This window comes from Apaloderma vittatum, unplaced genomic scaffold, assembly GCF_000703405.1.
Source record: "Apaloderma vittatum isolate BGI_N311 unplaced genomic scaffold, ASM70340v1 scaffold13725, whole genome shotgun sequence".
Lineage (NCBI taxonomy): Eukaryota > Metazoa > Chordata > Aves > Trogoniformes > Trogonidae > Apaloderma > Apaloderma vittatum.
This window is the reverse complement of record NW_009715574.1, coordinates 1,589-73,677: the sequence shown is the minus strand read 5'-3', so window position 1 is coordinate 73,677 and position 72,089 is coordinate 1,589. Positions and strand designations below refer to the sequence as shown.

The 72,089-nt window shown below is 37.4% G+C and overlaps 2 protein-coding genes across 2 annotated transcripts; one reads left to right on the top strand and one right to left on the bottom strand.

The window, feature by feature from the left end:
* Nucleotides 1-35,738: 35,738 nt before the first annotated feature.
* On the top strand, nucleotides 35,739-38,932 carry GIMD1 (GIMAP family P-loop NTPase domain containing 1). The gene is made up of 2 exons (XM_009869208.1): nucleotides 35,739-36,131; nucleotides 38,660-38,932. The coding sequence occupies exons 1-2, from the start codon at nucleotides 35,739-35,741 to the stop codon at nucleotides 38,930-38,932; spliced, it is 666 nt and encodes a 221-aa protein (XP_009867510.1).
* A 1,858-nt stretch (nucleotides 38,933-40,790) lies between these two features.
* On the bottom strand, nucleotides 40,791-65,864 carry AIMP1 (aminoacyl tRNA synthetase complex-interacting multifunctional protein 1). Its single transcript, XM_009869207.1, has 7 exons — nucleotides 65,696-65,864; nucleotides 54,344-54,477; nucleotides 53,519-53,632; nucleotides 51,024-51,182; nucleotides 47,903-48,114; nucleotides 46,596-46,764; nucleotides 40,791-41,027 (listed from the first exon to the last, which is right to left on the bottom strand). The coding sequence occupies exons 2-7, from the start codon at nucleotides 54,450-54,452 to the stop codon at nucleotides 40,861-40,863; spliced, it is 930 nt and encodes a 309-aa protein (XP_009867509.1). The 5' UTR covers nucleotides 54,453-54,477; nucleotides 65,696-65,864; the 3' UTR covers nucleotides 40,791-40,860.
* Nucleotides 65,865-72,089: the final 6,225 nt, after the last annotated feature.

Sequence of the window (72,089 nt, the reverse complement as noted above, 5' to 3'; positions counted from 1 at the left end):
GCTGGTTGAAGACTGGCATTGAAGATCTGAATCACTGAAAGCTCAATGCAATTAGCTTACTTTTTTTTTCAATTTAGTTATTCATGACACAAGAACCATTTCACCAAAAGGATACTGATTTATTTTTTCTCTTTTTTTCCCCCTGACTTAGGCTAAATCTATTACTTTGTATGTCTCAAGTTTGGCCCATGTGCCTTGACTCCTTTTGATGCAAAGGAGGGAGAAGCAAAGGTATCATACCTCATTCTATCCCAAATTGGCCTAAAATCAGCTAACCACACACTTTGGCACAGTAGTATGAAGGCACTCCAGAGACTTGCAGTTTAGGCGTACTTGTAGCACTGCATAAGGATAATTTCATCAAGGAAGTAACTGCACAGCCATAACCAGGGGCTATGGATGCTACAGATACAATTCTTCTTCAACTGCTCATCCAGAGGTGAAAAAACTGTAGATAAGAACTGATAAAGTGTTGAAGTCAGTGCCCTGACACCTCAAGTGAAGCACTGCCAGCAGTTCCTCACTTACACATTCAATTCCCACTGGTTTTAGCCTATGCAGTTTTGTTCCTTAAGACAAGTTAGTTTAACTTTTCCTTATAAAATGGCGATACGTGCAAAATACCAGTATTGCATCTCAAAATAACTTTTTATATTTCTATTACATTTTGAGAAAGGGACTAACAATTATTACAGGAGTTGGAAACTGCCCTACGTACGCTAGAACTTTGTGCATCTCGCTCCCAGACCAATATTAGTCACAAGTGAAGACGGGCTATCAAAATAAAGAGATTCAAGGTTTATTTCTAAGCCAGGTGGCCATTTCTAAGCACTTCTATGTGACAACTTCCAACAGCAGGGAAAACAGGGGGAAAAGGCATTTGGTCATAGTTTTGTACATACACAAATCATTAAGATTTTTACTTACACTTTATACATACTAATCAGCCACAAACAGTCCCACACAAGCCATGATCAAGAACAGAATACTCACACTTTAAAAAAAACTTCTCCTTTGAGCTATCAGCAACTCAAGGACATACCAGGAAGTGGTTATTTGAAGAGTTTTCTGATCTTCACCAAGAAGCTTGCTGCTAAATGAAAAAGAATGTACAAGCACAAAAAGCAGCAGGGCTTTGTGTTACAGTTGCTGAGGAAGAACAGACTTTCTCATTCCTTCATTTTCAGTGAAGGATCATCTACACTGTGTGCAGCCCAGGAACACCTCTGGCCCTAATGTTTTAAGGATCCTTTTCCACAAATGATTCCCTTACCTGATAACCCTATTGTTGTAACACTATTTATGCTAGTCTAATTTCACTCTTAATTCGGGGGAATTTTTTTTGCCTGCAAAGAGCACTCATGACTTTGCAGCACTATTTGAAACTCAGCCCCAACAAAAATGGTTCCTAAAATAGTCTGAGTTGTTGCAAGTTAAGGCCAGAATGAAATCAGATATTTGCCTGTGCTCTTCCAGCTGGTCTATCCGATCTCTGCTGTGCAGAACCCAAAAGCAACATTTTTGTTTACTATAGTTCATATAACGCCTAGCTGTAAAGAAATGAGCTTGATGCATCTGTGCTAATCTTACCTCTGAATTCACAGAGGACCAGATTAAGAGCATTCATTCATCTGGATGCTACTTTTAAGAATTTCTAGCCAACAGATTAGCTCACAGGAACGAATGTTACATAACATAAGAAAGTAAATGCACGCTGCAACAGAGACAAGTGAAATAAAATCCAGCTATTTAAAGCACAGGAGCCACAATCGCACAGAGAACATCTAGGAAGACCAGTTCTTTTCTGGAAAGAGATGCTGGATCAGACTCTGCTGTGGTGACTGTGGGCATGTCAGCATTATGTCAGCAGGCAGCCAGCAGAGGAGAACCCTTACAGTTGTGCATCCCCACAGGGAGCAGGAAAGAAATTATTACCTTTTAATCAAATGACATTGGAAGGTGTTTTACTTACTTTATTTTTTTAAACCATGAAGAAGTTCTGAAGCAATGGACTTGGAAAGCAATCAGAAGGAGTTATGTAGTAATTTTCAATTCCACTCAAATAATTAGTCTGAAGTCTGCATTTCAAACTTTACATGAACAAAGCTTTAGTAAGGTACCTTTCCACAGTGTCATTAAAATTTGGCAGTACTGTGCAACTAACTAATAAAATATAAGTAAAGAAAGTACGAGAAAGATAGCGATAAAACTAATAGTAATGCAGTAATATATTTTCTCCCAGCTAGAAAGGCTGCCCCGTGAATCTTTCAGAAATATATGAATTTTTGCAAAAGTCCTTCCTATCCCCTGAGAGTATCATCTGGATTACATCCTCTGTAGCAGTGGGATTAAAGTACTTGTAAAGAAAGAGATCCCTTTCCATTAGGGTTTTTATTTATTTTATTTATTTATTTAAGGAAAACAACTTTAAGACTGGCCCCATTAACAAAAGACACAAACTTCTGTGGGTTTCTCAAGACCTAGACTCATCTTTACAAGTTCTTCAGGAAGAGTAACTGGTTTGGTTTATATTTTCATTGTGTTGCAAGAGTTCTATTTTTCCATGAGTCTGATAACATTCCTCTGGAATGAAATTACTACAGGGTGACAGCACTGATAATTTTGCCATTATAAGGGTGGGAATAGGGGGTCTAACAGCCAGAGACAGGAATCTGTGGTCGGCCAAAAAGTTCTTTAGTTGATCACACACAAAGAAAAGTGTCTTTGTAATCAATATTTCCCAAGCACAAGAATTTCGAAGAAAGATTTTAAACCAAGTAGGTAAATCATTGCACTGTAGGTTTCTTCAACACTGATCCATTAACAATATCAAGGGAAAGGTTTTTTTCCGGCTCTGTAACTCCAACTGCAAAGCGATGATTTTGGCTACAGTTTAAGCACACCTTGGAGTAGGTTTTGGGATGTCTATAACCATGGAAGACGGAAGTTTATTGGTCCTGCTCTGGTCCTAATGTTGACTTTCACAGGGCCTGTGGGAAATCCTCTGACAGCAAGCAGGTTTGGAAGCAGCTGTGATTACAGTCACTCTTGAGGCTGCCAAATATTGCATGTGGGGTGAAACAATGCCCCATTCAAATTTCCAGCGTGTTTTCTGCCACCGGAGGTTTTACACTTTGATAAAGAAAGAGCAGAGAAGTAAGACATGAGACAGTATGAGCTCAGGGGGGAGATGTCAAGAATGCACGAACGAAAGGCATGTATACAAAACAGCCATGTGAAATGATACAAGACATTTCAGGTACACAAAATGGACCAGTTATGGTGATGGCTCGGAACCTAGTAGTAACACAGGCATCCAAATTTCCAGAGTATTTTTACAGAAAAGTTCCTAGAGATGTTCAAATACCCATTGCCTCAAAACTGACTTTTCAAATCGCTGCCTTCTGTGATAGATATGTCACTGCACATCCTCTCTGCCATCATGCCATTCACAGCTACTAATCACATTATCACTATGGCTGGAAAAGACCTTCAAGATCAAGTCCAACCATTATCTAACTCTACCAGGTCCACTTCCAAACCATATCCCTGAGCATTGTATCTAGACAGCTTTTAAATACATCCAAGGATGGTGACTCAACCACTTCCCTAGGCAGCCTGTTCCAGTCTTTAATAACCCTTTCAGTGCAGAATTTAATGCTTTGAAAAGAATATACCATCTCACACCCAGACTGTCCGCTCAACAACCTCTCTAGATCTGATGTGCATCACTTAGGGTCGTCAGTGCACTCCAAAATCAGCTCAGCCCTTTGCTCTCCACAGAGGCATTTGTAAACTACATTTGGCACAGTTCTCTGACTACATGCAAAAAATCTTCCCCAGTGCTCCACACTGTATCCTGACATTTGACTAATTCATAACACAACTGTCTATTTCATTAATCTCTCCTGTCATTATTTTACAGTCATCACATATCTGCACGTGAGATAATTCAACACTTCCTCAGGAGTTCCTCGAAAACTTTTCTCCAAAACTATTTCCTCTCATTCAAGTGCATTCCCATTACTCATATTGAGTGGGTCAGTGCAATATTTTACACCAGTATCAATGAGTTAGCAGACGATGTTCAAATGGAAGGGTAGTTATTCTGATTTGCTGCTCATTTATTAAGACTATGTTTTATTTTGCAAGGGATGCTGAGTCAGTTTGGCAACCCTGAAGTACTATTGTAAGTGAAAAAAGTTACAAGAACAACAAAATTGGTCACATTTTAAAGTTTTAGGAAGGAATTTATGATAATTTATGAGAAATTAATTGCAAGAATGAATACCATCAAGACAAGAAGTGAATCCTGAAATTCTGTACTGAAAATTAGGTTGCTGGACCCAGTCTAAAGTGTATTTTAAGTCCACGACAGATTCATTTCTTGACTTTGTTCCAGATGTTAATTACTCAGCAGCCTCTATTATCCAGACAATTCTATTTTAGGTCCTATAGACTAAATCAGAAAGCAGTAAGACATGTCACACCTTTTTCCAGCAAAGGGTGGTATGGATGACAAGTTCTCTTGTTATACGTACCCACCAAATTTTAGCATAGTTATTTTTTTCGTCAAACTTGTGAAATTCACAGGAAAGAAATTTTGCATTCCTCATATATGTCAAGCTTGCCTGCTTGACAAAGCAACTTGGGAAAAGAGGAATAAAACCTTATAACGCCACAGAATTGCCTCATCACTTTTATGAAAAGAAAACCAACACTATTTGCTTATCATACAAAATTCACTAAACTTAATAGAGCTTGAGGACTTTGTGCCGGTGAAGAATAGTTATAATGTGTTTTGAAAGCAAGTGACCTGTGTTCTGATATTTTGTTGGAATAGTACAGCTACTATTGTCCACCAAAACAGAGCTCATTTCTTGTATTTGTCATAGTGCCCAAAGCTGGATTTTCAATTGGCATGTCAGTAGTCTTAAACTGGGGATTTAGTGCATTCCTAATGAATTTTAAATATGCAGAACACCTACATTTCAGGGAAAAAGGACTCCTCCTGAGAAAAGGAGAAATTCTTCTTTAACCGAAGCCTGGCCTCTACTCTGCCTGCCCAGGCTCAAGTATTGGGCTTTAGCCTTCATACAGCTGACCAAGTTTTTACCTTAACACTATTCTACCCTACCTTTGCCATAAATTTAGAAGTATGCATAAAATAAGACATCTTAACTCAGAAGGAAAGCTCTTTGCTTCTCAATACATCTCTCAGTATCTCCCCTGCTATCAGCATAACATACTTGATTATAATGAATTAGAGTACGTTGCTGTAAAGGACTTGAAGCTACATTCAAGATGTTGTATGTATACTTGCCTCAAGCTATCATAACATTAAGAAATAGATTTCTTAAACAACTAATATAGTGCGTGACCAGCTAATGAAAAAACACCACTTGATTATAAACAAAATATACTTTAAATAAAAATAAAATACCAAAGCTAAGTTTAACCATGCTACCTAAACCTGTCTTTAATACAATCTTCTCTGGGTACAACAATGAACATGGATGGTCTTTCATTTTTTGGTATTTGTTTGGCAAAATCCTTCATTCTTTTACTTTAGTCATGAATGCTTTTGACAACAGATACTTGGCTGACAAGCTGGAAATCAAACTCTAAGTACTGTTGTAAGATGTAACACACAGCATCTTAATCTTTCAGCAAAAGAGGATTCCAGCTCTACAGTGCAATAGCAGTCCTGCCTCCGAGATAACATCTCAACCTTTGTGCTGGTCCCTGTATTGTACTGTTTCATCAGGACCACATATTCCCTCTTGAAGTCAAATTATCTACAGATGAAACAGAACTATAATTTGTAAAGTAAAACCAGAAGAGATCTTGGTCCTTTGTCTTTCAGTATAGTAGAAGCATCCACTTCAGTCATGAGGACAGACTGCACTTTTCAACTACCGTTAAAAGGTTCCACTCTGCTTGGTAGTTCAGTTGCAAACACTCCTGTGTGTGTATGCTCAAATGGAAGTGAGGAAAGAAAAATAGCTAGATCAGATTTCTGATGTTGCAAACCGAAGTTATATTTTCTACTGGTCAGCTTAACTTGACGTGAAAGAACAGTCATCGACCTCACACATCAAATTAGAATTCTGCTAGTCGAATTACTGCCTTTCTTCTGATTCCACTTTGAAAGTTTTTACCAGAATTTATCTTGTTGCACAAAAGTGAGGAAGTGGATTTTGTAACAATTGCCACTGATATGCAGCCAAGATGCTGCATCTTGCCATCTGGAATGTCAGTTCTGTAGCATTTGCAAGCATTTTTAAGAAGTGGTTAACGCACCAATATTTTTGTCACCAAAGCAATTGGATCCAAGCACAGATGAAAAGCAAAATCTCCACGATGTGCTGTGGTTTCTAGTAAAACAGCTGAATCTCAGAAGTCACTCAAAGATCTGCTGAACTTGGGAGCAGAAACAGTGATGCATTTACCTCTGCTTCCTGCTTTGAGCAAGTTGTGAAGAAATCTCCTTATGCACCTTTCATGACTACCCCAGGTTTACCAGCGACAGCAAATGGTCTGTGTTGCAAAAACGTCCACAGTCACCTCAAGATTAGGTAGCTATACAGTATATTCTAAGTTCAATAGTATTGCCCACTGATGTTAAACTTTGTTAGCAAAACATTGGTTGAGGCACCCATCACAGCAACACATGCTGGAAAGAAGCTCTTGAAGCAGCAGTAAAGCACTTGTTTAATGTTCATTTCATGGCAATTGCACTTTTTTCACATAGAAAGATACATTACAGCTAGCTATTCTCCTCCCTGTAATACTCAGGGTGCCTAACAATCTCTGTGCACAGCACATTTGCCTAGTGAGGTTTCTAGTCAGCCTTAGATCTAAACACAAGATGCATATACGAGCTCATACATGAAAGCAATAAATCTCCCAAGTCTGACAATAAGTAAAACACGTTATTTCAGAAAGTGCAACAACATCCAGGCAGGCATGCACACTATACAGAAAAGCAACATAAGCTTTACTTATTCTTTGCTATAATTTGAGACCAAAGTCACCTAATTCTTTCTAGGTATCATAGGGACTTAATACTTTCTTCTGAATCAAAAACCAAGTCAATTCATAAGTATGGAGCCTCGATCAGCACTTTTTAAACAACTTTGCGGTTACTCCTGACATCTTTAGTTCACTCCTCTCTTGACATATAATACATATTTCTGTTTCAGGCTGTCATGCTGTGTTGGCTCTCTGATTCTTGTATATATTGTATACTGCCAGCTATGAAGTCATGATAAGATTGCGAAATACATCAAAGCAAAGACATTCAAAGTTTCTTCAGGCATCTCATTTCCTCCTTCTCTGCCTTAGCTACAGTTTATGTTGCACTAAATTCAGGCATGAGCCTGAGATTCTGGTAATCCATCAAAAGAATAAGATGCAGACTTTAAAGACATTTTTCAGAAGTACTGTTAGTGGCATTGCTGAAAACACCCAGTATACTCACTAAACCTCAAGTCTTTGTGACAGACTTTTTGGAATCAGCTGGCATCTTGCTTTTTCTTCTCTCAAGTTATATTAGATATTTCATGCTTTCAGAAATTAAAACTCAGTTTAGGCATGGTTTTGTTTGGCTGGTTTTTTGAACTCAGATGAAACTCCAAGTGGCCATGTCTGCCTTAATTAACACTACCTGAAACATATATTTCTTGTGAAACTCAGTTATGAATAGATATGCCAATACAGTTAAGCATAATTTTCAGAATTAGTAACACCTCAACATTTGGGTTACTACTTCAAATTTTTTCATTTACAGGTCATAGGCTGCTAAAGAAGATCTTTGGGTCGTACCACTGAATAACCCAAGAAAGACCAGTGTTTAAATCCATCCACTCACCATTGTTAGATTCTGTATTAATTCTTAAATCTGTTTGCTAACAGCATAAAGAAAAAATCCTATTCCCAACAATTCTGTTAATTTTCTTTTTGATAGTTAATATTTAAGTTGGCACCAAGTTGCTTTCAATCACATTATAAATGACATTGATTTTCCTAATTAACCAGCTTGCCTTGGCGTCTGAGGAAGGTGAGAGTTTCTAGAAACCTGGTATTTTCAGTAGAGTTCATCTACGCCCACCTACTTGACCAGTTTGCCAAAATAGCATTGTTCACTGTCTGTATTTCTACAGTAACTCCAAACATCTCTCCTTCACAGGCTGCTATCCTTTTCTTCTGGAAATTACTTAATAGCAGCTTGAACATTTCCAAATCCATTGCATTTCCTTTCTTTCTAATGGAGTGGATCTATTCCATGAACACACCAATACGTCAAGAAAGCACACCCGTGGTTAGGACACAGCCTGTGCAAATCAGCAGAGCTGATTACTGCTGAAGCTTTGACTATTCCAACTTTGATCTCACTACTGTCCCAAGCAAGGTTTTGTCCAGCTTACATACAATGACGTGAAGAGTCTGCTAGTGACAATGACCAAGAATTCAAGGGAAGCTCAAGAGTTACTCCTGTCATATAGCAACACAATACTCCTCTGGCATTTAAACAGACTGAGCAGTAACTCACCATTCCACTGCAGGTCTCAATGCTGCCAAAAAAGGGAATGGTACTGGGAGACCTCATCCATTTGTTCTTTTGAGGTTTTCAAATGAGCAAGACATTAAAATACTAAGCCACATCCATACTTAAGCTTTAGGCTGGCAAACTGATTCATATTTCAACCCAGCTGTAAAAAAACACTATAAATTATCACTAGCTATATGTGATGGTTTTTTCTACCATCTGTAAATTCCCTGAACAGTTTACTCCACTAAGTATTTACTCATCAGCTGATACTGCTTTCACTCACTGCTAAGTCAACAAATACCAGTTAAAGTGATCTCATTCATTTAAGGAACCATTAAAATGAATTCTGGTAAAAATCCAATTAATTTTGTTTATTATGAAGCCATCATTGTGCAGTAGAGTTACTAGAAAAAGTTTACAGACAACTTTCTCTCAGAAGGCATTGGTAGACAGTGCAACATATCCATACTAAAAACATGCTATCAAAACACTCTTCCATTGCTTTAAAAATATACATGTAGCTACTTAGGATATTTCAGGTTAGCAGCCATACTTGTAAGACAATTTTATACTGCATCTGCTATAATTTAAAGGATCATTTTATATCTAAAATACAGTGATTTGAAATAAAGAGGGCACCCATGGCCAGACTTCCATTGACTTAATTGTTCATCAAATTTAGAATGATAATTGCCTATTTCTTGCAATTGTGCTTTGAAGTAATTCAGCTTTTAAGAACTGGATGTGTGCAAGTTACTGGGGATGGGGTTTGGCTGATTAATGATTCCATAAACAAAACACAAAGAGAAGAATTGTGTATGTGTTTGGGGACTACTTTTTTCCTCTAAATTATTACTAAACAAATGTCATTTGTGGTCTTTTTGTAAAAGAGTTTAAGGTGATAGAACCATTATCCACAAAAACGCATCTGCTCATGTGTTTTTTCTGATATGACTTTCCAAGGAGTTATCAAGGCAAATGCAAATACAGTTACTATTTTGGTTTTCCTCTATATCATTTTGTCTTCTCTGCCTTTCTGTTCCCCAAGGAATAAGATGGTCAGAAATATTTCCAGGGCTCTGTACACGGCTTCAAGATACCCTCATGCACTATGGCCAACACCAAGGTCTCTTTAAGGCTCACTGTTGATCTCTACAACCCACTTCAATTGGGGGATTCTTGTCACTGTCATAGAATCATAGAAACATCAAGGTTGGAAATGACCTTAAGATCTTCAAGTCCAACCTACAGCCCTACACCACCCTAACACTAAACCATCTCCTGAAGTGCCACATCCAGTCGTTTCTTAAACACATCCAGGGATGGTGACTCCACTACCTCCCACCTTTTGGTGAAGAAGTTTTTCCTAATACACAACCTAAACTTCCCCTGGTGCAACTTGAAGCCATTCCCTCTTGTCCTGTCGCTGTTCACTAGGGAGAAGAGGTCATCACTCGTCTCACTACAGCTGCCTTTCAGGTAGTTGTAGAAAGTAATGTCTCCCCTCAGCCTCCTCTTCTCTCTCTGTCCTTCTGGGTGGTCAAAACAACCAGCCAGCATGCTCTCCAAAAATAGTAATCTGACACATATTAAAACTCAAAACGCTTGGAGCCAGTCTAGCCAGCAGCAAATCACAGTCTTCCTCCTATGCCTCTTGTTTATGGCAGTATCACTCCTATAACGCTCAGTCTCACGTTGCACCAGGGAGGCTCTCACAGTCCTACCTGAATTCCCAGCTACAGGGACCCCTGCTCATTAGAGAATCCAGAATTCACAACCACTCTAGCTCCCCACTGTTCAGCAACTGACTGCACTGGTTCTCTGTAGCAAAAGGGGACAGATCTTATGTTTGCTTTCCAAGACTAACATTGTACCTCGCCCATTCTTGTGGCATTTCTCAACATGTCCCCTAAAGCAATTTATCATACTATGCATTGATTCCTTTCCTGATTTCCTATAAAAAGCCAACATCCTGTTTTAATTACGCAATACAAACGAAGGAATGAGCCTTTCAGAAGGAGAAAAGAGAGGAGGTGTTGAGGTTTTTCTTTTTTACTTTCTTCATCTACCCTCCTACCAATAAGATTTCTTACTAATTTTGCTGCGTATATTTAGAAGTTGAAAGAAAAATAACAAACCCAAACAAAAAACTAGCAATTTGTTTCTCTGAATGACAGATCATAAGCAAGATGTTATTGTACAGTCCACTGAAATGCAGAAGAGTCTTTGCAGAGTTAGGGCAAAGGTTTAAATTCCAGCTTTTCTGAATACTAAAGGCATGTTAACTTTTTCCCATTATTTTTTTCACCTCTCTAAACACCAGCCTATCTGTTTGGATAGCTCTCAACAATTTAAAAACAATGTAAAAAAAGGTCAAATGAAGAACAAAGACGATTCAGTTAACATCAAGTTTTGACATGTTTTTCCAGCATTATTTAAGCCAATTTAGAGAGCCACTGGAGTTCTTCGAACTATTAATGGAGCAGGGAACTGCATGAACCAAGCAAGTGTGAATAAGCACTTGCATGAACCAAGATTTAGCAAAGAGTTCACAGAAAACTACGCCTGATTTGAGTTACTCTACTACTGTACACTTAAGCTAGTAACAATAGCAACAATTCCCAACATCTACCCTGCAATTAGCACCAAAAAGGTGCAAGAATACATTTTCTACCATTTTAGTAAGGCTGTAAGTCATCCTAAGTCCCAGTTTATAAATCATGTCAATAAACAATAACTGTCACAATTCATTCTGCTGTAACATGCAAATATTTACGTCGTGAGGGACAAAAGGCAGTCAAAGCTACAATCCAGTAGCATATTCCTTCTGAATCGCCACAAAGAATATGTTCTCTACTGATAAAGGTATCCTTCAGCTTTCATCCTAACCACAGAGTATCGACATAGCTGCCTCGCTCACAAGGAATCAGAATACGTTTTTTGGTTTTACTATGAAGAAGCTTCCAATACAAGCAAAATCACATCCTCTTGATACGCATTTAACCTTTGAGCTGAACAATTCCTTCTTCCACAAGGGCCAGCAGAAGGATTGTTTCATGTGTCTCACCAAGTCAAAAGCATCTAGAGCAAAACTTGAGGTTGGAGGGGAAGTGAGGAAGAACAGTTTTTGCAAATTAGTACTAGATTCCTATGAAGAGATTCACAGTCAATTATTCTGATAGGTACACTTCAATAAATGCTTGAGAACCAGGAAATTACAGGACCTATGATTTTTTCATGACTGCTCCTTCTCTGAAGCCTTGAAAGGAGACAATTTTGTGATGCTTTCTACTTTTTAGTTGAAAAATTCCTTGAAGGTGTCAGTTTTCCACATGCATAACATCCACTGCCAGATTTTTTCAGTTTTTCTCTTTTTTTTTAGAGCAGCATGTGGAATTATCCTGAAACCAATTCAAAAACTGAAGGAAATACTGTTTCAGTAGTACAAACTGAGGACTAAAGCTCATAAACTGTCCTCGATGCTACCAAAAAAAAAAAAAAAAAAAGGGGGGGGACCAGCAGAAAAGAATGCAAAATTGAATGCAATCAAGAGTTCCAGTTCACTGGTAGAATGTTGCTGTAAACGTCTATGAGCTCCTACCACTTCAATTGTAAGACTACTTGCTTGCAATCACAGACTAAAAATCAAAATGAAGAACGCAAAATATAACCAATGCAGGGTGGGGGCAAAATTAGTTATAACAAAGTGAGTCCAAAGATAACATAAAACTTTTGAAATAATACATTAGTTCTTACATCCAAAAATCAAACAAGTTCCAAGAATATGCCAAAACAGAAATATTTTAATGTCATTTTGGTAGGGAAGATTGCTTTGACCACTCCTTGCCACACGTTTAAAAAATGGCTTCATCACTTCCAGGCTGATCTGAAATTTGTACCAAGAGTAAGGCCAGTCCCAGGCCTTCATGAATAGTGAACTCACTTCCAAAAAGAGAGAGAAAAAGTGGAGTTTACTAAAAAAGAAACAACAAACAGGACCCAAACAAACAGGTACTCTTATTTGTCTTGAAGCTTGAGTTCCAGTTCACGTTTTCAAAGGAATTTTTCCTCCATTTTTTCCTTCATCCTTGCAGAGTGACAAGGGACTTGTCATAACTGAGCTCTACTAATCCATGATAACTGCAAACTCAGTCACACTAAGCAAGAAAGAGTTGCTTAAGTGTGAGTTTAAACTTGAGCCATATTAGTACAAACCAAGAACAAACACCCTTTCAAAAGACAGCTGTTTTCCTAACTAGGTGCAAGTGGCTCATCACTGCTGAGAACAGCCCTTGGGCTGCCCTGCTGGCCCTACAGACAGAACCTCTGTGCACAGGCTCTGGCTGGAGGCCACCAGCAGTTGCATAATGCACCAGGGGTCCCAGCACAAGAGGAGAGCTGTGCTGGCGGCAAAGTGGGGTGATAGGGAGGAAACAAGCAGGACTATCTGTATCTCAGGCGCATGTGGGATCCAGCAGGACTAGATGGCACATGGTAAACACGGCAAATAAAAGACAAAGATCCAACGGTCACATTGATATCAACCCTAACAGGTACATGAAGCAAGAGAAAGACATCTTAAATATGACTGTTACCTAAAAATATTCTTTCATACACATAGCCTAAACGGGGTTCCAAGTGGATAGGCAAGGTCTCAAGAGCAGAAAAATTGCCTGACTCTGTGATCAACAAACAAGTTTTTCTCCAGTCACTTCTGAAGCCGTAGTACAAGTGATCTGTGAACTTTATGAATTTTTTCCTCTCTAGTCACACACACAAAGTAAAAGCCAGCAAGTCTACTGGTTAAGGCTGAATTTCCTACAACATATACATGAGTATGGATAGGGATCTCATGGATGAATTCAAATACTTAATTACTTTTCACTGGTGAGGGCTGTAGTGTCTCTTTCTTCGCATTTTCTCTCCTAGATCAGTAAGGCCTTTATTATCACTGCTCATTTGTTTCTTGGAAAAAAGCAAACAGGTGAAGATGAAATTTATTTCTGGAAACTTGTCAGAGAAAGGTATTCAAGTCCCACATTTCATTAAATTAATAGCAGTGGACAATTAGCTTACACCTGTCAACACCTAGAGCTAATCAAGCAGATATCAGAATTTACACTAAAGATATCTTGGAAAGAAATAGGAACAGAAAATAATTTTGAAATTGTACAAAAAGCATATTAAGTGGAAGAAGGAAAAAAACAAACCAACTAATTCCCACAATTACATCCCTGGATGCGTGTAAAAACCAAAAGAAATGTCTGGCTGTTAATAGCATTTCTGCTTTACTGGGAGGTGATCACTTGTTGCACACTTTAGCAAAACAAAGTGTAAAGTCCATAGCATATTGTACAGCATTTTATATATTTGGCAGTATACAGAATAACAAGAATTGCACCTTTAATCTGTGTTCTGAGCTCAGGTTTTTATTCAGATCAATCGAGCTCTTATTTACTATTTGGTGTAAGCATGTCTCCTTTCATGATCAGTTTTGGTGAGTCAGATACAGAGAATCCTATAATAGTATGTCTTATGAAAGTTATGAAAAGGGCAAAATAGAAACATAAAACCACCTTACTGTGTGATATTAGTTTAGCAGGGTTATTCCTGATCAAGAGCTGTACATGGAAATCTTTTGAGAAAAATGTTGTTACTACTGAAAGTAGTGCTGGAGTCTCCAGCAAAATGGATCTCGTATCTATGAATTGCTCTTTTCTAGTGTTCTTCATTTGAAAGCTTCATGTTTGCTCAGGTCTAGACTGTACAGCCATTGCTTTGGACCTAGAAAGCAATCCTTTTGGTGATGGAACATGACAACTTTTTAACCAGTATGCAGCAGCAACCCCATACAGCCAATTACAATAGGGAAAACATAATAGACTATTAATGCAAATCACTGTGAAGCTGGGGTGCTGAAAGCAGGAATTTTGTCTCTTGGGCAACCCAGTTCTCCTCTTACAAGGAAAGAGATGTACAGTGCCTGGAATGGGAACTGAGCAGCTAACAGCTCAGACTCTGGGGTCCTAGTGGTCTGGAAGTTAAATGTCAGTGACTTATACAACCTGGCGACAACAAAGGCTAACAGCGTAAGCATCTGAGCCAACCAGGGTATCACCATTTTCTAGGGAACTGATTACATTTCCTTAATCAAAGAACTTTAAATTGCCTCTGAATTCAGTACTGGCCAATGTTCTTCTAACCTGACTGACTTTTATTGGTGTGACCAGATTGCCAGGATCACAATGATATTTGTAGAGACTACTTGGAACAGTGCAGCATCTCCCAAAATAAAAAGCATCTGCTTCTGCAAACTATTGTGTCCCAGGAGGTGTTATGTCCAAGACCTAGCCTCATTTTGCTTTGCCTTGCTTTGAGATCAGACAAAATCTCTGTATTGTCATTAGGTATGTTTCTAAAGAATAGCACCTGTTACACTAGCCGAGTCAGTCGGTCTTAACAAAATCCGTGCCAGCATATTTGAAAGATTACATGAATGATTCATTCATTTAATGCAATTACTATGATGTTTTTATTGCAAAACTCTTGCATTCCTCAGATTCTCAGTGCTAATCCATGCAAAGAGACCTACGAGCACAGAATGTTGTTTATTTTGTTTCACATCAGGAAAATGAGTACAATCAACCCAGTGAGATTTTAAGACATTTATCAAGAGTCAAGACAGCAGTATACAAATTGTCTGATAAAAAGCAAAGGTCACTATGTTTATCATGCACTTGATAAAAATGGAAAAAAACCAAAAGTAAAAAGGAAAGAAAAAAGGTACAGAAGTTGCCCCACACACACACCTGCAGTAAACCTTTCTCTAAAAACTATCAGCTGAAATTAAGGAGAAAGTTATTCACTATATTAGGCCATTAACTTATATTGTCCAAACATACACATTCAGCTAAAATGTTCTATTCAACTACCAGTCACCACCAACTTGGTTATATACAATACAGCTGTATCTATGTGAGGGTTGTGGCAGAAACTAACGTTTCCACCCTTGGCAGGTTGGAGAGGGCAGAATGGGGAGAGAAAATAACACTCAGATACTCAATAGCAGTTCAAAAATTTGTGGAGTGTGATTAGTACATTCCAGGTAATAGATTAAAATGACTTCATACTTCAGGCATCTCAGAATGTTTAAAGGATTAGAATAAGTAAGTATTACTTTAAGGAAGCACCACATGGGATCACTTATTGTGAAGTCAGACCTCAAATTAAACACGTGGAAAAGAGATATGCTTTGGTAATTTACTCTACGCCTACCTCTAAAACTCCCTGTTTCATCTTCTGTGCTGCCTGCTCGGTTCTGTGTCAAATTGTCTCCTAATGTACTCATAAGTCTGGCCTGTCTCTTGTTACTGCACAGGCGTGTGCCAGGCAGCAAGCCAGCTGGAGGCACACATCCTGATGGCTAATCGATACCACCTGATTTTCTCCTATAGTTAGTGTGATCTACTGAGGCAGCAGAACTGCACTTCCCATCCACACCCTTATCATGAGCATACCTGCCTTACACCAGTGTCAGGCGCTGGTCTTCAAGATGGTACAATTGCATCCAGAATAAAGACCACTTCAGTAGTTGGATTAATTCACTCCAACCTTAAAGCTTTCCATACAAGCTTCTCTCCTGTTAAATTTCATGAAATTCTTTCTACCTTGTGAGAAGGAGCAAAAAAATAAATCTACTTATGGAGACGACCTATTTGCATAAATTCAAAATTAATTGAATACAGGAGTTCAAACTGCAGTACTTAAAGTGCCGCATATGAATAGGAAATGGTTTAAGATCAGCACGAACAGAAAAGGAATAACCCTTTAAAAGCATGAACCTCCGCACACACCTGCACAAGTTCCTTTTTGGCTTTGAGCTCCTCTCCTCCATCTCCCCAGATACCCATGGTAGACTGAGACCAATAAGGACTGCAGTGACAGACATTAACTACTTTCCTCTAAAGGATTCAGTCACAGCACCATCAGCTTTCTTTTCCCTGCACATCAGTGGATACAAACCACACTTCAGAGCTGCATATAATTGAGACCACAAAGCTGTTATCATTCAGTACATCCAGGACTGTATTCTTCTCTGGGTTACTACGACTCAAGGTGAGGCAGTTAACTACATGAGAAAGGTTATCTAACAGTCCACATGCCAAAATGGACGTGTGACTTAGAGACACACAGCATGTACAACTTACCTTGGAGAGTTATAGATCTTGAGGAATAATTCACTGTTCCTCATGGAAACCTAACCCTGTCTCTCTGCCAGGTCTCAGTTCAGTATTACGGCAGCCAGGCTCTCAGATAGACTAGCTTTTCCAGAAAACATCAGAGTCTGCTTCTTGTGCTTTTCTTCTCCAGAAGGTTGACTGCTTATACATTGAACCTGAATCCAAATTACTTGCATCTCTCCACAACAGCCCAAAAGAAAACCAAGTTAGGACAAATCTCTAGAGACTGAAGATATTTGGTAGGTATCAGAGAGTGGATGAATGTCTTAGACACGCATAGAAACAGCGTCATCGAAATGCTCCCAAGCCCAGATGAGAACTAGCTTTGTTAATTGGATTTAGAGCCTCAGACACTCCTGAAGAAGGCAGGCAGCCCTCTAAATCCCAACTTATCCAACAGCGAAGCAAAAGGTCACGGATATATTAAGATTAACAGGGACAAACGCTTCCTCCACAGGCAACAAGTACTAGAAAATAGTGAGATAGCTATGGGACTACAGAGCTGCCCAAATTTCTTGATGCATCTATAAGCAAGGAACAGGATTTCATCCACGTATCTTCCATGTATCTTCCACGTAACCTATCAAGCACCACCTCTTCCCCACTACCCTAATCCATCTCCTGTATTTTCCCAGCCTACGTCTGAAAAACTCCTTCTTTCTGTACCTTAATAATTAATTCCTACACCTCAACATTCAATTCACTATCCAGTCACTCACCTGCATTATTCAATGCAGAAAAACAGAGGGTACTGTTCATATGAGGTCAGCTTCTCTTTTAGCTTTACAGTGTAAAAAAGATAAATAAAAAAAATCCTAACTGTAAATCAACAGCTGCTGACTTTTTTAGAGAAGTAAATAATCTACATAGAACAGACCTACTCTCACCCACATACATCCTCAAATAACCGAGCATACCAGCAGCTCACAGGTGCACCCCCTGTTTGGATGCCATCACCTGTGTAGAATAAGTGGTAGGATTTAAAGCCTAAATCACCCCTCAGCTGCATTTTTATTGTTTCAAAAAGACAACAGCACCATACCAACAATGTTTTAAAACTGCAATAAATGTCTCTGTGCGTGTCTCAAACTGTGATTTTCTTTCTATGATTTTATTTGCAAGAGTATTGAGAAAACCATTCATTTTGAAAGTGAAAGGAGAATGGCTTCCCCCCCAGAGCTCTAAAACTCTCCAATCTTTCTTTCATTCCTCTTGGTGCATGATCCAGAGGAAAAAAATTGCAAGAAGGCTATAGTTGTCCTTGTGGCAATCAGGTTCCCTTCTCTGTAAAATCTTCTTCTCTATTGTCCTTTCACTGTTTAGTCTCTAGGATTAGCCCAAGAAAGCAAAGCTACTTAGCTCTCTTCCTGCATTGTAATTCCTTTCAAATTTATCCAGTCTGAGCCACTTTCCTTATAATGCTCCATACCTTCTGATGTGGAAAACTCTGGTGATGTAAGAACCTGTCATTTCCCTAACGTGTATGGCTTGTTGGCATTGATGCTTTTAATGATAGGGTGAATATACCACATAAGCTGTAACATCCACTGCTGCTCTGTGATGAGTGTGAAAAAACACCACCAAAGCAGCATCACCAGAGAAAGGGGTGAGCACTATGGAGCAGCAGGTACCCATTTCTCTGCAGTTCCCTTATGTTTCACAAGAGACAACTCTACTTGTCTTTTTCAGTGTAGTATGAGAGCCAAACTTTTCCCATGCATTTAATTCCAAGGTTACTCTCTATTTTTTACCTTCATTAGCATGTAACCTTTGTGGTTAGATGTGGTTGTACGCTACTGTCCATTGCACTGAACTATATATTCTCACTTTTAAGATTATCATATGAAAAAAAGGTCATGGGTTGATTTTAAAACAAATTGTAGAGTGAGCTGCCGATAAAGACATGATACACAGCCTGAAGAGCAGCCATCCTCTGCTTTGTTAGCAAATCCTGTCTTCAATAGCAATTCTGCTCCTGAGTTTCTGAATCATAGAATCACAGAATGTAAGTGGCTGGAAGGGACCTCGACAGATCATCTAGTCCAACCCCCCTGCCAGAACAGGATCCCCTAGGGCAGCCACACAGGAACGTGTCCAGGCAGGTTTTGAATGTCTCCAGAGAAGAAGACTCCACAACCTCTCTGGGCAGCCTGTGCCAGTGCTCTGTCACCCTCACAGGGAAGAAGTTTCTCCTCCTATCAAGGTGGAACTTCCTATGTTCTAGCTTATAAAGTTACTCCTTAGCAGCTACTTCTCTTACTATCTCTATGTTTATCTCACTAATATATAAGCTATATGGCTGTACATGCATTCTGCCATTTCTACTTTTTTTCTTGAAATTAGTTTTTGCTACATGATACAGCAGGAACCATGGTGGAAAGTACCTCTGCTTAGGTTGAAAACCAGCCATGACTGGACTCCCTTTATTTCTATGCAGAGAATAGTGAAAAGGCACTCAGGAAAGTGCTTCAGGAGCTGAAGCCACTCAGGATCCCTTGTCTCCATATCCTGAGCTCTTCTCGTAGCATTACTCCTTATATAAAAGGAACAGGTCTGTATCTGAAATATGGCTGCCTACAGAGGTAGGCAAGTAGCTAGGGCAAGTAGCTAGGGCAGTAGCTAGAATCCAACAGGTCCTGATAGGAAAAAAATGTTGGAACAAACCCTGCTGTATTAGTCGTTTGTACAAGTTAAAGTTCAGTGAAATAGTAAATTTCATGAAAATATCTTTTAATTGTACTTGGCATATTGTTACAAAGAACTTCATTAGCATTCACAATTATTTTCTCCTTCAACTTCTTTGATATTGACTCACACGTTTGGGCTTTATCTTGTTTTCTGTACTGTTTTCTACTATCACTGTGTCTTGCTCAACCAATGCCTAATTTGGCAACAGTACTCAGGGCGTGTTTTCTTCTCCTGTATATCCTTTTGTTCCACTGTTGTGGGTTGACCCTGGCTGGCAGCGAGGTGCCCACACAGCCGCTCTCTCACTCCCCCTTCTCCACTAGACAGGGGGAGAAAATATTTCAAAGGGCTCAAGGTTTGAGATACGGACAGGGAGATCACTTTCATTTACCATCCCGGGCAAAACAGACTCGATTTTGGGTAAATTAATTACATTTATTAAGAGAACAAATCAGAGAGGAGTAGTGAGAAATAAGAAAAAGCAAACAGATCTTACAAGCAAAACACCTTCCCCCCCATCCCTCCCCCATCAATCCCGATTTTTACACCTCCTTCCCCCGAGTAGCGCAGGGGGACAGGGAATGGGGGTTATGGTCAGTTCATCCGACATTGGTTCCACTGCTTCTTCACTTTGGAGGAGGACTTTTCACTCTTCCCCAGGGCCATTGTGGGGTCCCTCTCACGGGAGACAATCTTCACGCTCTCTTCTCCGACGTGAGTCGTCCCACAAAGGGCAATTCATCACAAACTGCCTAACGTGAGACACGTCACGAGGGGCAACCCACCCCTCGTGAGTCTGAGGTGCAGTCCTTCAGGGGAAACTGCTCCGGCGCGAGTCCTCCGCAGCATCTTAAAAGTCCCACCAGCCAACCTGCTCCAGCGTGGGTATTCACTCTTCCACGTGCACAGGTTCTGGCAGTGACCTGCTCTGATGCGGGCTTCCCACGGGCTACAGCCCGACGGTGGACATCTACACCTTACCCATGGGCTGCAGGGGGACAACCCGCTTCACCATGGTCTTCATCTCGACCCAGCGGACTCTCTGCTCCAGTGCCTGGAGCCCATCCTACCCTCCTCCTTTTTCACTGACATTGGCATCTTCACATGTTCTCACTCCTCTATCTCTGTTCCAGCTGTTGTGGTGCAGTTCTTTCTCCCCGTTCTTAAATATGTTATCACAGAGGCGTTCCTCTCCTATCACTTTACAGATAGGCTCAGCTTTGGCCAGTGGTGGGTTCCTCTTTGGAGCGGGCTGGCATTGGCTCTATCAAACTCGAGAAGCTTCTAGCAGCTTCTTGCAAGAAGCCACCCTGCAGCTCCCCCCCGCTGCCAAAATCCGGCCAATACATCCGTATGTCAAGGACCCCTAAAACTACATCAGTGCCCTTTAAGAAGTAACCTGTTGCTCACCATCTCTAGGTTTGAAATTCCAAAGTTTCACCTTTTATTTCAGCAGAACTGAAATGTGATATGATTGCTGTCATGCCTGTACCACTTTTCTAAACTTGCTTAACTCGTGAGGAACCCTTTTATTCTGTGAGCAGAAACAGGAACTTCTTTAATTACAAGAAATTTCCCTACTATCAAATTAAATGTGAGGCTTCTACCACCACCAATATAAGTATTTACATTCTTTTAAAAACCACTGCTTCATAATGAGGTATGTGCATCCCATTAGTTGCTTCCAGTTGTTCCTGAATTATGGTTCAACCTAATGTATTTACTTGAATTTATTAAAAAAAAAAAAAAGCAGTACACCAGAACAGGATGTCTTATAAGAACTGGCAGTGAAACCTGCAATCATTAAAAATCCAGTACTACATTTTGCAACATTTTTGATGAATCACTGGATAAATATTTGGCCTAAGCATGATTTCTGCAAGCTTGAATTGACTTTTCTCACCCTATTTTCTTGTCCCTTGATGCTTTGATCTTGTGTAAAATGAAGAATGGACCATAAAAACATTTAGACAGATATTCTGGCTTCACAGAACATGTTTTTTCCATTTTGACAGTTTTTAATAAGGTTTCTGATTTCTTGAAGAACTGTAAAAAGAGAAACTGTTATTCCTCCCCAGAAAAAAAAGAAAAGAAAGAAGAAAAACAAAAGAAATACATCCATAAGAGTTATAAAAGAGATCTGAGGATTTTTCAGTTAAAGTTCACCAAAATAAGTATCTCAATATGTATGTTATGAAATGGATATAGGCTCTATAAAGAATAGCTATAATTGTATGTGGAAAACAAAAGCTTTTCCTGCTATCATAAAATTACACTCAGTTAAAAAGATCTAGAACAAATGCAGCAAGATTTGCTGAGGGTAGGGAGGGAAAATATTAAATACATTAAACAGATATTAAAAATTAATCTCTGGGTTTATGTTATTTAAGTTAAAAAATTGAATGATAGCTGAAACTGAGAAGTAAAGCTTCCAAATCATTAAACTGGTAGTTTTCTACTAACACTATTTTTATTCTTAATTTTCTCTGCAGAGTGCCAAAATTGTCACTAGTTTTTATTGCTAAGCAGTCAATGACTATATAGCCACATCACAACTAAATTATCTGCTTTGCACTGTAAAGAAAACAATCAAAAAGAGAAAAATACATATGAGAAAGGTACATATACTTCTTTTAAAAAAACCCAAACTTCTCTACAGATATTCCAAGCTTTCCCATTGCCAGCACAACAGCTTTGATGAGGACCAGCAAGGCAGCGAAGAAAACGGACTATAAGGTTTCTTAGTTGTTTAGACAAATAAAGTATGAACATAGAAGAATTCCTTTCTTTGAGATGACCAATCCAATTAAATCTCGACATGGGAGTGATGGAACAAGAACTTAGGAAGAAAGTGGAAAAATGTTCTTTCATCGACTTGAAAAAGCTGTGAAATTTATCTATCTTGTCTGCTGGTGTTACAGAACATCAACACTTCTTGTTCTTTTGTAGACAGAATATGACCTAAGAGATACGAGTACTGGGGGTGGGGATGGAGAAAGGCACTTAAAGATTGTGTCTTTTCATCAGTGACAAAGAATTTGTCTCCTCTTTATTGAGACGTTTACAAAAATGCTGCTTTTCATCCTTTCAATAAATATTTTTCTCTCTCAATTCAGACTATTAAAAATAATAAAAGGAATATAATACAACTTTAAATGAGAGTTTATATCACATGCTTTGTGACAGCTGCTTTTATTTCACTTTAGAGCAACAAAGCCTTATGTTGAGACTTTGGAGCTGACCTTACAAAGCACCAATACCATTAGCCCTGAAGCACATGTTTCCCATTTAATGTTTCTGAGGTAAAGTTCTTTGTGAAAGTGAGAGAAAATAGAACTCAAACTTGCAGGAAAAATAAAAGTCCAAGTGTCCTCTCTTTTTGAATAGAATTAAAGTCAGTTTGGACACTTGAAAATATGAAGTGAGGGGCCATGGCCTTACAAAGAGTTTCTAAATACAATCCCAGGAGTTACAATGCTCAGCTTTCCTTTAGTGTGTCATAGCTCATTGTCATTTCCTCTCGAGAGGCTGAATATATTTTGCCATCTCAATTTGAAGTGAAAGGTCTCGCTTACATCAATGTTATTTCGGTTTTAACCAGCATTACTCAAGTGATTTATAAGCGTAACCGAAAGAGCGCTATTGTAGTTACAGCGAGTAAACTCAACAGAGTTATTCTGGGGTACAGCAGAAAGGAATTTGATCTGCCATTTTTGCAAGAGTCATGAGTTACTGTTATGCATGGAAATCAAACTAATCATAATGACGTTTTACTGTTGTCATGTTCTACTGGCTCAATCAAAGAGCAATGTACTTGCTTTTTTCCTCGATAAGCTTAACAGTTCCTACAAACAAGTCCGGTGTCCTGCTTTTGTTCAGTACCTCCATGCATTAAAGCCTGTTCAGTATTCTTCAGCTCCTGCCAACAGCCATAATTTTATGTTTGAAACTCTTTCTACATTCTTTTCAGTTTTTAGAGAGTCCACGAGGTTCAAGGTGAACTCAGAAGAGACCTGAGAAACACAGGAAAAAGATGGACAGGGGTGCAGTCTGGTAGTCAATGGAGTCTTTATATTTATGACCTTAACAAAGAAAAGAAAAATTCAATGCCCAAGGGAAAAACCCCTATGATTTGGAAGAGAAGCTACAAATTCAGTACCAGAATTCCCATCTATGCCAGTGTAAGCTGGATCAAACCTTTTCAGTCAAAGCAAATCTCCCCTTTGAAACACACTTTTGCAAAACCTTCCAACAGTAATGATGAAGGATTTATGCTGGAGCTGCGGCCAGGTTCCAAAGCCCAGAGACCACCCCTGTACTGTTATCCATGTTCAACTTAGAATGGAGACATGGGACTTTTTGAAGGTTTTCAAAAAGAAAAAAAAGAAGAAAAGAGGCAGTTAACTCCATATTTAATCTCTTAGAAACATTATCTAGGGGGCAAGGCAATGAAGGAGCTGACTTCTTGAAGCATCCCTCTGTGACGCTCTTGTCCTAAGCCTCAGAACTTCCAGCTGCCTTTTGCACAAGAACCAATGCTAACTTTCAGAAAGACCCACCAGCATCTGCATAATACTTTTTTCTCATTGTGCAGATAATCTGAATTTACATTTCTGATATCACGCAAATAGACTCATGGGTTTTCTGAGGCTTCCAAAAAAAAAATTTGGTTATTTTCGCTTGCAATAAGCAGTGCCGTACAATCTCGCTATTTGTTTCATCAAGTCAGTTTCCTCACACATATATATTCTTTAGATTCAGGTTAGACTCCTCCAACCAATAAACCAAACAACGAACAAATCGGTTCTCCTACATCACCCAGTCTAATCATGTCTTTCAGTTCATAGCAACTATCCTACTTTGTGGCGCTATTTCCTCACTAGTGCAACACTTTGTCCTTCTCTGCTCGGCCTGCAGACATGCAGCACTCCCCATATAAAAGGACAACATATGCCTGCGCTATTCCCTTTCAGTTTGGGCAAGGTTTTTTTCCCCCTTGTTTTGTTTTACACAGTGTAAACCCAGCATTGGGGAAGACAGAATAACACAAAAGCATGATCATATGACATTTTTGCTAACAGGTAGACAGTATTCATTGGAAATGTTCTGTGTAGTAAGCCTCTGCCTGTAAAATCCCCCAGTTTCTTCTGACACATTTACCTTCTTATACTGTTGGTCTGCCATGTTTCATTTAACGTAGGTGCAATTAAGCAACTCCAGTGTCTAGATTTATGTTTTGGTAAGGTTAGGTCTGTTCAGATCCAGGAAAGCTGAAAGGTGAAACACTAGAAGTCACTCATGTGCAAGGGCAGACTTAAGTATCCAATATGTCTTATTCAAATTACAGTCTGAATTACTACATCATCCTTGTTCTAAGGTCCAAAAAGGCTATTTTCATCACATTACAGTCTACTTTATGTTTTTTTATACCAACCATTTGTCCATGATTAAATACAAACTGTGGGCAAATCCTCTCTTTCCTTTCTTTTTCCTCTCTTTGTTTTCTTTAATAGCTGGTCTTGTTATCATTAAATGGCATAAAACAGGCCAATATTTAGATTTCTGTTCAGTTTTTCTTGTTTGAATCAGTCATTTTGACTTCATTCTCTTTGATGTCTTGAAAATAATCTTTCTTCATGCTGTTTGTATTCAAAAGAAAAAAATAAATCTGTGATTCTTTTGGTATGCTACGAATAAGCATGGACATCTTGGGACAGGAAATGCATACATGCCACTACAATTAAAAAAAGACTAATTTGTTAGCAATTCCGTAATATTCCCCAAATGCAGAAATTCTAAACAGTGTGAAGTCATCTGCATAACTCGTCTTCTCTTTTCAGCTGCCAGGGTCCACAAACTGAGTCTTCCATAAAAATCATGGGGAGTGAGACAGCACGCCAAATTTTGTGGACTAATATTGAACAATGCAGCACTAGTCAGTATGATATAGAGCACATTTCATATAGCCACTGAATTTCCCATATACTAACAGAGACTCTTTTTTTGTAAACTTCTTCCCTATTATGATTTCTCTTGCTTTCTCAGCATGCTCCAGAAGACGTCTGCCTTTCCTGCTACATCCATTTGCAAAACCCGTCAGCTCCACATGCTGCCTATGGAACTCTAATGCTAATGGTAGGTTAAGAGTTGTAGCTTTAAGAAGCTAACTCTTACTCGTTTTGAGACAGCATCTATTTTACTTACTATAGTGAAGTTAGGTGTTCGAAGGATAGAGGAAATATGGCAAAAGTGCTCTGCTTAAAGCTCTTACAGGATGACTGGTCTTTATCACACCTCCCCAGCCTCCAGGGAACTCTCTCACATCCTACCAGAAGATAACATATTTTACATTCAGCCTAAGTGATGGCATCAAAGATGTATCAAATTGCTATGAAGAGACTTCTGATTAAAAAGAAGATTCCTCCTCTACCACCTGCTGTAGCAGCCTATTTAACTTTCATTTCATAGAGCTTCACTATAGAGCCCGCTCAGGAAGCACCAGAACTCAGCTGTTGAATTCTGTCACCACTTTGTCTTTTCTAGGGAAACCGACAATTTAGTCACTGAATCTTAATTGTATAAATGCCAAGAAGAGAGCACTTCCTTCAATCAGGATGGATTTATCTTTTTGCTAGAATAAGAATTCTCAGAAATAAAGTCCCAAACTTGCAAGAAAATCACACCCAAAAAGATGATCATGGGAAGGAATTTAAGAAGCAGCTCTCTGACAGATGTTAAAACTAGCACATCTTCTGCCCAAATGCAGTAAGTTTATATATAATCATCCAGTTACTCAAATCTGAAACAGGAAAAACAAAAACATGTTTTCTCTTTACACCAAGATTATAAATTAAGACATGAAATTGGGTCTTGCGAGGTTACAGAAATGCTGACAGCTGAAAGTTTTTGTTCCCACATTATAGTTCCTATCTTTCTTTTTATATAATATAAAAAAAATCTGTTTTCTTATTTGAGACAACCACCATTTCTAAAGAAAGAGTTCTGAGTGTAGACTGAAAAAATTATTACTCTTGTTTGTTCTTCATGGCCCATCAATCATTTTGTGCTGACTCTAAAAAAAGGTTCTGTAAAAATCTTAGCTGATGACAATAGGCAAGCACTGTTTGAGCTACAGTGAAACTAATGTAAAAACATAAACTTACTACATAAGTTTACATTTTCTGATTTAAAACTAAACTTCACTTGAAGCCATGAATTATCCCTGCTGATTCACTCAAATGGGAGAAAGAAAACTTTGACTTACTGTGAGTCCATTTGGTCTCTGCTATATGGCTGTCCCCTGTACATCTCCGTTCTGAGAAAAGGCCCGTTGGACACTGCATGACAATAATTTACAGCTGAATTTCCACCAGCAGTGTTGCATTTGCATTGCACTACAGAGTGAATACTCTCATCTCTCCCACAAAAGTTATTCACAGCGTACCACACTTTAAACTCTTCTCATGGTTTTGTGGATTGTATTGTAAAACGTATCAGAGACTCAATTATTTGGATAAAATACATGAAGGGGAGACAATATCTTAACTCATTTGATCAGAGTCTATGAACTTGATAGTGGGTTAGTGAGACCACATAATCACCAACCTTCCCTTCTGATTATTATCCTCCTCTCTACAGGGAGCCCAGGCTTGCATCAGAACTGGAAGTACTGGCAAGAAGTAACGTTTTTTAGAATACCAAAAGCCTAGTAGAAAGAAATAAAAACAACATAACAACAAGAACAAAAACCAAAATCCCAAACAAAAAAACATTAAACCCCCCTCCTCAAAAAAACTTTCTTCAGGAAAGTTAGCTGTCAACTAAGGAAGTGAATGGACAGAAGTTGTGCCTAACGCTTCCTGGCTGGAAGTCAGTCACATGGAGAAGGAAACAAGCAAAGCTTAGGTGAGGAGCAAGGCAGGTGGAGGAATGAGGTCTCCCCATCAAGACTTTGTATTTATTGAATTTGTAGTGGCAAACTGATTTAGCAAACTTAAGAAAAAAACCACCAAAACAACAACATAAACTGACTACTGAAAACTTTCTTCTGGTTCTTGTTTGTTTCTTCGTGTATCATTAAAACTCTAACATCCCCAGGCTTTCCGTTATAGTGACTTAACCAGGTAAGGTGTATAACATCAGAAGGACCCGGGTTCAGTTCTTCTGTGTACCTTGTGGGAATGTGAGACCTGGACCTTTTTATCTGAAGATATTTGGCAGAAGGCTTCCCCTGCCTGCAGATGATGAAGTCTGCCAAGCAGTGACATAACAACTATGAAGGAACCCAGGGAAAAATCCAGTCAACCTGCCACTTTTCAGCCCTCTGCTGTATCTGCAGCTTGTGTGACTTCTGCTGTTCCTAGCTGTGCTCACTGGAACTAGGCTTCGAGTCTGCAGTGTTTGCATGGACTTTTGTCTTGTCTGTACCTACAAAACTTCGATTTCAGGAGAGCAAGTCGTGATGCAGCTCTGCAGACTTCCAGGCACGGAGTAAGGTGACGGCCTGTCACACCTCAAGCCCTGAAAGATCCTAAACATGTTCCACAGTTTACAGAATTACCACAATCCTGAGCGAAGCATGTTACAGATGCTACAACACAGCGAGCATTGAAGAGAAGCAGCATTCCAATTTCTTAAATCCTTTCCACTGTGAAAGGCAGGCAGGGATTTTTGCCCTTTTTGTCCCTTAATGCAGAAAGGACACATTTTAAATGATCCAACTTTAAACTATTTTGTAACGCTTCATACTGAAAAGATACAAACATTGGGGTTAATTAACAAATCTGGGGCTCAGTCCCAAATCACACACCGGCAGATTTGCAACTATATCCTTTGTGCTCTTTCCTTACACACATTATTCAGATTTTTAATAAGTCATCTACAGCAATCCCACTTTTCTAAACAACTGCATTGTCAAAGTAAGCCACGGTGGCTTGTAAGACAATGTTTACATCATAATTCTGGCATTACATGTCCAATGGCTTGACATGAAATATATTGGAAGATATGCTCAGATTCAGCTTTTTTGGAAGGTTTTAAAATATCAAAGCATCTGTTCAGGCTTGATGTCCACAAGATATCATGATTATCAAAATCATGAAAATATAATATCTCTAATTAATAGTCCACTTTCATAAACTTCTATTTTTAATAAATGCTCCTTGCAATTCAGCAATTTGGCCTCTCAAGTTATAAGAAGAGAAGACAGGAAAAAATTTTTAATCACAGTTAAACATAAAACATAAATTGTTAGTTCTTGCATATTTTAAGAGAAGTTCTCAACATGCATTGTATCCATAGAAATACAAACAATGCAAAACAAGAAAATGAAGGAACTGAGTACTAAATCTGTCCTGAATACATATGGACACCCACGCTATTGAGTAGAAAGGTGTCATTTTTACACATCCTGGAGTTGAAACTTCATATGCTCTGTATTCCTGACGCTCTGTGAAACATCTCTTAAGGAGAGCACATATGAATAGCAATGTGACCAGTCCACTTCTCTGCAGAAAAAGTGCAACTTTTCTTTTTAAAAGCAATCAATGCTGTTATTGCCGTACAGAAATCTGTTCCCTTCAGCTAAATCAATCCTACTAAGCATCTTCAAAAGAGGTGAATATTCTCTGTAATATTTAGATGAGGAAACTGAGAAACTGTGAATGGAATGAATGTTACAGAAAGAGCAGCCAGATCTCCGTTTCCTGAGCTTCCAGATATGTTCTCCGTTCACAGGACTTTTGCCCCAGGGGCAAAATGCTTTTACACAAGCAGATGAATTTTGAGGCTAATCACAAGAAGGTGAATGAGTAGAGTACCCTGACTCACTTTCACAGCTGAAGATCTATGAATAGTCAGAGTTCATCCAGCTAAATATGTGTAAGGGAAAAAGAATTCTTCCTTAAGTCTGTATTTTCATAAATTCTGATTACTGCTTCTTTTCCAAATATACGCCTTCATAATTAGCAGTTTATAGTATTTAATTTTTTAACTTTTATACATGAATAGTCTTACTTGCAATATCACCTTTACTTCTTTAGATATTTTATACATTTCACATGAAGCAGTGAACAGACATAAACATGTCAGCCTTGCAGCATAGTCGTATGGTCAAACCTGTGTACTAGTGCCTTATGTCCAACGTTTAGACTAGAAAAAACATATCCCGGCAAAATTGGTGAAAACAAGACAGCTAAGTAATCTGCTCAAGAGACAATATAGCACAATATGTTATATCAAAACCACTCCTTGCATATTAAAAAAATAAAATTGATAGGGTGCCATGGGGAAAATCATTAGTTAAATTGTAGAAGATGGGGATTAGCAAGAGAATTAAGGAACTGTCAGCTTCTAACAATGGGACATGCCCTATTTTACAACATCCCCAAGCATTTTGAAAAGCCCTATCACACCAAACCATACCAACAGGAAACAAGAAGAGGCTGTGCTCCTGTGATTTGTTACAGTGTTTTGTTATCAGGGCACTGAAAAGCAGAATGCTTGGACAAGTATCTTTCCTGAACAGACACAATACTTCCACAGTAGAGACTTACCAGATCAGCATGTCAAAGATACTGGTTTCTAATTTGAAGTTGTCTATTATTTGCAGAAGATGAAGAGAAAAGATATCTTGTGGATCTTGGTGATTCATAGAATCATAGAATGGCCTAAGCTGGAAGGGACCTTAGAGATCATTTTAATCCAGCCTCCCTGCCGCCAGGGATGCCACCTCTTGAGAGAATAAAGAAAAAGAGTCTGGCTCGTGCTCTCACTGTGTTGATAGTTCTGCTCAATCTCCTTTTAAACACAAGGCAGGCTCTTACTCTGCCTTTCTGCCAGCAATGTTGCTCCTGAGCTCATAATCTGCTGTAAGAAATACTGGGGGAACCTGAGGAGCTCGTTCCACAATTGCAACAAACAGACGTGGTCCAAAAGCTCGTGGAACTTCTGCATTCGTCTGCAGGTACACCAGGCCTCCTTTCCCCTTAGCAGTGTCAATGGAGTAGCACATCACCTACACAGCCACCTAGAAACATGATCCTGTAGATTCCTGACAACTGCTTACTTTGATGTGAAAATACTTGGGAATTGTTTAAGAAAAAAAAAAATCCATTTTAAGGAAATATTAGCATATTTTATGTGTGTGTTCCTTTAGGATCAGCACAAAAGTTTTGTTGTGAACACAGTACAAAAAAGCAGAGCCTCACTAGATCTGTCCCCTCTCTCTCAGCAGTGACGTGCCTGGTGTTTCTTACAAATTACGCATCCAACAGAACTGAAGCCACACTGACTACATAGACTGCATACCTTCCTGGATTTCTCATGTTGTTTGGGAAGGCTAAAAGCCTGCCTATGTGTGTGGCAATCCATAAAATCGCCTCACTGGGTTTTCTCTAAGTAAGAGAAATTCATCAAAGCACATCTTAAATTACTTATTACGGCATCATCTTGGGCTAAAATGAGAGCTCACATCAGGAAAGAAGCTGTAAGGGAGGGGAAGGCGTGGGAACTGAAAGACGACACATGGTAAGAGGTGCCATGTGCCTAAAGAGAAACTATGCTATTTTAGTTTATAAGATCTAGCCTGCTTGGTATACCCTAACAAGCATCTTGGAGAGCTTGTTCAGGGTGCGTGCAAACCAAGTGGGTGATCACACGAACTACAGTAGAACAGCAGCCGACACAATGTGATTAATGTGATTAAAATGCAATGGAACTCTAGTTATCTCTGTAGATACATATACAAATCCGACAGCTGCAAATTATTTTAGTCTTGTTTTTTCAAAGACAACATAAACAAGCTGGATACCTGAATGCTGCTTATTTTCAACTAGACTAGTGGCCTTACTTCCTTAGATTCCTGACATTTCCCCACTAGGCTTGGTATTTCTATTGAAATTGCTATGAGTTACAGGAAGCTTTCCTGCTTGCCAATATGTAATAGGCTCAGTTTTGGTCTTCTCTTTGCTGTTTCAAAAATAAATTTAGATACAAGCAAAGTAAACAAAAAAATTTGCATACCCACTGGCAGTGAGCAGTGCTAAAAAGCATCCAAGACATTTTTGTTATACTCTGTATTTGTTCTTTGCAAATTCATACTCGTAACAGCAGACTTTGAGATCTCGTATCCAAAGCCCTGTAATAAATGTCACCAACTTAAAAGCTAGTGAAAACAAAGGCCTTGATTAGAAAAAGATTTATATAATGGACAGTATATGACACTTCTAGTTTCTTAACTAGAAAGTTAAGAAATGTTGAAAGTTCTAATTTATTAAGGTGCTATGCTGTCCACATCTTCATATATGAAGTAAAATGTTTCCTGTGAGAAAGGACAGATAAATGCTTTTTACGTTTGTTATTTCAGAAGATGCTTGAAGACTCCTATAATTATTCTACATGTTCTAGTGCTTCAGCTCATTTCTGACCCGATATTTTATTTCAGCACAGGACTCCACAAGAGGACCCCAACCGAGTTTTACAGTACCTGTGGAGCAGGCTGATACTGCCACCTTGGGGAGGACTTCTTCCACGTACTTCGAGAAGACAGCAAGTCACATAAATCAGCTTGATTTTTTTCCCCGTCATATCCTCCCAGGAAGGCAATTTCTTAAAATCCTCTGCCCATGCTGTTGTAAGACCTTCCAGATGTGTCCCAACTCAGACTGTGTTGCATTCATAATAATACTGGACAGAAATTACTCTTTTTTATGGGCAACTTTGCTTAGCCAAGCTTTAGATATCATTTAAGCAGTGTCTCATTTACACTACTCTTAATTTTAGAGCCATCCTGCCTGCCTAAAAGAGAGTCTGTTCCACATCGATCTGCAAAAGCTCTACTTTCCATACGACATTTCTCTGCTTCTGAGATTCTAGCTTTCTTGGTAGTCTAAATACTTGTCCGTGCACAGCTTAAATTATCTCCTTGGCAGGCTACTGGCTCAGCTGGATGTGACTGCTAGGACATACGATTGCCTCAGATGTCATTAGAGGCATTACTGTGTACAGGAACAGCCTGATGAGAAGTACAGAGGTAGCTAGACCATAACAATTTAACCAAAGTCAAGACTTCTAGGCAAATTAAAGGAAGCATCTGGATTTTATCTTCACATCATCCATAGTTTCATGAGACTGACCTACCCTTTTACTTTGTGAATCAACTCCATCCAGCCTTCTTTAAGTTTGAATCTACTAGCAAATGAAGGGACCTTGCTATAGACTTTATCTGTGAATATGCCTTGAAACACAAAGGCTGAGGACAGCATTGAGCCGCAAGACTGTGGAAAATATCGGTAGCTGTCTCAGCTACACATACAACACACGAAAAGATTCAGTGTCTCACCTCTCACCAGAACAGGCTCAAGAGCAGAGAGCTGTCTGAAAGCAACAAACTTGTCTATCTGCTCTTAAAAACATACAAAAGTATTACACAGCCAACTAGACCCAAGTAACACAAACTCATTCATGATGAATGATGTGAATTTGAGTGAGGAGGCTGTGAAGGCAGAATTAGCTCCAAACGTCCGCCAAAGCACTGTCTGTGCTTGTGGCACCACAGCGGGAGACAACCGGCTTCAAGAGGAACTGGAGTCTCACTCCACTGCTCCGGCAGGCAGGAACAGCCCTAGTACAGCAGTAAACCAATACTCACAGGCTCCCACACAGAGCTACGTCTTGGATGTCAACGTCCCCAGCAGGACTGGGCTCTGGGAAGCAGCTTTTCCTCCCACCACAGCCAGCTTATGCACTGGATTCTTATTCTCACTGTAATGTCACATACCTTTGATACTCTTTAGAGTAAACACACGCCTCCACTCACCTGGGATTTAGTCAGTGAGGTGGCTTATCTAAGCCTTTCTTTGTGAATAGACAAGAAGGGCTCATTCCACACTTCTGTTACAGGAAACTGGTCACTAAAGCACAAACTTGTATTTATTTTCCACTAAGGCATAGGAGTTCAAATTAGTTACTTCCCCACTTGTGATAAATTGCCTAAAAGGCAAATGACACATGCTTTCTGGACAATCTTTTCCTCTCTGGTTTTAATGCTATGATGGCATAGCAAAGAATGAGGCCTGCAAGATAAATCTATCAAGCTATAGAGACAACAGCTAATGCACACAACTGGCAGTGGTGCAAGCCTTCAGTTTTCTTCCTGACTCACAAGCCATTTCTGTATTTTAATCCTTTTTTATAATTATTATTTTAATCCATCTCTGTCAGGCCAACAGCTTTACATCTGCATTTGGTTTACACTGTGCTTTGAAAATATTGCAGTCCTTAACTCATTGCAATAATAAGAGAAAGTGCATATGCCCTTCACATGCATAAATGAACACACACTCAAGAACATGCAACACAAAGTAATCCCAGTATCTCCATTATCACTCTCTCATGTAACTGCTGGTAGAACTCAAGCAATTTTCAAAAATACCAACTTCAAACAATCGCTAAAGTCACTGCAAAAACTGTATCTGCAGCTAAACTGCAAAAATTCAGGAGTGTCAATTACAGACCAAACATACCCAATTGAATGGGTCTATCGGTAATAGATTAACCAGATTAATGTGTACGTAGCAGTCTCAGTGTGGTACGTTGTCGCTATTAGTTTCAAAGTTCACATATGAACTTCTTTTTACACTGCACATATGGCTTATGAAGTCTGAGCAAAACAGGAATTTATGGGAAAATAAGGTAAGTGACAACATGAAATTAATTTAAGTATTTAAGCATAGACTATTTACAGAGGAAAAAAAAGAACAAAATCTTGATCATAACTTAAAAAAAGAATGCACAAGTGCATGTCTATCGTGTCATTATTATGCTACAGTACAAGAATACAATGCACATCTAGGCTGATGAATAACTGATGAGAACCATTTCATAAGGTGTTTTTTTTCAAAAGATATCCTTTAAAAAAAATAAAAGGAAATTGATAACTGAAAAATCCACAAAAATCTCACTGAATTGAGAAAGGGACATCGTGCACAGTATCCAATGTTGCCTGTAACAAAAATTAGTACGTTAATAGCTCTTGTATGTTTGGCTTTGTACTGAAGTCACTTCAAAAGATTGATCTGGGCATGGATTTAATATGAAGGAGAAAGCTTGAACTGCACATGCAAGAATCTAAATAAATTAATCACAGAAAATCCCATTCTAAAATAATCCATGATCTCTCTTTGAGTACCTTTATGTAGTGTCTTTAAAAAAAAAATGTTTTTTTGAAGTTCAGGTACCACTGGTAACTTAATCAACTAATTCACCAGTATGGTTTCCATCTGAAACCCCTCTGAATTTATTTAATCAGCCAGTATTCCTGTTAGATGATTAATGTGTGCCAAAACTCACATAGGTAGTGAATCACAAAAAAGTACAAAGACAATAAGGCTAATTTATGAAAAATTACAATACTCGGAATGATACTCAGCCATCTCTCCTCTCTACCAGCCTATGCTTTTCTTTTCCACCGACTGTGCAAAAGTCTAAAAGCTTCTAAAGTATACATTTCCAAAGTTTCAATTTCATATGGGGTTAGAACCTGCAGCACTGGTCATTTCAGCTCTTCTTTGCTTTCCTTAAGACAAACTTCTTATATTTACCTGTATCAGAATGCCATTTTGGATTACTCTCTATTTCAGCTTCAGCAGTAGCTGATGAAATACATATTCTAAAACGTTCTCTGCTGAGAATAAGCACTCCTTTAAACACTGCTTCTCTCTGACCTTTTTTCTTTCGTAAAAACAAGTATTTATTTCCCAAAACATGGTCACTTAACAGCAGCACGCATTTGTGATCATTCTCTTCTTCCTCTCTTAGCTTTCCTCCTTTTCATAACCTACGCTTCCTATATACTAATGCCATTCTCCACAGTTGTTTCCCAAATTCCTTCCCTTCCCTCCCTTCTCTGTTGCTTCTTCTCAGCTTTATCTGCTTCACTTGTTCCTAAAACTATTCTCACATCTAATTCTTTCTGCCAGTGTAGGAGCACAGCCTGTTAGGTTGCTCTTGAGCCTGTGACACCTTTTGTGGGGTCTTGCTATTTCCAGGCAGCAGACTGGGAAGGACAGCAAAGACCAGATGTATGCCTGCTGTGCTGAACATTCACCTACAGCACATGCTCTTTAAACATTACAGGCAGGGAAGGGCTCTCAAAAGACATTGAATATCGCAGTTTCTGCTGGACTTCAAGTTTTCTGAAATGGCTCATGTTATTTGTTCTTCATTTAGCGACAGGTTTGTGGATAAAAGCACGGACAATGGCAGACAGCAGTGAGATGACCATCAATCTTGTTGTCTTTGGAAGAACTCAGACCGGCAAAAGCGCTGCGGGGAACAGCCTGCTGGGCAGCACGGACTTCGAGAGCCACTGCTCCCCAAGCTCGGTGACTACACGCTGCAGCCTTGGACACAGCTGCCGCATTTTGGGGATTATAAGAAGAAATGGCTGCGAGCTAGCTCTCCGTGTTCGAGTACTTGACACTCCAGGCTATCCTCACAGTGGTCTGAGCAAAGAGCAGGTGAGAGACACAGTGAGGTCAGCCCTGGCTCGCCACTTTGGGGAGGAAGGCCTGCACCTAGCTCTCTTGGTCCTGAGGGCTGACCTGCCCCTGTGTCCGGACGAAAGCAATCACACAATTCAATTCATTCAGGTAACAAGCAAATAAAAGTCTCTGCCCTAATGGCAACTCTTTTATCTTCAGGTGACAACAGCTCTGGAAGCAATGACTGCAAAAGTGAAATAAGAGAAGCGTGGCTGAAAACTGGAACGCTTCCCAGTCAGCAGTTGAAACAGGCCATTCACAACTCCACCACCATACACCATTGCTACACCCATCACACTAAACCTGAGAAGAGACAGGCAAGAACTGCCTCATTTCAAACGTGGGCTGGGCACAAAGAAATTTAGGAACTAGGTTTAGCTATCAAAGTAAGTTTTTTCTCATGGAAATTACAGTTAATGCTTTATCATGACAGGTCTATCTTGTTAGAGAGAAATGTTATTTCAAGCAAGAAGTCAGGTTACCTCACTCACTCTCCTGCACTCTGCACAGCACCAAAGCACAGAGCCATAGGTCCAAAATCAGGGAGAGAACGTGACTGACCTGGGAGAAGGATTCTCAGCTGTGTTCTACACTCACTACTGCTCTACCTGTTCAAGCGAAAATAACTAGAAAGTTACCAAAAATTTTACACTGGCTAAGGAGAAGTTCTAGCATAACTGACTTGAAGCAAGTATTTTGACACTCCTGAGAGAAAATGTGGGCTTTTTTTTTGTGTGTAGGTAGGATATGTGGGGAGAGAAGTTGAAAAGGAACGGCTTTTTTTTCAGTTAAGAGTTTTCTCATTACCATGCATACATGTACTTGAAAAATATACTCTCTCCACAAAAAAAACCCCACAAACAAAAACCACAATGAAAAATAGGCCAACAAGCACATGTTGCTCAGTTTCTGTACCTGATCAGATGAAGCAAGTGTATAAGATTTACAAAGAAACAAAGGGTTTCAGGTATTGCCATAGTCTGCAGATTACACTTTGCATCTGTCTGACACTAGTGAACTTACTGAAAATCTTTAGGACTGGAAGGGACTTCCCAGTCCATCAAGTCTTATCACCTCCTGTAACTGATATTACCTAAATACCTATGTAGATAAAAAAATACAAATATAAAAATATATATCTATAAAAATAGCTTTATAAATGTGTTTGATAAAATCTTCTGATTACTCTCAATTGGTAGGCTACTCATCACTTCTTCAGTAGTTCGACAGTTGGTTCTAACTTCAGCACACTCTGACTCACTGTCAGTTTACGTGTGTTTGGTTTTGGTATTACCTTTTTTCCCTTATGCAGTTATACATCTCTCTATACTTTGTGGTATTTAAGAGAGAGCAGTTTTTACTCAAAATGGTTTTACTCTAAGCCAATGAAAAAAAATCATGCTTCTAGTTTGAGACTGTTTTGGATCAAGTCCATGTAAGCACTAAAAGCATGAGATGCCACCAAGCCTTTTCTTTTTAAACGGACCTTTAAAACCCCTATTGGAAAGGAAATAAAGCAAGTTTAAAAAAAATAATGAGAAAGCAACACTTACTTCTGTTTCATGACTACAACTGGCTCTCAGCTTATATAATGGTTGGCTTTTTAGTTATTTTCCTCTTAAAAGACCAGATGTGATTTCACCAGCCACAAACAAACAGGGTAGGACAGCTGCCAGGAATCAGCACAGCAACAGTTCTATTTCAGTGCGCTGTTCCAAGAAGACATAAGCATGAAGACTACCTTTAGCAATCAGTTTTCACAATGATCATTTGCAAATTAGGGATGGCATATCAGTAGAAGACTACTGGCATTTCAATATGAGATTTTTTTTTTCATTTCAGTAACAGCCTAATTAATTGAGTGAAATATACTGATTTCAGTACTAACATTAGCACTGACTTCTGAGTCCTCAGCAAATCGAGGGATCACCCTCTCTCTCCAAAATGGGTAATTCCACACTTCCTTAGAAAGCTTATGCCAATTTTTATTTTCTTTCCTACTGTCTAAAACAGCAAAAAATTAAATTTCCCATATTCATTGACAAAAAAGCAGCTTGTTTTCAACATTCCCCTCCATCAGATGAACTACAGCAGTCAAATACAAACCTCTGGCCAGTCACTTAGGTTGATGCATTTGATTTGTGTTTCTCCTGAATTGATGAGAATAGTGGAGTTTTATGGGACAGCTGGAATTGCAGTTGGTGTAATATAGAAATTCATGATTTTTTCAGCACAAGGTGATTTGGTGATTTAAAAAAAAAATTTCAAAGAGCTGTAAAAAATGCAGAAATATGGATATATGGAAACTACTGATGCAAACTAGTGTGTGACCTAGCTAAATAACCATTTTTCCTTGTTTACATAGACTTTTTTTAAGTAGAGAAATTATATTAACATCTGTAGTAAGTGCACAGAGAACTGCTAGTACTGCATGACCACATATTTCCACTGAAAGTGGATGTCAATGTCTCAGGAAGGTGAAAAACCCCAGAAATTTCAGCAACTCAGATAGCATGAACTGGATTACTGTCAAGGAAAGAACATAGAACACACCTGTTCATGTATAAGTAGATAAGGTGGGAGTGGGGAAAAGGAACAAGAAAAGATAACTATTTGATATTTGGTTTTCATTACAGGAACTTCTGGGTCCCACATGGAAGGATTTCACTGCAGTTCTACTTACTCATGCAGACAAGGCAGAAGAGGCTGGATTCAGTGAGGAAACATACTTGAATAGTGCCTCAAGTACCCTGCTGTCCCTTTTGAGCTCAGTACAGCATAAATACATTTTCCTAGACAACCAGAAGAGTAAAATTAAAGAGGAAAGAGTTATTGTGTTAAAAAAGCTCTTGAGTTTTATAAGACAAAATAATTACCAAGTGCTTCAACTCAAACACAGCAACGAATAAAATTGGCTTTCAGGTGCTTATTTGTCTATTTTCTACAGTAGGTAACATTTAATAGAAATACAAGAGTCAAGCCATCAACTGGAAAATTCCACACCCATAGCAAATACATTTGGAAATATCTCTTTAGATTATCAAACTACTTGCCTTTCCTCATAGAATCATAATGGTTGGAAAAGACCTCTAAAGATCACCAAGTCCAACCATCAACCCAACACTACCATGACCACTAAACCATGTCCCAAAGTGCCACGTCTACACGGTTTCTGAGTACCTCCAGGGATGGTGACTCTACCTCCAGAATCCTCACTTCAACCACAAAATCAGAACAAGCCAGTGCTCTAAATCACGCTAATATGCTTGTAGTCACAAACGAGATTTTAGGCTACACCGGATTACATATTACAGTTCATATAGAACACAGATCTAGAAGGAAAAAAAAAAGTAAAAAATGTACGAGTTCAGATTGTAAGTAAGCCTCTTTGCTCAATTCTTCAGGCTTTTAGAAGTTCTTCTGAACTCCAAACTTTGTAAAGAACTTTCCAGGATCAAGAAGCTAAGATGTATCTACTGTAAAAGTATTTCCTTATCTCGATTCAGTATTAGATAGAACTGATATTTTGAACTTCAAGCATTTTTTCAATAAGACATCATTGGATATGTAGTTTATAAGACAGATAAAATAGCTTCCATGTGTTTAAAGCTATTTGGCACATTTAAAAGAACTAAATACTATTGCTTATTCCAGATGCATGAAAAGTTAACATAGATTATAGGCACACACAAAACTCATTTGAAAAACAAATCTTTTCATCTCTTCTTTTATGACCATTCATTTTATATCACTATCATTTTGTTTTTCTCTCCCAGTTTACCTGATGAAGTTCAAAGCCTGAAAAATTCAGTGGCAAAGGTTTTTTTTTATTTCAGTGGTTAAAAAAAGCACTTACTGTTTCAGTGGTTAGACAGTAACCAGTTAGTTAAGCATTATATGCCAAAATATCTGAAGTATCTCTGAATAGTTACTGAAATAGTTATTTTCAGACTATTAATTTGAGGCTATTACTAAAGCAATCATGGCTACTTGTACCACACTATTATGCACTAACTATACTCTAACTGTAAAAACTGAAGAAGCTATTTTGTACAAAATGTCATTGCATAAAAACATATTAAACCAAAGAACCAACTCATTTTACATCTGTCTGAGCATTAAAAACGGATTTGATTGTATTTGACTATCTCTGGCAATCTGTTTGCTATTCATTCTATCTATCATTTGGAAGGAAATATCAACGTGGACTAAATAAAAGATGTATTTTAACAAAGTGACAGCTTTGATCTTATTGACATTGTAACAGCTTAACTGTAACAGCTTAACTGTGGTTCCAGATCTTAGGGCATAAAGGGACATAGTTTAATCTTCTTGCTACAATTGTCTGCAGGCTACTGAGACAACACAGCCAAGAACAAAGTTGCAGAGGCTTATAATGTATCTGAAAACTGCTTGGAAGAGGAGAAAAACTATTAACGGTAACTAGAAGAATGAAGATGACTGCAGTCTTCACTAACCAACTCCTAGTCCAGCACATCTTGAAGAGCAGTCAGCAGTTCCTTACTGCGACACTCTTGCTCCATAGATCCTCTGAACCAGAAAACACACTTGCCTGCCTGCAGTTCTACCATCAACAAGCTTAGGCAATGAAGTCTTGAGCACTGAGTGGTTAATGACTGTTCACAACATTGAACTTCAAGAACAGTGAGTGACCTGTGAAAATGATGGCGGCATAACACATTCTGTACATCTGGAAGAGGAGTCAAACAAAAACGCATTAGCCATGCATATGAGAGTGGTAACATATTCATGGTTTTTATTGTGCTTGCATTACTTTCCATTTCAATTTCTGAAAAAGCTTCTAGTAACTATTTATTTATTTAATTCCGCTGTTTGCCATGGTCTCTGCCCTGCAGACTCCTTTCCCTTTCACTTCAAACGGAACTCCTTTGTACGTAGCAACACACTGGTCATCAGTATGAAGATCGGGTTGGATTTGCTCCCAAATCTTCTTTTTGGGATTAAGTTCCTTCTCAGGATCACCTGTTCCAAAACAAAGAATAACATAATAGCACACAACACAGAAGGCAGTGCAAGAGGTCTATGCAGGCACACATCTGTGACAGCCCACATTGCACCACTGCACACTTTTTTAAAGAAAAAAAACCCCAAAACATAACCTGTGGTGCTCAACATGAAAAAGTTAATCAGAATTAGGGATTGTCTAGGAGTTGTTTCCAGAGCCTCTCTCAAAATACTGATCTTTCAAGGGAAAAAAGGTTGCAAGCAAAACATGACAAATACTGTCAAAAGGAAGAAATTAAACCATTACTAGTTTTTTGGTTTTCAAAATTTCCTAGAGACCAAAAGGATTCCTAAGAATTAAGCAGATGCGGACCAGAGAAGTACACTACTCACCAAGACACAACTTAAGTTGTTGGCAACTTAAGTTTAAGAATTAATGAATTTTTATAAGCAATTAATATTAATTTGGCAGGTGCCTTTACAGTGGAGAAATACTGAATTTAGACAAAAATAGCCCAAAAATTAGATACTGGCGTAGAATTTTAGGCCCGAGTTTCAACACTGTTCTGCTACTTTTTGTACTACATCAGCAAATCTGACTGCTTCAGGATCTCTAACAACCATAAAACGCAGGTTTCTTCTACTAATGTTCTGAAATACTGTTAACAAATTACAGAGAATAGTAAAGCATTTCAGAGTTGTATTTTTCCTATTTTTGAATAAGCATGAAATGCAAAGTATAAGAACAAAACAACTAAGCTAAATAAGCTCTCTTGCTGTAAAGATACTGAATAAACTGCTGCCTGCTGACATAATCTAGAAAAAGCAAGCCAACCAATTTGCTGTACAATTATTTTCTGTTCAAAGGTTAGGTAAATTTTATCTCTTAATACTAATACAATGCACATTCTCTTAAAGAAACCAAGAGATACCATTAAAAAGTTATTTAATTATAATGTTGTCAGGTGTTCTTGACCTCTTGTGTGAAACATAGCCAGAACAAGTGAAAAAAACTCGCAAGACTTGTTTTAAATATAATTAGAGCACATTTAAATGCTGAAAGGCATCCCATGCTATTTCCTTGTTGATACACTATATACACTTTTACTTGTTTGAATTGCCACAATGGCACCATTCTGTCCAAAATGTTAAAATCTTAAGTTCTAGAACAAGCAAGAATTAAAAACCAAATCTTAGTAAACGTATCCTCCCTGAGATCCGCTGAGAAGCCAGGTTTTCCCAAAGGAAAATGAAGAGTTCTTCACATAAGCAACATACCAAGTACTCTATCTTCCACTACTTGATGGAAGTAAAAAAAAAATAAATTTAAAAGGCTACGGAGATTTAAATGTATGTGTTTCTAGTAGCTGGTCGAAATTACTGTTTGGGGCGATCCTGAGTGGCTGACCAACAGGCAGTTAAACGAACTACTCTCACTCCAGCCTGCCTTACTGTTTTTCTCCTTTAATTTTTTTTTCAATGGCTCAAGCCACTCACATGCTGAATGCTTGTAAAAATAGTTACTTCTGCCTGTTTACGGGTCTAACTTCTATAGCTTCTGTATCTGCAACTGCTAAGAAAAGTAGACCAAGCCAGATTTCTCTGAAATCTAGCCTTGCTACAGCAAGATTCAATAATGCAGGTGAATTATTTCACAACCACAAAGTAATTAATATTTAAAAGAAAAACTACTAATATCATTATCAATTAAACATTTACACTTAATGGTGCATTTTCCCAAAAAAAAAAATCCTGCTCAATGCTCAAGCTGATGAACAAAGACAGGATTAGATTTAGACCCAAGTGAATGCATATGAACCAATAAAATGATTAAATAGAATGTTAAGTGATCCATTGTGCATTTCCTTAACCCTCCTAAAATATAAAAAGCAAGTGAATTTTTTCAGTAAGAAAAAATCTGACTTGTATTATAATAAACACACTTTGGATGTTAATAAATTTCTTTGGAATCCTGCGTTAAGCTCCCTTGGGATCTGTGGTGAGCTCATATTAGATTAGCATAGGCACCAATTTTAAATACTACCAGAGCTTTAGGCTGTGCATTTTCCATTGACTTTTCCTCACTGCATTCCTTCCTCCCAGAAAATATTCTTTAGAAGGGTTACTATAAATAAAATAAATTTAAACTTATAACAATTTAATGAGCTTTGCACTCTCTTTACATAAAGAGAACCAAAAAAAGAGATCCCAAATTTTGTTTAACATATCATTCAGTCTAGCAGTTTAAATATTACAAAAGAAATTCTCAGAATAAGCAAGAAACCTTTCCACTTTGTAACAGGTCAGTAACTATTGAAAGAATCTATGGCAGCACAGGAAGGAGCAAAAAGATGCGGTGATGTGTGACCTTACACAAAGTTAATACCACTTAGCCCACTGTAGATTGTAACAATGCAACCAAAGGAAAGCATCCACACACCAAAGCTTTGATTAAGCAAATCCATTAAACGCAGAGTAACCACTGCACACTAGTTTCAAGCACCACCTCTCCGTTTTGTTTTGTTTTTTTGTCTTTTGGGGGTTCTTTTTGTTTGTTTGGTTTGGTTTTTAAGAGATAGTTACTAACTACATTGACAGAGATTCTTAGACCAGAATGATTATTTTATTATATAACTTAAACAACAGATTTGTGGTTCCTGTGGCATTTATGCATTGAAGAGTTTTGTCAAAGCACCAATTATACTATTAGTCAGAAGATTTCACACTTAGTTGTGAAAACTCCAAAAATTATTTTTTTAATTGCTGTCTTACAGCAGTTACTGTGTAGCAGGGTATAGTATTTACAGACATGCAACAGAAAAATTTTTCTATGGTTTAGAAATTGGATCTTTTCCACTGAAGGCAGATAGAAATTTAATAAAGTTCTTAATACAAAAAAGGTCCAACAGATCTTGAAGATTCATGTATCAGAATATAAAACAGTGTTAAAGTTCCTCTAAGGATACTAACATCAAATAAACAAAAAAGAACACTCCTCCAGACAACAGCATTCCTTATGAAATCACTTCTCTGTAACACCCAAGATGGTTCTAGGAAAACTCTCATTTCTGCAGGAAAAATTTCAATTGGTTTGAATCAAGGTATCATTTGTTTACTTTGACTAAATAAAATGACCAAAGAAAATTAGCCTGTATTTCACGAAGATTTTCTATGGTGGAAAGAGAAGGCTTAAAAATAACCCGAATCCAAGCTGTCTGATAGACAGTTGCATGCATTTCAGAGTTGCTTTATTGTTGCTGCTGCTGCTTCTGTTGCTTTGTAGGCTTTCATACTTCAAACTAAAATAAGACCCAGCTGTCCTTCCTATTTTAACTTCAAAGATTCAAACTGAATCTTTATGCTTTAAAATTACTACTCTTAAAAAAAAATAAAATTCAGAATATAAATGGTTACAATTAAGCACCGAAATTAAATGTCATCTAACATAGTAAGAATTCTACATTCGTGATAATAATAACAGTGAAGAGAGGAGACAGTAACTAAGAAGCACATGAAATTTTAACACAAAAAAGGTGAGAGACATATGTACAATCCCATTAAAAATTGAGAAAAAGTTTTCTGGTCTCCCAGTGAATTTCCCTTTATAAAGTATAGTCAATCAGAACATTAAGTCATAGCAAGCTGATCTTCCTTCCTTCCTGTTTCAGAAATACCTTGATAGACCATTGCTTCTTTTGTCATATGCCAATGAAAATATATTTTTAAAGCCTCACAGTTTCAATTGTGAGAAGTATAAAAATATTCATATACATACATACACACGTATACTCATGAAAGATATTTCATGCAAATATGTTTAAGCATTGAGCTTGCCTAGAGGTTCACAAATGAGACTTTGAGCAACCTTCTGTAGTGGGAGGTGTCCCTGCCCACAGTAGGGAAGTAGGTCATTTTTAAGGGCCCTTCCAACTCAAAAAAGAAAAAAAAAATTAAAATAGACTGCTGCACAGCTAGAAATTGTCAGTGGTGCAATAACTTTAAAAGTTTAATATGCTTCTATGTAGAAAATAGAAAGCTACATCATTTTCTTACATGTGAAAGCCATATTTTGAGGAACAAATTCATCCTGAAGATGAATGCTTTGTTGATAAATGCACACACAAAAAAGTCCACTCAGTATGGGAAACACCAAGAGACCGTTTTTCCTTAAGACAAAGCGATGCAGTGATCCTGACCAGACAACCACTTACACATCAAGAACTTGATCCAAATAAGAGCTGATTGGAGTAGGTTTGGGCTGGTGCTGTGCAAATTTCTGGGGCAAAGGATCGTAACAGAGGAGCCTGCAGGCAGCTCCAACGTGGTACCAGCAACTGAGCCACCTGCGCATCCTCACCTTTGTGGAACAGTGCAGCATCAAGGTCTCACGCAAACCTGCTTTCTGTTTTGACAGTTGAAATGAGTAAGAAAATACAATAACTCAAATGACCAAGAGGGGGGAATCTCTTCTGTGGACAGAAAGTGCACAACACGCTGCACATGGATCAGAAGCCTGTTTGATCCTGCATCAACGTGTTCTTCCCATCATCTGTGCAAGCTAAGAATAATATTTATACATTGTCGGCTCTAATAAACATAATTTTAAATTACACTTTACAGAGCGCGAGTGCCTTTCTTAGTGGGATCAGAGACCAGCATCTCTTCATGAAAAACACTTAAAACCATGATATAGATCACAAAGTAATAGTGTTAATAAAAATAGCAACCGAAGAAGCTGAACCTGACTGGATTCCTTTCAGCCTGTGAGAATAATGAACTGGCACTTGGGCAGGAGGGAAGCACTTACCAGCATGCTACATTTGTGACGCTTATCTAAGCTCCCAACAGGGAGGGTAAGAAACTAAACATTTTTGTAGATGAGCAGCAGGTGAAGGAAATGGGGAAATGGATGAAAATAATCTTTAGAGAAAGTTTGATTAGTTACTTATTTATATTCTGGAAAAAACCCACAAGGTATTGATTTTATTAGGTGGGACGGTCTGAAGTCTGTCTGTAGAGAACCAAAAAGTCATCTCATCCCAGAAAAACAAAGAAAAAAAACACCTGGTGAATATTATAGTTTCCTCTCATAATATGAGATTTCCACTGCCTCCAATATTCTTCATCCCTTGCACCTCAAAAAAAAAAAAAAGTGTTGTGACACTTTCATCAGGGGAAAGAGCTGGAAGCAGGAACTTAGTTATCACTTACACTGAGAAATCAGGAAGGATACTTTACATTTGCTTACTGTAAGTTACAAAGTGCAAATAAGTTTGTCTATATATTTCAAAACCAGAAATACTGAGACTAAGAAACTTCTCTACTGCGAAATACTGAGTCTTAATGAAAGAGGGTAATTTTATATTAAAGCACTACACAACTTTTTCTGCTACAACTACTTCCCTGTATTTTCCAGTTTTGGGCGAGCGGTTGAGTATTTTCAATCCTTTATTTACACAATCTTAGCTAACAATATGAAAGTTTGAATACAATGAATCCAGAAAATTTCAACAAAAACATGCAACCAACTTTAAAATACTGTTTCATCTGCTTCCACACTGAGGTCACCTTGGCAAACCTACTTACCAGGAAAACCTTCAAAAGTGATTCTATCCCCAGGTACTGCCCCAGGCGGGGGAGCCAGAATTTCGACTTTTTCTGGGGAGCTGGCACACATCACCATTGCTTGAGATACTACTCCTCTCATCTTTGCAGGTTTCAAGTTACAGAGTAGTATTGCCATCCGATTCTGCATCTTGAGGAGGGAAAATAAGAGGATGCAATTACTTAAATGCCACATGCTTTTGGGGACCCTAATTATTTCATTACAATAAAAAAAAATAATTGCAATGAAGAGACCTTAACACAGATGAGGGAAGCATACAGCAATAGATGCAAAAATTTTAATGCCTGTACACCACTAACAAACAACATTAAAGAACTTACTACTAATAAAGACTTGCCAAAACCAAAACCAGATATCACAAACTAATCATTCCCAAAAATGCGCAAGAATGATCCCTAGTTCTCTATTAATGATTACTTTGGATTATTTTTTCCAGACAGAGAACAGACTGAAGAGAAAATACTGTTATTGCTGCTGCATTCTATGCACTTCATGTTCATAGGTTTATTTAGGAAGGCTTTTAAGATATTTTTTCTACATGCTTTCTTGCAAGCAGACTGCTAAAAATGAGCAATGTGAATATTTGCCCACTGCAAATCCAGTAACTGGACACTATCAGGTATCAGTGCAGAATAGTCAAATACCCACTTCCAGTAACCCTCTAGAAGAGGTGTGAAAGAAAAATAAAATCTTGAAGTCTTAGGTTGTTCCCTAGATTTATAAACCATGCTTGTCAAACACAGAAGTAAACACAGGAAGTAAAAATATGCATTTTATATTCCAGTATTGTTTAAGCCACTCACTGCCGGCTAAGTTAAATTTATATCCTCTTTGCTTTATTTCATGCCAAACACTTCAACAGTCTATGAAGAGAGTTGGAAGACAAAGGCTTAAGAAGCTTGGATGACAGCAAAAAAGTTACTATGGGTTCTCTACTCCATACCAGGAAACCTAAAGGACGGGTCACAGCTGTCTGGTTTAGCACATACTGTGCACACACCCTGTGTATCAATGGAATCACAGGAGTCAGAATAAGATTCCAGGATAGAAGTACTGAAAACAGAATGGAACAGATTTGGGATAAGGGTACCTCTCCATTTTCTGGCAAATACTGTTAAGAATTAATCCCATTTGCATTTTGTTTTTGTTTTCAAAGTAGACGTAAAAGATGTAAAAATATTTTAGCAGAATGAAAACACACCTTATAAACAAATGAAGGTCTTAACATACTTTAGGAAAAGCTATTAGTAAATAATTTTGTCAATACCTGATCCAGAGGAACGTGTTTCACTAAACCGCTGACCACAGTCCTTCGGCTTGTTTCACCAACATCCACTTCCTCAACATACAAAGTGTCTGCATCCGGATGCTTTTCCGCAGTAATAATGCAGCCAACACGAAGATCCAGACGAGAAACATCTACAGGCTTTGCATCACTACTTCCAGGAGCTGGCTGCTGTTTCTTCTCCTTCTTTTCACCTATTAAAAAAGTTTAGTTCATGAAATAGACATTTTTAAAGGGCACGAAAAATATACATGACTAATGCAAGGAAAAGGTGTGATATGATCTCAGAAGTCAGTGTAAATCCCATGTGAAACACAAAGGAAGAATAATACTACTAGCTTCCTAGCAGAGAATCACCATACAGACCCCAATCTAGATTGTTACAAGTAATTACCACCTTAGGACAAAAGTGTAGCTAAGGTTTTTAAGTGACAAAGGCCACATCAATAAGTCTCATAATACTCTTTTAATAATTAGCAATGACCAGTAAGTCTTGCCATGGTGCTTCACCAGCAAAGCTAACCTAGACAGTCACAAGTCATCAGGTTACCAGCACTTAACAACTTAACTCTTGACTGCAGACAATGCTGAGTCACTGCAACTGCACTGCTACAACTGCAAAGCGACCCTTGGCAAACATTCTTCACTTTCTAAATATACAAGTACGTGAAAATGCCCACAGCTTACGAGGCCCCACTGACCCAGTGTCTTTATCTCATGTCAAAGGAAAGCTTATCATCACCCGTACATACTGTACAGTACAAAACAGCAGTGAAGCAACACTCCCCATACTCAGCCACTTATTTGGATATTCCTTTCAGAATGAGCAAGTTATATCGAGTTTGTATACAAGACTGTCCTGTCTAAAAGCCTTTTGAGATTGTTCAACAACTATAATCTCTGGGGGACTAAGAATTACTTACTTAAAATAAGCATATTTCGTTACTCTTTCATCCAAGATAGCTTACACATTAATCTAAACTAAACTCCCTTCTTTAAGGATTAACAATAGAAAGTGGGCAATTTGATTTATTTAACATTGTTCTAATACAGCACTGAAATCCAATAATACATTCAACAATAAAAAGGCAGAGTTGTTGGGTTTTGCTTGGTTTTTTTAACAATAAAAAAGCAAAAGCTCTTCCAAAATGAACACAAGGTCTACTCTTTAAGCCTGGCTTTAATTAATCAAATTGGAATTAGATTAATGAAACCAGTCATATACACAATAATTCAGGAGGAACTGAAAAAAAATACCATCAAAATACTTGATATTTAATACCTTACAGATCATTTCAAAGACCTGCTATCTTTATCCTTGGTATCATTTCTCACTGTTCTCCACTTCATGACATTTCTGTATAGGAGTCTGGATCCAAACAAATCAGCTTCTAGCATCCTATTTATGTCACTTCAGAGAAATTAAGTCTGCCACCAATTAAGGAGAAGAAAACCCAGCAAAGCATGTCTGTATACATCATACATGCAGACGCACAGAAAGCATCCATCTCAATGCCACAGGCTAAGGAGAGAACTGCACTCTTCTGGCCAATGTCAGAGTGAGCCCAAAATCAAAATGCAGAGAAGCCTCACAGATGGAGTTTGCAAGAAGCGGAACAAAGAATACGGGAATAAACAGAAAGGAAACAGATGAGCTAAGTGATGAGATGATAGATGAGAAAGCAAAGGGATGTGAGTTATTTCATAACTTCATCATTTTTATGACTAAAAACCGAACTTTAGATATTGGTTACTTTGACTGTTAAATATTATACCTACAATAGATGTTGAACTCCACAGAAAGAGCATGAGCAGGGCTACTATTTAATGTTCATGCTATATCTCACCTTTTTTCAAATACAGTCACTCGAACGAAAAAGCCAAATAGATCGCTTTCTAAATTTAAGGTACTTATACAAGATGAGGGGAAATACAACACAAAACCATATTTATTTTTCCTTACTAGCTGAATAGTTGCTCTATAACCACTGAATATTTGGAGAAAACAATGAATTCCCTGATATGACACATGGCCTTGGAGACAACAATGAATTCCCTGATACGACATGTGGCCTCTGCTTTTATATTTACAGCTCTGTGGAATATTGACGTGTCAAGGCTGCAGTAAGTCAAAAGAATATGAAGTCGTTTACATTGGCCTGTGTACAGGTCACCAGAAAAATCAAAGAGATACAGTGCCCTATCAGCATAACATTCAAACTCCGAAAAGCTATCAATCCATGGCAAATTAATAATAATTTGCATAAAGAATGATTGTAAAACATGAATTCAAGTACCAAGAAAGACACCTGTATTTTTGTGCAAGTGTAAGAGACACATCTTTTATTCTGTTAAGAGCGTTTGTTAAACTTAAGTCAATGTAGAACATGAAAAATTAAAAACAGGAGAAAAGGTGCTAGGAAACCTGCATACTCCTCTCCATACCATTTCATCACTGTTGACATGGATGCATCTGATCAATTCTGATAGAACTTCACTGAGCATAAGAATTTTCCAGGGAGGAGAAAAAAAAAAAAAAAGGCAGAATACTTATGAGGATGCAGAAAACTGCAATTTAGCACTTTCCCTTTATTATTATGTTACGCTAATACTGCTTGCAAGATATTTCGCTGAGCTGGTCTTCGCCTTTTGCTTGCACCGTCTTCATGGTAGAAAAAAAAATATTTCTAACTAAGCCTCAGAAAAGAAAGGCATTCAGTCTGGAAAAGCTTCTCTAAACTTTGCGTCCTCCTCTTCCTTCCTCCTCTCACCTCCTCACCCTGCTTTTTTTTTTTCCCTTCTTTTTTCTTCTGCTTTGTGTTTGTGTGTATTTTGCTTTTGCTTTTTTCTGTTGTGGGGTTTTGTGGGGCTTGGGTTTGTTTGTTTTAAATAAGTGAGTTCAGTCACATTAAAGGAGATTTGGCATGTATCCCAGTTAACTAAGAATCTGTGGCTTACTCGATGGCCTTCATTAGCTTCAAGCACTTTCAAGGTTTTAAGAGCTAGCACATAATTACTTACAGTGGCTTTTTTCTATGCCCAAAGGGATGTAAAAGTACTTGCATAAATTAGATGTCTATCACAGCTCAGAAAACTGAAATACCTTTTTTTTCTGCTTTTTCCTTCTTTTTCTTTTCTTCATCTTCACCTTTAATTTGATCTTTGGAACCAGGAGACAGTGCCACTGCTGCAGGTTGCGGAACATCATCTGAAAACGAAGCTGCAGAAACGGCTGTGCCAGGAGGAACTGTGACCTGTTTTACTAAAATCAAAACCACAGAAGTTACACAACTTTGAACACTGTGGCATTTTAAGTTACCAACATAAATGAAAAAGTAGAGGAGAACTGCCGAGTAGTGAAGCACAACACTAAAACACATTTCAGAACTCAATCCATATGTGATTATTCCAAATCAATTAAAAACAATGCCTTTGCACATTTGTTAGATGGGGAAAAAAGTGCTAAATACAGTAACTTATGAGCAAACATCAGCTCCTTTTGTAGTTTATTTCAACATCCAATTATCTTTGCTACTATCTCCTTATTTCCATTTGTGTTTGTCTAGTTTCAGTTTCTAGCTACTAGCTTTCGCCATACTAGAGACTATTCTGTAATTTGCTATTTATAAAACCATTTTTACATGGTAGTCAGATCATCTCTCAACTCCTTTTTCTGATGAACTAAGGACATTGAGCCTGAATTATCCCCTGCTAAGAAGTTACCTAAGAAGCCTTAAAATGATGTGTGGATTCCTCACTTCCCTTCCCTAAATTTTCCACCTAACTTCCTATTTCCCTTTGAACTGCTGATACAGAATTCTGGACATCAGTTCACTATGGATCTTACTAGATGAAAGTATAAAAATCACCTCCTATCTACACACTGCTCTTCAAGAACATAATTAAAGGCTTTTTACCAAATCACTGTACTGGGTAAGCATCATCAGTAGATGTAGACAGTAGACTACTGCTGAGCAGCAGATAGCATCATCTAGGCTCCTTTTCCCAAGAAAAATTCAACCAGATGGTCTTTCAAGGTCCCTTTCAGCCTGGGCTATTCTATGATGTTCATGGTTGGACTTTATGGTCTTAGAGGGTTTTGCCAGCCTAAATAATTCCAGGATTAATTAAGGTTAGACAAAGCCTTCTAGTGTCGCTATTATACACTTCTCCATTCTGCATACATACTTGTTAATACACTTCAGAGATTTATGATTAACTTTCTTGTGTTTGTCGATACCTGCTCTCTTCAACAATAAAGTGATTTGCACAAATTACATTCTTACAAACGATTTTTCAGAATCATTTGAATCTGAATTGTGTTATACCAACAACCACTTGCTTGCTGTTTGCTTGCTAGTTGAAACATAAAAAGACTTGTTTCTCCGATTTTTGAAAAAATATCTCAAGTGGTATTTTTAACGTTGTGTCCATCTAATTTTTGTAGCAAGTACTTAATCGTACACTAATTTAGTTCAAAAGAAAATTCTGAATTTAGTCCTACTACCTTTAGACACTACTACCTTTTAGATAAACTAGCCAAATAAAGGAAGATGCATGTCAAGCTAAATATTAATTTCCTAGTCCTTTCCCATCTTTGAAAAAAATCATGTACCTTGAGACCTCTCTCTCAAGCATAACAAGAGATTCTGAGAAGTACCCTTTACCTGTCAAGAATTGCTGCAGACTGACAGAAAAAGAAGAAATATAAATTAATGGTTTGGTTTAATATACAAAAGGGCTTTATTCTGCCCAAAGCAGAAAAAGAATTCTCTACCTTTATAAAATGCTAGTCTCTTTGAAGGATTAACGTGTTGTTTTACCAGTAAAACATTCAGTATGGTTGAATGCTAGCTTCCAGCTACACCGGACACTATCTTACCCAATTTACCATACTGACAGCATGGGTAAAAATAGTAATAGCTGTTGAGTGCAGAAAAGACTTTCTTTGGAAATAATTTTAAAGAAGACAGGTTGGATCTGAAATACTTCAGTTTTGGTTTTCTCCTTTTTTTTTTTAATATGAATTATATAATAATCACGCGAGCTGTACAGAGGTTCACAGATGAGTGCAAAGAAGGAAAAACAGTGCCATAAAGGCTGGTCTTACTAAAGCATGGGATTCAAAACACATTGTTTCTAATTTTACATCACCACAGATTTTCTAATATGTCGCTGCCCATCTGTACTTTGAACTACGACTTGATTTTCCATAGGGATTTTTCAGTCATGCTAGATTAAATACTCAGAATATCAAGAAGGGTTAGACATTCAGCAATTCCTAAGGTATTACAATGAGTCATTGTCATCAGTCAAATTTTGGGCTTATTATGAAAGGTACTTTTAAAAAAATATACAAAAAACCAGTTCCATGCCTGATTAAGATTTGGCATATGCACATGTTACACTTGCAGCATAGTGAAGTGCTGAAAATTAAGAACTTGTCATAGGCACGGAACCTAGAAAAATTCAGAATTTGTAAGAAATTCTAAAGAGTCACATACACAAAGATAAAAACCAAGTTGAATTAAGATAGTTTTGATCATATTTTGTGCTAACTCAATCTGTGTTGTATGAGGATAGGACTTTTTTCCCCACCTCCATTTCGAATTTCTGCCTCAATCAGCTCCTGTTTCAGCCCTTCAATTTCTTTCTTCAGTTTAGCATTTTCTACACGGAGCTTCTTCTCTTCTCGGAGAGATGCCTGCAAGACTAGAATTGACACTATATTAAAACTGACAGGTTTAAATAATTAGCATTCATCATTTGGCAAACAGACATATTACTTTCAAAGAAACCTGATGAGCCAAACACAAGAAAAAGTGGAAAATTTCAAGGAGTACATAATCACAAATATTTTTGAATCCCTTTTTTGTTGAAATAGACATTTTCTATAATAGTAACGTACTCTAGTTGCCCCTCAGCATACTAGCTCCTTAGTCTCCTAAAGAGACTCATAGAAGAAAAAAAATAATCTCAAGAAATCTATCAGGAAAAGCTTGAACATTGTTGTAATATGGAGCACCTTAATTCACTGATATCAACAAGTACTAAATATCAAAATTGAAGGTGTGATACTTTTGAGAGAATCCCATAGTTGTGAAAAAGCAGTAACACGTTCAGGAAAATGCATAGTGACATATCCTTCACGACTCCATTTCTTCCCCCAAATGGAACCCTGTCCTATCAAGTTTCCATAATTTGTTTGTGTCGTTAAAACATCCTTGCTTTCTCTTTCACAATGAACAGTTTCCAAAAACCTCATAAACTAGAAGAATTGGTGCTACTTATCTTAGAGAACGTGAAACACACTTAAAAGTTTGAGAGCACCAATGAAGTCATCCATGTTCTCATTTTTTCCTATGAACATTAAACTTCTTAAGCAGATAATTAACATTAATCATAGGCTAGATAATTCCTTACTAGCTTTCTCCTTGAGCAGAGCAATTTGTTGCTTGAGGTATTCAATAACTTGATCAGCCTCTGCACCTTTCTGCTCCAGTCTGTTCAGCACTGCATTGTTGGCTGCCATCTTTACCAAGAAACGGGCTAAAAACCTAGACAAACAACAGACAGACTAAAATGAATGATTTCTTAATGTAATAATGCTACCATCTCTTACCATATGAAACAGTTCTAAAATCATTTGCTGAATAAGAAAAATTGCTAAGTGAACAAACCGAGCTCCCACCTCCTAATGCAAAGCCCAAACAAAAAGCAACATTAAACAGAATCTGATGTTTGACAGTTGCTTTCCAGTATTTTGGAAGAAAAGCTACTTTTCTTCACAGCTGCAGGAAACATGTTCTTCCTTCACAAAACAGTAAAAGAAATACACCTTCTCAGAAAGAAAGGTTGGAATAAATTAGGGAAAAAAAAGAAATAAAAGGGAAAAAGTTGGACAGAACATTGTATCTTGGTTTTAGATGAAAAATTTATAAAGTAGAAACAGAATTTTACTGAGACTATGAAAACAAATATTCCATCAAAAATTTCCAAAAACTTTTCTAATAAATTTATTCAGAATACACTGAATACTTCATATATTGTGGTTGTGCACACATTACTTTAAGTAGAATTCATCAGTATTTTTTCTCATCTTGTGTTAAATATAATTTCTTTTGCAGGTTTACACATTCAGAGTTATTTTAGCACCAGTTTCAACTGTTGTCAGTTCCACTGAAATGGAGGGCCAGGCACACAGGTAACAACTTAAAGAAGCAGGAAAAATAAAAGACCAGTAAATGCAAGAGCACAAATAAATGCTCTCTAACTTTCTTTTAAGTCACTCAACTCCTTTTACTGGGTTTCTCTAATGGTCCGGAAACTAGCTATGACTTGTGTACAGCCCTTTTTTCTTGATAGTTACCAAATTTGACCTACTTCTCTGCAGCATTTGTGTCTAACCATAAAAGCTCAAATAGTAGCAACAGAATGACAACACACATAGTTGCTTCTATCTGCAGCAGATAGTGCTTTTCCTTTCCCACTCAGTATCTAGATGAAGAAAAAATTTGTACTAACAGCTGCCTCATCTGTGAATCAAGAACACTGATTATAGTTGGGAAGAAAAGACGCCTTGCAAGCAACCATGAAGCAATTCCTGTGAACTTGCCCATCAGTTCCAACAAAGGGAAGAATTGGGAATAAAATGGCACTCCAGATGCAAGCACTGGCTCCTCAACTTTGTCAGAGCCCCAAAATGCCTCTTCTCATATCAAATTGGCAGAAAAGTTTCCATTTTAAGGCAAGATTATTCTGACACTATGACCTAAATCTGGTTTTAATATAAAATATTGTCTGTTGGAATCTGCAGTAAAAGCCGTGCTGAAGACAAAGCAGGCTTAGAAATAACAGAAAGGTGACAGATACAGTCACACTCATGTCAGTGTCAACATTTATCACCTTTGCTGCACTCTCGGTATCAATTTGCATTTGATATTTTTTGTTTTCTGACAAAGAGCTCAATTCTCCATATCCATGCATCTTTCACTAAAAATAAATAAATATGAATAAAGATAAAGACAATAAATCAGGAATAGTGTAATTAAAAGTTCTGAAAGTAAAATTCAAAGCCAGAGAGAGATACAGTAGTCAGACAATGCATGACGTATATTACTCCTGCAAAAGTGATGAATGGAAAAACATCTTGCCTTCTTTGTAATCTAATACAATCAAAGTCTGTTTTTACACACACTGTTTTGCTTAAAGATGCGAGAGTATTACTGCCATCACACCTCCCACTCATCCACAACAGATTTTTCTTTTAAAAGAAAGAAACTCATGGAGAGAAAAGCAGTAAAATCATCTCTGCAGGACAACTAAAGTAATTTTAATATTTAAATGAAACTCTGCTAATAAGAAAAAAATTAAATAACTTTCTTTTCACTTCCAGTCTGAAAAGAGAGCATTTTGAAAAGGAAAATGGTGATTCCAATAAGTTACTGATTTGGATGTCAAATGGAAACAGACATAAAACTGTTATGGCACAACATAGCATAATGCAAAGCCTGAGGTATTACTGTCTACATACCAGTACGATTTCTTGCAAGCTACATAGTCTCTCAGGGGAACACAATACTAACAGCAGAAACTTTGCCAGCAACAACAGAAATGCTACTAAAACTTCAAAGTGAATAGAATTGGTACATTTTATAGGTTTTAGCCAAGCTGGCTAATGAACTGAAGATCTGGAAATGAAGTTACATTATTACAATGGGTAGACATTTTCCCACTTGTCAAATAAATTTCCATAAACCTAGTGTTATAACAATAACACAAAGGAATAGGTATTTCCGATACCAACATAAAGAGCCAACAGGCTGAAATGAACTGCTACACAGGCACAGGAACCCATGCAAAAACCAGCAAAAACTGCTTGAAAAGGGCACACAAATTTTACTTTTTTGATCCACTCTTTATCATAAAACACAAACCACATAAAAAAACATTAGCATTGCAACAATCAAAGGTTACAATGAATGATTTTTCTGGAATTATTTTTTAAACTCTTCCTCTATTTCCTTTGCCTTCTATTAGCCCCCACACTTCACATACCCCAAAAACCCCAACAAACAAAATTTGGCAAAACCTCAACCAACCAACTCCATTGATGATATATACACTAAAAAAGGAAAGAAAACACGGAACAATGTAGCTTAAAAAATAGAATCCTATCTTATGACAGGTACATTCTGACCTGTTTTGCAGAAAATGCTCCAGAGGCTATCTGAAAGTAAAGTCTGTGCCAAACAAGCAGCTTTCCCTTCAAACAAAAAGTAGTTCTGAAAACCAAGTATCAAGTAGCTGTATTCAGATTTTCTGAAAAGGGTAACCTTCTGAAGCTACCTGGTCACCCAGCTATGGGCAACTGTTTAATCTGAGACCTCTGAGGACTACTTTGTTACCTGCAAGACATGCAGAACTGCTCCAAAACACACTTGCTCCACTGTAACAGAATTCAATTTTCAAATGACTCAAATCTTGCAGTTATTCATGAAGTTATGTATCACCACATAGAAGTTGCTTAATTTCTCAGCATTCCATTTGCTGATTAAGAGAATTGTCTACCTCTTAAAAATTTTTTTTCCCCAAACACAAAGCACTGCCTGCTGCAGTCTTCTAGGCAGCTGCAATACCCTCCCAGCGGTAAACAGGCATTATTCTACTCTGTTTATCAAGAACACATAATGTGTAAAAGTCTCCAAACTGGCAAACTCTCTAAAGCAAGACTTCTCATATAGTACAAATTACTCCAAAATTACAACACGCTTTCAAACACCAGTTTATCAACATTGGTCTTCATCTTCAAGTAGATCAAGATTAAAAAGGGAACAACCCAAGAAGGCGCTAAAAGCGTAAACCTTCTTGTAGCTTGCTCCTCGTTATTAATATTACCCGTTTTAAAAAGCAAGAAAAAGCTAAACCCCCCATAAAATTAATGAGAAGATTAAAACTTAAAAATCTAAAATTTGTTTTGTTTTGGAATCTATCCATAGTCCAAACATGGAAACAATTGCTTTTCATTATTGGAAAAGCAATCATTTAACCAAAAAACCAGAAATTGGAAGCCAGATGATTCCCAAAACCTAAAATAATGATGTCTAAGCATTCCTTCTACCAGCCAGAGGTATAAAAACATTCAGTATTTAGAAGTTCTCAGCTTCTTCTTGCAATGCTTAGATAATGCTGACACACAAAGTATGTTTACTAACTGTAAAAGGTCTAATCTGCAGGCTGTTTAGTCACAAGACTGACTGCCTACAGATCAACACGCTCTCTGTGTATGCATCAAGTACACCTATGACAGTGATGCAGCTTTATTTTGGCATTTGCAATTCAGTAAAGTTTTAAACTGCTCTTTTAAGTGGCAGGCATCTTGTTTATTTTTCTGATTCTTTCCCACAGGACTTTGTGCGACACAACCAAATGCCATGCATGTTTCAGTTGGTCACCTCGAGCATGTATTGAGATTAAAAAATTGCCAACTTTCACCTCAAATGATGTAAAACAGAATCACCACAACTCTTCCTCATTGTGCAGCTGCCTCGCTCTGACCCATCACTGCTCTTCACTTTGTGCAAGCTATGGTGGAATCAAGTATTTCTACTGCAAAGCCAATCCTATCGATCTTTAGCAAAGAGCAGATAGCAATCAGATAATTGCAGAGAATTCCACATTTATGAATAGCTGCCAATCAAGACCCAAGATCAGGCAAGTAGCCTCAACAGGGAAAATCGTAAGTCTACAAAATCTGGTTTTCAGCTGAGATGTTCTGTTCAAATTAAAAGTCTGTCATTAAGCAGCAGAACCAGTGGGTTCAACCTTATTCTAAAAATTGTCAACAGCACAAAGGTAATTTCTCCGTTGCTAAATAAAATTCACTAACTTAAACTACAGAAAAATATTTAATGGCAATTCTTCTTCCTAAGCTTTTTGTCTTAAGTCCCAACCAGCTCTCAAACTCCCCTCCTTTCATGAGATGTCTTGAGACACTTTATCGGGGCCAACTTATACAGCAAAGTATTTTACCTTCTGTAAATGATAGAAAGTATCAATAATCACTTTTGTGTCTGCAAAAAGTGTGTTCAAAGACTTCTATCTGAGCATCTTTTTAGAGTATGGTCATTTCTGGCAGACAATCTTACAAAAAGCCATAAACATAACAGAATGTGCCAGCTGTCTGCCAGATTCTGCTTCTCTATGCTTTGCACTTCTATGCACCACCAGGGCACAGTGAATCAGATTTAAGAATCTCACACCACACCTTTTTATTCTGAAAAGTAAGGAACAGTAGTGAGGAGATCAAAATAGCAAACTGTACCTTGTCCTACCTTCTCCTGTCTCAGAGAATTGGGATTCATGCCTTAAAAATCCATTCTTCTCTTGCAGGTTTCTCCTAACTTCTGATACAGTTTCCTGGACCTGATGCTGTTAACATCTGTGGCTAAGACTTACAATATCTGATTTGATTTCATACAGTAGAAAAACTTAAGGTTAAGTTTTCAAAATTAGGAAAATTTAAGCGAAAAAAGAAAAAGAACAACTGAGGTGAGCTACAACTGACTAGTTTTGAGACTAAATCTTTGTTGTGACTTGATCATCTCTCTCTGCTTCACTCTAATTAAAGCACAGAACACCATTATCAGCTCTCAATTTGTTATTAGGGAGGCAATCCTCTAACATTTAGCTAGAAATTTGCAGTGATATAATTCTATTGCTAGGACATTCTGGAAATCAGCTATATTCAGTAAGTTTCACAGACTTCCCTATCACCACCACAAAACGTTGCGTGTTTCACTGATTTTATAACCATTACACACTGTAAAATGCAGTCACGGCTTTTATACACTAATGCAATTCTAAAAGTTTAAATGTTTCTAGGCTTCAAAAGACAGAAGAATTAGATTTACTTATTTGAAACACTGTTTTTCCTAATTTTTAACTATGGAAAGATGTAATTCCTTGATTGCAAAATGAAGTAAAAGTTGAAGCTGTTCATAAACAGGTTTCAAAAAAATGTGCCTTATAAACCCCCATACAAATAGACTAAGATATCAGTAAGCAGCAATGTAATGCTGAGAAAGAAAACAAATATCTTTTATATTAGATACAACTTTTGCATGTGTGAGACTACTTAATCACAATTAAAGCCTTGGTTTCCTTGTTATGATAGAGCAAAAAGACAAAATGCACTCCATTACACTTAAATACTATTTCACTCACAATGAAAAGACAGGCACGTATCAGTTGAGATTTAACTACCAGCTCATCTCTCTTTCAGAATTAAGCACATTGTTAGATCTGTAAGGGAAGAACACAGGTTTCCTGAATCTCATATTGTCAAAGTAAGTTTATACAACTAAAAATATAGTTCAAGGCCCTAAGCAAACATGTAAATTACCAAAATTTAGACTCTCACCTAGGCCCCTCTCCACAAACAGAAAAGGAAACCTACCAAAATATTTTTGGCAGAGCAATGGCAAACACTTGAAAAGCAACAGCTAGGAATGGTAGCAAATATATATAAAACAAACAAACAAAAAACTACAACAACCAACCACAGTATTTTTGTCAAGATTTTGAACAATGTTGATAAATTCCAGTCTAGAAATTCAAAATCTAGAAACTATGATCAAATAAATCATCACAGAAACTCGTTTTGGATTCTCAGTACTAGATCACTGATCCCCTAACAAGTAGCAGAAATGTTGACTATAAAAGATCAAATTAAATTTTAACTATTATCTTTTCCTAAAAATAGAATTCTCTTTTTAATATATAAAAAAAGAAATTATAGCCTAAAATGTAATAGGGTATAATAAATTATGGAAACAGTTTTGTGGACTTAAAATTACAAAAAGATACCTTCCTCATTCTCCCAGAAAAAGTGACTCCTATAGCTGGGGCTTTAAACAGTTGAACAACCCTATTTTTATTTTTAGCACTTAAATACAATTTTAAAAGTATTCATATACTATAAACTCCTGTGTAGTCAGTATTGAAAGCTACTTGCCAATCAGCAGATTTTTAGACAAAGTTGTACATTTCTGAAATATGTTATTTCGACTCCCATCTTTTGCACTGAGAGAGTCCAAGTAACTGTGTTGCAGATTTCCAAATAACTAACATGTCTAACACAGTCCATGCAAGTAGCAATGCCAGCCCCAAGGAATGATTTGCTCACTCTAGGGAGTACAGTCCAACCCTTCTGGCTGCCAGATAAATCAAGCTCAATCCCAGCTGCAGACAGGTCTTTTAGTAGTCCTAAGAGCCTACCCCTCCCTATTTTAAAGGGCTGTAAATAGTAAAAACACACACAACCAAACCTTTTCATATTGAAACAACACTGCAGCATGAAAGTAGTTTTTTTAAAAAAAGAAGTGATGGAACATTTCACAAAAAAAAGGCTAATCCACTGGTACCAGTTTTGAGGCAAGAGAAATTACTCAGTAATCATTATTTTTAAACATGAAGACAAGTCTGTCTTGAAAGGGAATTATGTACCAAAGTCATAAGCAAGTCACAGCACTACCGAGAAAGGCAAAAACCAAATCTATGAGAAGCAATGAAGAAGACAGGCATATGTTAGAATTAATAAAGACAGACGCATGAAATTTTTACTTTAAGAGTATTATAACAGGCTATGTCTGAATTTCAATGGTTCTCTTGGATCTGTATGGTAGAGATAATCAGAGACTGAATAGGCAGAAGTAAAAATTATTTCAGTATTCTGTTCGAGTTTGCATTTCAAGAATCAGTAGATGCCACAATATGATTAATTAACTTCATCATATCTTAACATGCTACAACTGCAACATTCAAAGGCGAAGTTAAAAGTACTTGCAATTTCACTCACATGCTTGCTGTAAGCTTATACTAAATTTGTGTTCAGGGAAAAGTTTCTACTAATGCTTGTCTCAGTCCAATTCTGAATTTTTTTTTCCCACCTCTGAGAAGACACCCCAAGGACTAAACAAAGCAGAAACATGACTACAAGGAGTTCTGTCCAGGTCAAGATGAAAGTCAAGTAATTTGGATGTGGTTTCTAATGAAATTTTTCCCTTCAGAGCTACCGATAATTTTCAGTAACAGAGACTGTATACAAAATTATATGTTACTTAATTTATTGATCTGAGAAGATTGCCCAGTAATTCAATAGACAGAGATGGCTCACAACACAGCTCAAAAAACCCAACAATTTCTTTGCACCACTTGGCTCAAGCCTCAGCAGGTTACACATCCACTACATCTGCCAGGTCCCCTCTAAGTTCAGTAGAGATTTATCTGCTTGTCCCTTATAGTGGAGGCTAAAATTTAAGTAGCAGCTCATATGCCAAAACAGTTGGACAGTCTTACATATTTTTTCAGCAGCGAGTATCTTTTGGGTCCCATTGTGTTACTATTTTAATAGTATTATCAGAATGTTATGGTAAACTATCACCATGTACAGAAGGAACTCTCACATAATTCTATGACGGAAAAGACAAAACACCCACAACACACTACCTGGTTTCTTTGACCTTAAGTACTGATTTCCAAACTCCAAATATATACAATTCTTTGGAACAAAAAACTTAAAAAATTGACAAGTTGTTTTTTGGCTTTTTTTTTATTGTTTGGTTTTGTTCTTAATTTATAAAAGCTTAATTTTCAGAACAATGGTGTGTCCAGTAGCTATCACTACATAGATATATATATATACAAAACCAAAAAAGAAGCTGCTAAATACGCCTCAACGTATCCTCATAAACCTTCCTCAACAGGTGACGGACTTACAATTATAGACACATACATATGCCTATAAATTCAGAAATATGAGCAGACTCAGCTGCATATGGACATGTCTGCAAGGTCAGCATATGCCATAGGAACTCAAAGAATCTGTACTGGAGTTGAACCTCTACAGTTTTACTGGGGAGTAAAAGCTTTAGATTACTGTTTTAACTACAGAGTAAACTACCCATAAATCAGATAGCAGAAGAATAATCACAACTGCACTGAAATCTGCCTATCAATATCAAGTAGAACACTGTTTCTTAGGTATTTTATTGATTTTTTTTAAACTTTAAAAAGCAAGCATTCACACCATCTCCTTAATTAAGAACAGGCATAACAGTTATAAAAGGATAAAGAAGAAAAAAATGTTTACTCCCTTTCCCTAAGGCAGGTCTCACTTAAAAACAAAAACACATTTTAAAAGTATCTCTCAAAAGCCAATCTTTTCCTTCTAGGGAGCGATAAAGATAATAACACTTGGCAAAAACCTTAGCTGCTAAAAAGACACTTTAAAGATACCTTCTCAGAAATTTGAGAGTTTGGAAATAAGAATACCATTAAGCATTGTATTTTACGTCAGCAATAGTCCGCAAAATAACGGTATTGTTTACATAGTTCACAAAAACATATATCCCCTTTTTCAACTTTAATTTACAATACTCTTAATGTCTAAGACCTGCCTAGTACTTACATTTCTCAGCTGTATTAAAAAATAATCTTGAAATTTATTACTTTTACATCAATGTTGCCTTTTCTACATGTAAATGTAGTAAATTGTAGCACAGCTAAAAGAAAACATTTAACCATTCAGTTCAAGCAAGCACTAAGGTTAAAAACAAACATTGTTTATTCCTGAAAGCATTCAGTAGACATCATGCAGACGTATAGCAAAGGAATTGGTGTTTTCTAACTACAACTGCATTACCAATTGCTGGTATTTACTGAGGCAGAAAATTTAGCAATTCTTTTACGTGGGCAAATTAAACCCCAAAAAAATTTTAACCTGAAAACACGCACATTTGTGTGCACATGCAAATAATAGTAAACACTTCTTAATGAAGAGCAACAAAGTTGTCAAACAAAGTTTTAAAGGGAATAACGAGTTCTTGCCTGAACCTTGAGCCTGCAGTTGCAATATCTTATTTACAGAGGCAAAACCCTTTGACACACTCAACAGCCCAGTTTCATTCATCACACAAATAATTGTTCTTTCCATGGTTGAATTTACTTACACAATATAGGAGGATGATATTCTAATAAGAAACTTCTATAAAGATACTAACTTAGGCTGCACAGAGAAATTATTTATTCAACTGTGGACCAAAAAGTATTAACTTTTAAATCTAAAGTGGGCTGACAAGAACTAATCCTCAGGAGCCAGAAGCAGTTATGTCACTTTAAAACCACATGCCAGCAGTATCAACCACTGCATATTCCTGGCATCAGCCTCAAAACCCAGGCCCCTCCTTTCATCACATACCGAGTGAATAGACTTAAAGAATCTCCAGGTACAACTATTAAGCAGTGTACCTATTTTTTGGATCAATGATTTTAACTTGAGTGGAGGAAATATACAACACTTTTCCCCTTGTGGAGTTAAATGAAAGGAACTTTCAAGAAAAAGGCTTTCAGTAGATTTACATTTCTGCAGATGAAGACTTCACTACTCTCAGCAGGCAAACAAGTCAACCAACTTTTGAAGCAAAGATTGTACAAAACTACTTGTCAACCACTTCTAAATAAAGTGCAAAAAGAAAAAAAAATCAAAGGATACTTGAAATCAAAATGCCATCTTTCCTTCTGCTCAGACATGAATATCCACCAAAGAGTTGTATTACTAGGTAGTTATTTCAGATCTACTGATTTGAAAGAAAAGAAGCTTTTATAGTAAGATGCCCTTTTTATAAAAAAAAAAACCCACCACTTTTTCCTATATAGTAAACTCTGCTTATATTTAACACATATTTTTAAAATGAGAATAATTTCATTCTTATTAACAGAGAACCACCATGCAGATTTTATACACTTATTTCACACTTTGAAAACCAGTTTGTCAAGACCTATAAATCAAATGTAAACCTCATGCAAAAAAAAGCCACTTCTGACTACGATAGTTAATTCTAGCTTTCATACAGGAATTAGATTCCCAAACCAGAGCCACCTTGAATGGGCTGGTCCTGGCCTGACTGCTTTTCTATATCCTAAACTAAAGGGGAAAAATCAAGAGGGTTTTTGATTACCTTTTAGAATTCCTTGCAAATCTCTAGCTGTTACAGGACAATGTCCCCATCTTCTTCCTCCCTCTGTTAATGTAACTTTGCATATGTTCATTAATAAGTTCTCATAAAAATGGTACTGAAAATAACTAAGCTACAAATATCATTGTCACCAAATATCTGGTTTTACAAGCACTCAGTAACGCAATTTCAAAGTACAGTCAGCAGTCCTCTGGGCACTGTCCAGAATAGGAACATGGTTTTTGAGTTATGTTATTCAGTGTGTTAGTCTAGGTAAGCTTTTAAAACTTCTAGGATGAAGATTATTTTCCCATCTTTTAATATTAGATCTGCAGAGAGAAAAAAACCACAAAGCCAAATAAAACCCTTGTGCACTCATCTTGGACACTGAGAGAGCTGATGTCAGCTATCGAGATTGACAATACCTGACAGAAAAGTCATCCAAGCACCTTTCAGGGAATAGTGGTATTTCATCTACAGATCCAAAGCTTCCTTTGTTTCTAGAGTTTAAGACAAATTGAGCTAAATTCAATTTTTGCCGTGTTCCAAATTATTGTTAAAACTCCAACCATTTTAAATGCTTGTTTGCAACTAGAATATGCTGCTTTAGCATCTTCAAAAAGTGCAAATTAGCAGGTAAATTCTCAGAAAAATTTAAATATAAGCTACATGTAAAGGGGAAAAAAATAAGTAAATCTGCACCTAGTTCTTATCACTAGTATTATTTTATAGATGGCCATATGGATATGAAATTACCTACCCACTGTGACGTAGCAGCGTAATTCAACCCCTAAGAAAAGATTAATTTCCCTGGTGTAGAATTCAGTGTCATATCCTAGTTGGCAATAGTGACTTCTTTAGTGTGTAACTATTGCCAGTTACTAGAGTGCTTCACACAGAGAGTTCCAAACCTTACAGTAGGACAAACACAAATGTGAACTTACAGCATTCACTCCAGAGGAGCTGCTACCAAGCCAAATAGTGTGCCTCTTGCACGTCGTGTGCAAGCCTGTGCACCCATGAGGGAACAGCAGCCACTAGCTGCCCCAGCCAACTGAGCTGCTGAAGTGATCTGCTCACTTATCTTCAGAGTCTGAAACAAGATGCCACCACAAAGCTGTATATTAAACTGTAATTGAGAAACCCTCTGGGATTTCTAACCCAGATCCAATAGGCATGGATCATTTCCAAAAGGCTGTCCCAAAGTCAAAGACTAATCTTTAAACTATTAATTCATACTCAGTTGAAATAATGTTGGGAAAACTCCTGATGAGAAGGAAATGAAAATAAAAATCTTCTATAATGTATAGTTTTATGCCAAAAGATTGTACCAAATGATCTCAAGAAGAGGTCTGCTAACTCGAGGCAATTTTTGATGATGTTTTATGCATTGCCAGACACTTTTAAACGTAAAAAGCATCTCAAAATCTATTTGTTTTCAGATTATTAGGATATGACACAACGCACCAGGGAAGCAGTTATGAGAGGAATTCAATTTTCCTCTAATCCACCTAATCCAACAGAGAATCTCAGTCAGGTTTTTTCCAGCATTCTAAATAAAGAATTGGTTCTTTTACATGAATTGTGTTTAACAGATGACCGTTAAATGCTTATGTATTACTTTCTAATATGAACACTTGTTTAAACTTCCCTCTACAGTTTTTCAGTCAAGGAACAGTTCCTAGGCTGTTAATTTATACAAAGTGGCATAAGAACTTAAGAATTGTACATAAAGTTGTGGAGCATAACAAAAATTGTAAGAGCTGTCAGCAGAAGATATTTCTTTTCTGGAATTTCTCTCTGAAAACTGTACACAGCAGAGAAGAAACTATCCAATTGCCATTGCAGTACAGTATCAACATAATTTTCTTCATAGACAGCAAGTGTCAACAAGTGATTACAGTTGCTGTTATAGACCCCACTGAGGCATTTAATCCTCAAGACAGATCAATTTCAGACTCTCATAACTCTAGGTTGTAAACATAACTTAAAGAGAAACCTTACCTTCATCTCAGTAGGCAGAGACAATTCCCTCACTTACCCCTTTAAAAGTAATCCATGTCATTATTAATAACGTTCACACTCAGTATGGACAATAATGTTTTTTCGGACAAACATCCCCTCCTCACTTTGTATGGACAGAATGGGTGACCAGCCTTCCCTTACTAGGAGGCCACTGACCACCTGACAATATTCTGACAAAACAGAATGACACAAAAAAACCACTGCAAATGTGCAAGCGAACAATTGGAAGGTGTTCTGCTCCCAAATTCAGAGACAAGATTATTCAGATGTTGACTTGTTTTCCTAGTTAGATTTATCCTGCCACTCCTGCCCTGATCCCATGGCAGATTTGAGGAACAGAGCGAAGGACATTCAAAAGGAACATACACGACAATCCAAAATCAAATTCTTTAGTGGTCATGTGCTATTGCTAATGCAGCTCAGTGTTAGCCAGTAAGCAAAAGCATTAAAATTATTGGAGTAGATTAATTATCATAGTAAAACAGTATACAAAGGAACAAACAAGAAATTTAATTGTTCCTCTTTTTTTCCATTTTAATAAGGCACTTATTTAAAATACAATATTGAAAACCAAAATTGCAATCTAGCAGTAAGAAAGATAACACCAAGACCTGAAATAGCCACTATCTATCAGTCCTGAAAGACATGTCATTTTTCAGATGGTTTCACTGGGGGAGGAAGTCAAAATTGGCATTTAGAAAAATCCTATAAATTAAACTGATTTCTTTTTGGGTTGGCCAATCATCTGGTTTTACAGAGTATAAACAAGGAACAGGTCATGACTTGCATTATAAACAACTGCCCTGTAGAAAACTGAAAGGGGACCTGGGACACTGAATTTTGTCATCAGGAAAGCCTGCAACTGCCATTCCTAAACCCACAGTTGTAACTGCTTACAATTTCCTAACCATACTGAACTTATAAAAATTTTCAGAAGCGCAAAGCATGCTCAGGCAAGGAACTTTTCTTATTTAAATTTCAACATGTATACTTGAGACAGTTTAGGAATACTCAACATGCTGACAAACTCAAAACATTTGGAACCATCACGCTGCCCAGGCAAACTAGCATATTTTTATTATGCTCAAAAAGTGCCTTCTCCTGTTCTATGAGAACCATTCAACAGACTGGAAGCACAGGGGCTACAACTTCAGGAGGGAAACACCTGCTTGCAAAATGTTTCATGCTTGTTACAGACTTCACCATAAATGGCTAAAAAAAGTGTAACAGCAACTAGCTAATGAATTAATCAATGAACACAACACCACATCACAAACATTATAGAGAAAAACAACTTCTCACCTGGGAATATATTGCCTTGTCATGCCCCTCCTCTCCAGTTTAAAGGGAGGAAAAAAGAGTAATACATAAAAATCACTTCAAACTTGTAATTTCTCCAGAAAAGAAGTGAGAAAAGACAGGAGGAAACAAAGGAGAGGCAAGACAGGAAAGGCCTGACTAGCCACGTTTTATTATAGGCAAACTCTCTCAGCTGCTCAAGAGGCTTCCCAAGCAAGATTCACACTGCAGTCATGCATACTTGAGATACCCCCCCCCCCAAAACTGCCACAAAGATTTGCTTTTGTTCAGATTCTCCTTTCCTGTCTCTCAATGTTCAGATTCTCCTTTCCTGTCTCTCAACTTTTTAAAGACACTTCAAAGAAGATCAAAAAGCTTGAAAGGAGTGTGTCTGGTTGTTTAGTCTATAGAAAAGAAGATAGATGGGAGATTTGGTCTCAGTTCTTCAAACGCAATGGAAGATGGTATGACAATAGGACTAAACTGTTCACCAGGTCTACTGCAGACAGGAAAAAGCAAGGAAGATTTAAGTTAAACATTTGGAAAATTTTCAAGTAAGAATAAAGGACTGAACAGGCTGCCTGTAAAGGCTGTGGAATATCCATCACTGGTAAGTTTTTAAAACAGGTTAGGCAAACATCTGTCAGAAGTGATTAAGGTATGATAGATGAGAACGAACTTGAGATCTTTTGCCTCTCTTCTGCTAAGCTTTTTTCATTACATACAGCATTACAAAACAATATTATTTCCCTTTTATATCCCTGTGTTTTATTTAACTTTAAAAAAAAGTGTAGAAAACCCTACCCTTTTGATTGTGTTATCCCACATATTCAATCAAGTGTGATTACTTGGGAGAACAAAACATATCAAAGATCTGCTGCTTGTGAAAGCAGGATAAATAAACCACCCATGAAGTAAAATACCTCTGCATTAATTTTACACTCACTCTGAAGAAATTGACCTCTGATGTCGTAACATGGACAGTATTACATTTTCTTGTTCTCCAAGAGAAATTTGTGAAAAATTTAACTGACAACTTACTGATCTGTGGTCACCAAGCCTAGTCCGTAAAATGTTTTTCAATTTTTCCTTAAAGCAATTTTTTTTTAAAGGAAAGCATTTTTTTCCCAAGCACAAAAATAATATTAAAAAAATCTATATTAAAATAAATAAATCAGAATAATGAAAGCAGAAGGCTGCTTTGAGAAGTGTTCAAAACTTTTTGAAACCATATTGAGTAAGGATGGCTTCCACCACATATGGGGGAAAAAAAAGCCATCAGAGGCTTCCCCCCCATTCCCCCAAATGTTTAATACTAATGTAACCATGGAAATTATTTTTTTCCCTACTGTTTAATACCAATGTAGCCATGGAAACAAAACCTAAACATTGATTTCCCCCTCATTCTCAGTATGACAGGAAATCTAACAAGGGAAATGTTTCTTGGCCATAGTACTAAGAACCATACAGGTAACTGTGAAGAAGGAGAATTTGCAGGGGTTTCTGGAGGTCTCTGCTGGACTGACATCATATAACTCATTTCACTACTCTCATCTGATGATCCTAGCAGCTGCCCTCTATGCTGACTCCTTGGTTTTATCTGTGTTGTCTAGCATTTGACATTCTTTTAAGTTTTAGGAAACATCTCCTTAGAAGAGACAAACATGAACGAATTCATTCACACAACATATGTGACATACAGCAATCAAATCACAATCAGAAAAGTTCAAAAACATGATGGTAGATACCAGATTTGTTTTCCTGCACACTTGATCAATCCTTCCTATGACAATCGCTTTACATTATTTTTATTATATAGGTGTTTCCCCATATCCTTACTTGTAAAGTAGGTGGGAGTCCTCTACACTCAAGAGTTCAATTTTTCAATTCATTCATGGTTTAGACAGGGCTTGGATAACACTTCTCCTACTTCACATCTCAGTTTTCTTTTTTTTCTTGTCAATTCAAGATCCACTCTTCACTCTGATGCCATTATTTGAGTTTTTGTCCTTCAGAACATACAAGCTAACTCTGCTACTTCTTAGCACTTTTTAAAAAATTAAAAGTAACATGACATCCATAAAATGACTTACTTTACCTTCATGTTTGGAGTATAGGGAAGGGGAAGTTGAGAAACTGGTATTTTTCTAATTTGATTCTACCGCTAATTAGTAAATTGACACACAGCAACAATTTTAGAAGTGGTCTATTGATTCAGAAAGAAAACACAAATCACTACAGCTGATAATTACCTTAATTATCTCTTATTATCTTTCACTACAAACTAGCACAATTCCATAGTGAAAAATGTATAATAAAGGTATAGAAATATTTTGAGGCATTTTTACAATATTTACAGAAACTATTTTCAAAGTTTCATGCCAACTGAAATGAGTGTGCTGTATTTCAATAAACTACAGACTAATTATGGAACAAAACCAAAGAAAATATTAAAACATAATTTGGAAACGCCAATCAAATTATTGTGATGATGTGTTTCTTAAGAATTCAGGGTGTCAAACATATAGCATGAAATTTCAGTGATAAATATGACAGTTAAATACGTATTATTTTTTTTTTTCGAACATTCTCTAACTTAGGACTCTGTTCTTCAAACACGAGATTCTACCAAGGATATTAAGCATGCAACTTCATAAACAACAAGAGCAGGAAAGGGGAGGAATACCATCAAAACACCTTGTATGATGGAGCATTACTCACATGATATTTTGTATTTTTTTTTTCAGCAAAACAAAATCTTGTGCAACTTCTAGATCAGCAGAAATTCGAAGACTCTAGCAGACTAGAATCCCTTCACTGATTTTTCAAGTAGAATTTAAAGAAAACATCATAAATTGATCTAAAGGGCTTTCCAAAGCGTAAGAAGTTCTCAGGAGTTGCTTGCTTCTCCCCATCATACTTTACAATTCATTGCTAGTCTTCTTGGTTAACATATATAATTGACATAACAACAATGTACTAAGCAGAGTTCAGTCAAACATATTTAGTAGAAAAGCCATTACAGAGAACACCTCCTAAATTAAAAGGCTGAAGAAATATCCACAGGTTCAGCCTTACCTCAATTAGCCTGCCGTCATTAAATTCATACTAAATTAGAGTTATAATGATGTCAAAGCAACTTCATCATACGTTTCTGCACTAAACTTTTATTTCTCAGATTGCTTTCCCACTTATATATGGTTCATCATCAGAAGCATCAAGTCTTCAAGGCTCTAGCCAACTCAAGAGTCCTATTTCCAATCCGATGGACTAGTTTCAGACTCACATAAATGTCCTTTTTTTCAGCCAATATCCTTTTTCATTTGATACCATTCCTCTCTAGACTGTCCACTGCTTTCAGACTGAGGTTTTAGAAATTTTTCCTTTCTATTTCCATTTAAAGGTGTGAAAGAAAAACACATCTACAGCAGAAAATATGCACAGCCTTCATATTTACAACTGTAAGAAGACATTCCCGAGCCCAAATTCGATGAAGATAGTTTTAAGAATCACTCTACCTTCAACATCTCACAACCTTCAAGATTCAGTGCTGCTAAAACATCAAAGTAACTCACTAGTGCATTTCTTAAAATTCTTTTAAGTCAAAATTGCCGTAACAAAAATATATGATTAACTTGCAACAGGCTGGGGAGAATGAAGCCATGTTGACTAGCAAAGATTCTTGAGGCTAGCTAAAGAAAACATTAAAAAAAAAAACAACAAAAAAACCCTCCCAGACCTCAAACCAATTACTTTATAAGATTTGTAAAAGTTCTGCCTATTATACATTTTTAAGGCCTACCCCTTTTAATAATATCCAGTGCTAAAAA

Bases quoted from the DNA above. Each gene is read 5' to 3' on its own strand.
- GIMD1 (XM_009869208.1), top strand. From the start codon at position 35,739: ATGGCAGACAGCAGTGAGATGACCATCAATCTTGTTGTCTTTGGAAGA. The intron at 36,132-38,659 runs GTAACAAGCAAA...TTTTCATTACAG, and splicing joins ACACAATTCAATTCATTCAG to GAACTTCTGGGTCCCACATG.
- AIMP1 (XM_009869207.1), bottom strand. From the start codon at position 54,452: ATGGCAGCCAACAATGCAGTGCTGAACAGACTGGAGCAGAAAGGTGCA. The intron at 48,115-51,023 runs GTATTTCAGTTT...CTTTTTTAATAG, and splicing joins GGAAAAAGCAGAAAAAAAAG to GTGAAAAGAAGGAGAAGAAA. The intron at 41,028-46,595 runs GTAAGTAGGTTT...GTTTTGGAACAG, and splicing joins CACTTTTGAAGGTTTTCCTG to GTGATCCTGAGAAGGAACTT.